The sequence below is a fragment of the Suncus etruscus genome, chromosome 11, assembly GCF_024139225.1.
Source record: "Suncus etruscus isolate mSunEtr1 chromosome 11, mSunEtr1.pri.cur, whole genome shotgun sequence".
Lineage (NCBI taxonomy): Eukaryota > Metazoa > Chordata > Mammalia > Eulipotyphla > Soricidae > Suncus > Suncus etruscus.
In genome coordinates this window covers 79,853,178-79,924,291 of record NC_064858.1, presented here as the reverse complement: position 1 = coordinate 79,924,291, position 71,114 = coordinate 79,853,178, and the positions used below count along the sequence as shown (strand labels likewise).

Below are 71,114 nucleotides of genomic sequence, written 5' to 3'. Positions count from 1 at the left end.
TTCCCTTGGTTTCCTACTCCCAACACACTCACCATCCTGCCAGCGCTCCTCATGGAGAAATGCAAGGCCCTGTGCCAAGGACAGTGCCATCTGGAGGGATCCTCCCCAGTCACTGGTGTGCTGGGACAAGTAGTGGCACAGGGAGCCCTGGTAAAAAGCAGAAGAGAGAGTGGGAATACAGAACTGCAAGTATTGGTCCTTACATAGCACAGTGTAGACATCAATTGGCAGACTTTCCCCTATATCTCCCAGTAAACTGAAACAATCCATATCCAGGCCAAGCCAGGCTGCAAGAGGAGACTGAAAATATGTATCACCCAAACTAATAAGAGTAACTTGCATTCAAGTGTCTCATGTATAGGCCAGAGAGATAGCATAGCAGGTATGGTGTTTGCCTTGTACTTGGCTGACCTGCATTCAATCCTTTGCATCCCTTGAGCACTGCTAGGAGTGATTCCTGAGTGCAGAGCCAGAAATAACTCATGGGCATCACCAGATGTGGACCAAAAACTTAAAAAAAAATGTCCAATTATGATTGTGTACTTGGTCTTTTGGATCTTCACAACTACCCCAAGAGGTCGATATTTCTACCACTTTAATTTTTACAGATGTGATGCTTGAAAGAGGGCCAAATAAACATGTAGAAAGTGATTAATCCCTAGCAATCTAGAACCAGTGTCTTTCACTCTGAACTATCTTTTATTTGTTTGTTTGTTTATTTATTTATTTATTTAGTGGTTTTTGGGTCACACCCAGCAGTGCTCAGGGGTTACTCCTGGCTTCGTGCTCAGAAATTGCCCCATTCTCAACTATCTTATACTGCCTTAGTGTATTGGGAATGAAGACAAAAACAGATGAGATAGGATCGGGCTGGAGCATTAGCATTAGGGCTCTCAATTTGCAGACTCCCAGACTGGGTTGGATCTCCAACACACCCTTATGGCCTGCTAAGCCCACCAGAGCCAGGAGTAAGCCCTGAGCACTACCGGGTGTGGCCCAAAAACTAAAAAAAGAGACAGGTCGGGGCCGGAGAGATAGCATGGAGGTAAGGCATTTGCCTTTCATGCAGAAGGTCATCAGTTCGAATCTGGCTTCCCATATGGTCCCCCGTGCCTGCCAGGAGCAATTTCTGAGCATGGAGCCAGGAGTTTCCCTGAGCACTGCCGGGTGTGACCAAAAACTACACACACACACACACACACACACACACAAAAAGCAAAACAAAAAAGAGACAGGTCAAGGTAGGCAGGGAGCCCCCTCAGAAGCCACTTGGCTGGGGCTGGAGAGATAGCATGGAGGTAAAGGATTTGCCTTGCATGCAAAAGGACAGTGGTTCGAATCCTGGCATCCCATATGGTCCCCCGTGCCTGCCAGGGGCGATTTCTGAGCACAGAGCCAGGAGTAACCCCTGAGCGCTGCCGGATGTGACTCAAAAAAAAAAAAAAAAAAAAAGAAAAAAGCCACTTGGCTTGAAATATCAGGGCCATATGGTAGAGTCATTGAACTAGAAAGCAAGTGCTTAGGAAGCAAGTGGAAACTGGTGGGAAAGAAACAATAGAGTCCTTCTTTGATCAACATTATCATTGTCATTATATTGTAGGTATGTCAGGAAAGCTAAACAAACCAGGGGAAAAAAAAACAAACAAAAACTGGTTTTTGGGGCCCAGAGAGATAGCACAGTGGCGTTTGCCTTGCAAGCAGCCAATCCAGGACCAAAGGTGGTTGGTTCGAATCCCGGTGTCCCATATGGTCCCCCGTGCCTGCAAGGAGCTATTTCTGAGTAGACAGCCAGGAGTAACCCCTGAGCATCGCCGGGTGTGACCCAAAAAAAAAAAAAAAAAAAAAAAACTGGTTTTTGAGCAGGACAGTGAGGCACATGGTTAAAGAAGGAACTTTCTAGAATTGAGTAAGATTTTATTTTTAGTGTGTGTGTGTGTGTGTGTGTGTCTGTCTGTGTGTGTGTTTTGGGCCACACTTGGAGGTGTTCAGGGATTACTCCTGGCTCTGTACTTAGGAATCACTCTTAGCAATGAATAGGGGACCAACCATCTGAGATGCCAGGGAGTGAACCCTGGTTGGCTGCATGGCTGCATGCAAGGGGTTACTCCTGGCTGTCTGCTCAGAAATAGCTCCTGGCAGGCACGGGGGACCATATGGGACACTGGGATTCGAACCAACCACCTTTGGTCCTGGATCGGCTGCTTGCAAGGCAAATGCCGCTGTGCTATCTCTCTGGGCCCCAAACCTAAGATTTTTAGAATGAGGAACTATAGGTACTAATAAATAGTCTCCAGGCCACAAGGTCTGGTGTGGTCTGGAACTCTTCCTCTTCATTTTATATATGTGTGTGTGTGTGTGTGTATACATATGTATATACATATATGTATATATAAATTACATATATATGTATACATATATTGTTTTTGGAAGTACTAGCAATATATATGTATATATTTTTACATATATATATATATATATAAGCTTTTTTTTTTTTTTTTTTTTTTTTTGGTTTTTGGGTCACACCCGGCAGCGCTCAGAGGTTACTCCTGGCTCTATGCTCAGAAATCACTCCTGGCAGGCTCAGGGGACCATATGGGATGCCGAGATTCAAACCACCGACCTTCTGCATGAAAGGCAAATGCCTTACCTCCATGCTATCTCTCCGGCCCCAATATAAAGCTATTTTTTGGCAGTACTAGAGATCAAGTACCCAGTCTCATGTGCAAGACATGTGATTTTTTTTGGGGGGGTCACACCCGGTGGTGCTCAGGAGTTTTACTCCTAGCTCTATACTCAGAAGTCACTCCTGGGGCCCGGAGAGATAGCACAGCGGGGCGTTTGCCTTGCAAGCAGCCGATCCCGGACCAAAGGTGGTTGGTTCGAATCCCGGTGTCCCATATGGTCCCCCCTGCCTGCCAGGAGCTATTTCTGAGCAGACAGCCAGGAGTAACCCCTGAGCACCTCCGGGTGTACCCAAAAACAAAACAAAAAACAAAACAAAAAAATACAAAAAAAAAAAAAAAAAAGAAGTCACTCCTGGCAGGCTTGGGGGACCATATGGGATGCTGGGATTTGAACCGGGGGTCTGTCCTGTGTTGGCCTGCATGAAAGACAAACACCTTACCCCTGTGCTATCACTCCAGCCCCAAGACATGTGATTTATTATTGAACCATATCTCTGGCCTTATATATATTTGTTGAATAAATATGAATATTTTGGGGGACCAGAGAGATAGTACTGTGGATATGGCACTTGCCTTGCACACACACAGCTGACTCAGGTTCTAATCTGGTACCACATGATACCCAAACACCTCCAGAAGTGATCCCTGAGCAAAATAAACAAAACAAAACAATAAAACAAAATTTTTTTTAGTTTTGAGGACACATCAGGGATGCTCAGGGATTACAGTAATTTACTCTTAGTGGTGCTCAGAAGACTTATGGGATGCTAGATTTCCAACCCAGGTTGGCCACGTGTAAGACAAGTATCCTATCTGCTTTACTATGATCCAAACAAAAATTACTTGTGTCAAGGGGGGATAACAAATAGCAGAGCTGCCAGTATTATGCCCAATGCATGTGAGACACTGGGGATTTGAATTCCTGAGCAAGGTAGATACTCTAAGTCAGGACTTCTTTGTTTTTTTTTCCATTCATGACCCCATTCTACTCAAACATGTTTACGTGGGGGGGGGGGGCAGAGTAATAGCACAGAAGGTAGGATATTTGCTTTGCATGCAATGACTTTGTTTCTTTTTTTGGAGGGGCCATACTCGGTGGTGCTCTGGGGTTATTCCTGGCTTTGCACTCAGAAATCACTCCTAGCAGGCTCGGGAATCATATAGGATGCCAGGGATCCAAACCCAGGTCATCCACGTGCAAGGCAAATGCCCTACTGCTATCACTCCGGCCCCAGGAGTTATTTCTGAGCACAGAGCCAGGAGTAACCTCTGAGTGCCACCAGGTATGGACAACAAAACAAAACAAACACAAAAATAAATGATCAGAAACAGGACATGGCCATTAGTACAATAGTGTGTAGAGCACTTGCTTTGCATATGGCCAACCCTGGCTTGGTCCTCGACATCCCATATGACTGTTGAGGCATCCTTGAACCTAGCATTCCTGGGCCCTTGAGTGTTTAATATATATATATTTATATGTATGTATATATATATATATATAAAGTGACCCTTGAGTGTTTAATATATATGTATATATACACACATGTGTGTATATATGTATGTGTACATATACATGCATATATAAATTATGGAACAAAAGGGAGGAAAACAATAATTTTTTTGTTTTGGTTTTTGTTTGTGTTTTTGGTTTCTGGGTCACACCCGGCAGCGCTCAGGGATTACTCCTGGGTCTGGCTCTATGCTCAGAAATTGCTCCTCCAGGCCGGAGAGATAGCATGGAGGTAAGACTAAAGCGTTTGCCTTGCGTGCAGAAGGACTGTGGTTCGAATCCCGACATCCCATATGGTTCCCCGAGCCTGCTGGGGGCGATATCTGAGTGTAGAGCCAGGAGTGGCCCCCTGAGCGCTCCCGGGTGTGACCCAAAAACAAAAAACAAAACAAACAAAAAAAGAAATTGCTCCTGGAGGCTTGGGGGACTATATGGGATGCTGGAATTCAAAGCACTGTCCTTCTGCATGATAGGGAAATGCCTTACATCCATGCTATCTTGTTATTGTTTTAGAGCCTTCCCAGTAGTGTGGGTTGTACCTGGTGGTGCGTGGGAAGCCATATGTTTCTGGGTTGAATCTGGGGTGCTACACATGCCAAATATATTCTCCAGCCATTTTCTCAGCTATTATCCCAGCCCCTAACATAGCCTTTAATCTATGAAAAAAAGAAGAAACGAAGGCAGAAGAATAACTGAAGCCAGATCCCACCATTACCCTGCCCCCAAAACAAACATTTTTGGGTCAGTCCTCACCTTGGGGTGCAGTTCCAGTATAAGCAGGGGCCCACAAGGCAGGGGTCCCGGGTCGCCCCTGCTGGCAGTGATAAAGCGGACAATGTGGTCATGTTGCAGGCCTGGAAGCTCGTACAAAGCTTTCTCTGCTCGGAACTGGGCTATGGCTCTCAGGGGAAAGGCCTTGATGGCTACCAGCTCGCCTTGGAGCTGCCCAGCCCACACCTCTGCGTGACCTCCTTCCCGAATTACCTGGTGGAGGGGACAGGAAAGGAGCGTGGGACTCAGCAGGGCCCAAGGCTAGGCTTTCTCTTCAACATCACCTAGGGATCCCCTAAAAGGGCCCTTCCCTCCCAGCCTGTGCACCTGGGAAAAGCAGAGATCAGGCAGCACAGGAAGCTCAGCACTCCAGTTCCACTCAGACTCTGTCTCAGTCTCGGGTTCTGGCACCTCCAGATCTCCTTGCACTCTGCAGAACTTTCGCTGTAGCAAAGCTAAGGGGGAAATAGTGTTAGGGTGGCATTCCCAGGCATGAACACGGCCGGGAATGAGACATTTTTGAGATTCAGTCTATTGAGATCTTGGAAGTACAGGATCAGGAGAGAGGGAGAGGAGCCAGAACTTTGGGACGCTGTATTGGGTCATGAAAGAGGGAAGGGGCAAGTGAATACCTAGTATGATGCTGACTGCCAGCAGCAGCAGTAGGAGGAACAATCCCAGAAGCATCAGTGCTGTCCAGATGGGCTCTCCTGGACGTGAGGCAAGAATGCAGGCGAAGGAGACCTGCTCCAAAACACTGTCTGCCCTCTCTCCCTCCTCAGAGAATTCGCTTCTCAACCCATCCTCACTCTGGTCACAAACCTCCTTATCTCTCGGTCACCAGGGCAACCAATCTCTCAAGGCCAGGAGGAGGGAATCTTGTTTGGGACAAGGTAGGGTAAGAGCCGGCCCTGTTTTTGCCTCTTCTCCTAACCTGCGCCCCCCAGCCACCCCATGGGCTCCAGCCCTGCAAGATAGCTACCTGGGGCAGTCTGGAGGCCATGGGAGCTGGCAGTGCCCAGACCCCCAGGTGTAGGCAGCTGGGTATAGTTGGCGTTGCAGAGGTCAGTGCCACAGGAGCAGGTAAAGAGGGTGGAGCTGGGGCTGGACTGGGCTCTGGGGCTCAGCTCACAGTGGGGAGACTCACAGTCTGGCTCATCACTATCTCGGCATCCTGAGCAGGGGTCATGGGGGAAAAGAGGAAATAGAATAAGAAAGAGGTAGAGAGAGAGAGTGAGAGAGGGGTATAATCCGGCAAGGCCAAAGAGGAGAAATAATTCCCTTCTCCGGTAGACACGTGCTCTCTGCATCTCATGTAAGCTTTCTTTCCCTTCTGCACATCCTACTTCCCCTCCCTACCCCTTTTCCCTCTGATCCTCACCCTAGGTTTCTCTATCGACATCCTATCACCAGTCATAATATACTTTACCATTCACCTTGCATCTCCACCTGTGTCTGGTCTTGGGTCAGGTTCCAGATTCCAAAGCAGCAATGGCTGTAGAGGCAGCGGATGATCCTGGGGAATTCTGTTCTGGCATCTAGCAGCTTCCCCAGTGTCTTTGTACTTCCCCGAACTCCAGGGGCCTCAAAGAACACACAGGTCCGCCTGCTTGAGGGTGCTACAGCCCAGGATTGGGAGAGGAGGGGTTTGAAATGGGAGTAAATGCAGGGGTCAAAACAGTAGCCAAAAGGAAAGACAAATCGTTTCTATACATCATGGTAAAGCGACAGGAGGAAATGGGGTTTGCAGAGGCCTGGAATCATGGGACACAGGATTTTGCCCCTATCCACCCACCCACTTACCACTCTCTTGAGGCAGTGATTTCTGGTTCAGGTGCCCAGTTTTCTCAGAGAGTATAGGACAGACCCTGCCCCTTCCTGTCGACACTTACCTGTAGGCACAATGGTGGGCAGCAGGGCCCAAAGCCCCTGAGTCCCCAGCATTAGGCTAAAGGAGGCAACAGCGGTGGCAGAGAGCAGGAGCTGGTCAGCAGGGCCAGAGCTTCCTTCAGATACAGGGCACTTGGGGCTTCTGATCCAAGTCCCCACCTCCACCCTCCTCCCTCTAATCCCAGGCTCTGTGGGGGAGATGCCGCTGTGGGGGAGAGAATGGATATGGGCAAAAGCAAGGAGAAAGAGGGAGGAGCAGAGACCCAATCTCATATCCTCCTTTTTTCTATGCAAAGCAGGAGGGGTCCTTGGGGGCACCACTGAGAATCCACTAATGCTGAAATTCTAATGTCTACCCTTGGCTGACCCTGGAAAGGGTGCTGAACTCTTTACCTGAAGAACAAGGTCAAGTGCTATGAGCCATTCAGAAGTGTCCATCCCAGACCCATTCTTTCTGTGCTTGCATTTTTTATTTGGGGCCACACCTAGCAGTTGTTATTTCGTTTTGTGTTTTGGGGTCACACCTGGCAGTGCTTAGGGGTTAGTCCTGGCTCTGTACTCAGAAATCACTCCTGGGGCTGTAAAATCATGCTCAAAGGATATATGGGATGCCAGTGTTCAACTCCAGGTTGGCCAAGTGCAAGGCAAATGATCTACCCACTGTGCTATCTGTCCGATCCAAAAGTCAAAAGTCAATTCTTTTTTTCTTTTTCTTTTTTTTTTTGAACCACAGTTGGTGGTGCTCAAGGTTTACTCCTGGCTCTGGACTCAGTAATTAATTCTGTTAGGTTCTGTGGACTGGATGCTGGGGATCAAACCTGGGTTGGCAGCAAGCAAGGCAAATGCTTTACCTCTTGTAATAGTCCTCTGAACCCCCTGCTATTATTATTATTATCAATAATAATAATTATAATATGTATAATATATAATAATATATAATAAAAATAATAGTAATGGGGGGCCGGAGAGATAGCATGGAGGTAAGGCATTTGCCTTTCATGCAGGAGGTCATCGGTTTGAATCCGGCACCCCATATGGTCCCCCATGCCTGCCAGGAGCAATTTCTGAGCCTGGAGCCAGGAATAACCCCTGAGCACTGCCGGGTGTGACCCAAAAACCACACACACACACAAAAAATAATAGTAATGGAACTGTGCTACCACTCTGATCCCAGGATCTTGAAGCACTCCACCACAATTTGACTCCAGTACCAAATGGCCTTCTGAAAGTCTTTGAGTTTGGTCTTGAAGATACCCAAGCACCAAGTAAACTCCAGCACTGCAAAGTCCAAGCCCCACTCTATATTTGGGTTTAGCACTGAACCACCAGACTGGCTGGCCAAATATCACTTGGAATGGCTCCTGGGTTCTCTGGGTGCCACTTGAGAGCCCCTTCCACACAATTTTTCATTTGACACAATGCTTGAATATTTTAATTTAACTTAATTAATTGGGGGCCATACTCAGTGATGCTCATGGGTTATTGCTGGCTCTGCACATGGAAATTACTCCTGGTGGGCTTGGAAGACTATATGGGATGATTGAACCAGGGTCATCCATGTGCAAGGTAAGCACCATATCCACTGTACTATTGCCCTGGCCCCTAATTTTATTTTTTAGGAAACCAGGGAACCAGGTAGGGTTGAAAAGCAAACCTGGGATCGGAGAGATAGCATGGAGGTAAGGCATTTGCCTTTCATGCAGAAGGTCGTTGGTTTGAATCCCGGCATCCCATATGGTCCCCTGTGCCTGCCGGGGGTGATTTCTGAGCAAAGAGCCGGAGTAACCCCTGAACACTGCCGGGTGTGACCCAAAAACCAAAAACCAAAAAAAAAAAAAAGAAAAGAAAAGAAAACCTAAGTTTTCTTTATTTTTTGCTTTTGCTCTTTGAGCCACACCTGGTGATTCTCAGGGGTTACTCCTGCTATGCGCTCAGAAATTGGTCCTGGTTTGGGGACCATATGAGACGCTGGGGGATTAACCATGATCCATCCTAGGTCAGCTGCATGCAAGGCAGTTGCCCTACCACTGCACCACTACTCTGGCCCCAAACCCAAGTTGTTTGTGTTTTTGGTTTTTGGGTCACACCTGATGGTGCTCAGGGGTTATTTCTGGTTCTGTGCTCAGAAATCGCTCTTGGCAGGCACAGGGGTTCATATGGGATGCTGGGGTTCAAACCACCGTTGGTCCTGTTTCAGCTGCGTGCAAGGCAAATGCCCTACCGCTATGCCATCTTTCGGGGCCACAAGTTTCATTCAAAGTGTATGCTTCCTTCCTTCCTTTCTCCTTCCTTCCTTCCTTCTTTCCTTCCTTCTTTCTTCTTTCTTTCTCCTTCCTTCCTTCCTTCCTTCCTTCCTTCCTTCCTTCCTTCCTTCCTTCCTTCCTTCCTTCCTTCCTTCTCTCTCTCTCTCTCTCTCTCTTTCTTTCTTTCTTTCTTTCTTTTCTTCTTCTTCTTCTTCTTCTTCTTCTTTTTTTTTGGGGGGGGTCACACCCGGCTGCGTTCAAGAATAGCTCCTGGCAGGTTCAGGGAACCATATGGGATGCAGGGATTCGAACCACCATCCTCCTGCGTCTAAGGCAAACGCCTTATCGCCTTATCGCTGTCTTATCTCTCCAGCCCCATGTATGCTTTCTTTTTTTTTTTTTTTTTTTTTTTTGTGGTTTTTGGGTCACACCCGGCAGTGCTCAGGGGTTATTCCTGGCTCCAGGCTCAGAAATTGCTCCTGGCAGGCACGGGAGGACCATATATGGGACGCCGGGATTCGAACCGATGACCTCCTGCATGAGAGGCAAACGCCTTACCTCCATGCTATCTCTCCGGCCCCCCATGTATGCTTTCTTAATTTGAATTAAGAAAACATGCACAACAGACACTGAGGAGATGGTTTAAAGTGCTGGATCACATGATTTGCATGTGAAAACTCAGGGTTTAGTTCCTGACATTTTTTGATCCCTAGAGCACTGCACCTAGGAATGGCCTCCAGCACTTCTGGTGTGGCCCAAACAATAGGTAACCATTATCTGCTATCAGATCATTAACTAGAAAAGAGGTTACAGTTCAAACTATTACCACCAGAGGTCAGCAGACATAGGGAGAAACTTTGTAAGGCAGAAAGGAACTCTTCTGATCAATACTCATAGAACACCTCTAACTATGGAGCAGGAGCGGTAGCGCAGTGGAGAGGGGATTTGCCTCGCAAGACCTAGGTTCAATCCCCAGCAGACCATATTGTCCATCAAGTCTTCCAGGAGTAGTTTCTGACTCAGAGCCATGAGTAACCCCTGAGTGCTACCATGGAATGATAGTTTTATATCTTGTGCTGCAATAGAGAAAGGAATTCAATACTGTCATATTCCCAGAATAAGAAACAATAATACCAAAGGAAAAATTCAATGGACTAAGAACATGTTTTGCATGCAGGAGGCCTGATTTGATCTAGCATTGTCTGCTGTACAATGCTATGAATGATTCATGAACCCCAATCACAGAGCAGGAATATGGTCTAGGTGTGGCCAGCAAATAAATTTTAATGAGTTTTTGGTTTTTGGTTTTGGGGCACACCTAGTGGCACAGAGACTATGCACTCAAAAATCGCTCCTGGGGGCCGGGCGGTGGCACTAGAGGTAAGGTGTCTGCCTTGCCTGCGCTAGCCTAGGACAGACCCAGGTTCAAACCCCTGGCGTCCCATATGGTCCCCCAAGCCTGGAGCAACTTCTGAGCGCATAGCCAGGAGTAACTCCTGAGCGTCACCGGGTGTGGCCCAAAAAAAAAAAAAATCGCTCCTGGCTTGGGGGATTATATGGGACGCTGGGGGATCAAACCACGGTCTGTCCTAGGTCAGCTGCATGCAAGGCAAATGCCCTACTGCTACGCCATCGCTCCGGCCCCACTTTCTTTTTTTATTCTTTTATAAAGTCAACATTACTCTGTATTTTTACTCAGGTGCAGCAAAATTTCAGCACTTTTTGAGTCAGTGGCCCTGTGTCTAGCCCCACTATTAGGCCTGGGTGCATCTACCAATGCCACCATTGTAACAATGGAAAGGCACACATTTCTTCTGCAGTGTAGCTTTTCAGATATGCCCTTGATGGCCTGAGCTGTTTCCCGAATATTCTTGAAAGGAACACCAAGTTTCAAGTCTCTGGACTTGCATGATTTTGTCAGGGTCTAGTAAATAGCGCTCCATTTTGGGACCACCTCCAAGGGAGTCACAGTACATCAGTGGTCCAAATGGCCCAGAAAAACATGGGATTTCTCTGTAACCTGATTCGAACCACCATCCTGGTTGAATTTCTCTGTAACCTGAGCTGCTCAGCACAGAGTTGTTTCATTGAGTAGTAGCTTTTTTCTGTGGGTGCCCACACTCAGCAGTGATTAGGAGTTACTCCTGGCTCTGTGCTCAGGGGTTATTTCTGGAGATGCTCAGGGTACCATATAGAATGCCAGGGATTGAACCCTACTGTGGGGCCTATTGCTCTGGCCCCACGAGTAGTAACTCTTGACTTTGAATCCTTTCTTCTATAGACTGTAGGAAAGGAAAGACTCTCCAGTAGCTATGAAGAGCAGTTGTAGGAATGACCAGAGCTAGAGGCAGATGGATGACTGCCCATTCTTCCTCCTCCTACCCCAGCAGGCATCTGCAGGACCTGCAAGGGAAATGGAATGTTGTTTTCAGTTATAGCTATCTTCCTTTCTCAACTCCTGGATCAGATAAGGAGAGGGGTGAAGGTCAAATAGCTTCTAGTGTCTGGAGTGTCTCAGGAGATTGTCTGCTCCAAAAAGTAGCAAAGTAAGGATCAGGAAAGAAGACAGAGCTCCTTTACCCAGAGCCTTCAATAACTATTCCTCTCAGAGTGAAGCATTCCAGTTCTGGGAATGAAGCCTCTAGCATTTCCCTTGCATGTGTGAAACTCCGGGTTCCATCCCCAGGACTCCAAACATGAGAGAGAGGGATAGAGATAGAGATAGAGACATATATAAAGAGAGGGGAGAGAGAAGAGGGGAAGAGAGGAGAGAGAAGAGGAGGAGGGGGAGAGAGAAAAAGAGGAGAGAGGAGGAGAGAGTTGTTAGGTTTTATGAGAACTATGCCTTCTCTTGGGAGTCAGAAATGGGGACAGAAGGATGAAGATTCTGAGTTGAGGGGTTATAAAGGTCTTTTATTATTTTGGTTTGGTGGTGCCTGGGGCTTACCCCTGGCTCTTTGCTCAGGGATCACTCCTGGTGGGGCTCAGATCATATATGGTGCCAAGGATCAAACCCAGATCAGGCACATTATAAAGGCAAGTGCCCTACCCACTCTACTATGTTTCCCACCCAGGAATTAGGAAGGTCTTGCGCAGGGGGATCTCAGCACAGCTTCCTAGCTCCACATGCAAAAAAATCATTATGATTTCTTGGGGTCTACAGTGGTCTGATAATTTACTTTTGATATCAACAACCACCTAAAGTGATCTGTTTTTTGGCTGGAGAGATAGTACAGCAGGTAAGGTGCTTGCCTTGCATTCGGCCAATCTGGTTCCATCATTCGCATCCCATATGTCCTCTGATCACTCCTAGGAGGATTCCTGAGTGCAGAGCCAGGAGTAACCAGTGTAGCCCCAAAACAAAACTCATAAACCATTGAATAGGCCTGTCTGTTTTTTTGTTTTTGTTTTGTCTTTGTCAGGTATTACCAAAACCACATTCCAAACTCCCAAATAGTTTCTTTTTTTTTTTTTTTCCTTTTTGGTTTTTCGGGCCACACCCGTTTGATGCTCAGGGGTTACTCCTGGCTAAGTGCTCAGAAATTGCCCCTGGTGGGCCTGGAGAGATAGCACAGCGTTTGCCTTGCAGAGCCAGGAATAACCACCCCCACCCCAAGCACCACTGGGTGTGGCCCCTCCCCTCAAAGCCCCCCAAAATTAAAAAAAAAAAAGCTAACTCTGTTTAGGGCACAGAAAACAAGGAAAGTTACCCAGAGAATCTGGAAGATTAGTTCAAATGGTAGGAGGCCTGAGTTTGATCCCTAGCATCATATGCATGGGACATACACCTCCAGCAGGCTCCAAAATGTGACACTAATAAAACTGTTTGAATGATCTCAAACTGGTAGGCTGGAGCATTGCTAAGGCAGGTAGAATGCTTGCTTTGCAGAGAGACAACCGAGATTCAATCACCAGAAGGAAAAAAAAGTAAACCCACTAATAACAAGTCAAAGGAGGATGATTAATTCAGGGCAAATTGAATAAGGACAAAGGAACAGAGAGAGTGTACTAGGAGAATAGGAGAGAGGGGTAAAAGATATAAAGCTAAGGGGCTGGAGAGATAGCATGGAGGTAGGGCGTTTGCTTTGCATGCAGAAGGACAGCGGTTCGAATTCCGGCATCCCATATAGTCCCCAGAGCCTGCCAGGAGCGATTTCTGAGCATAGAGCCAGGAGGAACCCCTGAGCGCTGCTGGGTGAGACCAAAAAAAAAAAAAAAAAAAAAAGGATATAAAGCTGAAAAGCTGGAAAAGATCTTAGAGCTCTATCAAGACCTGATTGAAAGGTTGTTTGTTTTCTTAGTGTCGAACCTAGTGCTTAGCTCCTATGCCTGTCTCTGTGCTAAGGGCTCACTCCTGGCACAGCTCAGGGATTCAAAATGGGATGCCACAGATCAAACTCAGGTCAGCCATGTGGTACAGTACTCACCTTGTATAAGGCCCTCAGTTCACTGCTGACCTGTTATACTATCTCCAGCCAAGTTTCCTAACAATTTTAGTTTGGGGGCAATATGTAAGATGGATGACTAGAGTGCAGTCAGAGAAGCAGCAGGAAGTTAACTTTTAGGACATATAGCAGTGATCGGCAACCTGTGGCTCTTTACACTTTTAATTTGGCTCTTCTGTGTGCCAGGTTGCCACTTCAGGAGTCAGGACTCTGCTTCTAGCCTCTGTTAGTGCGCGCCCTGTGTGGCTCTCAAAATAAATTTCAGTCGTGGTTTTGGCGAGATTTGGCGCAGTTGAAAAAAAAGGTTGCCGACCACTGACCTATAGGGACAGAGAATTTAGTTTGAGTGCATACTTTGCATGTGAGGCATGAGATCAATTCTTGCTTTCCTGCACCACATACACCCTGATTACAACCAGGAGTGACTTTTAATTTTTATATTTTTTGGTCACACTGGGTCTTACCTCCATATTATCTCTCCGGCCGGCCCCAGGAGTGACTTCTTTTTTTTTTTTTTTTTTTTTTTTTTTTTTTTTTTTTTTTGGTTTTTGGGCCACACCCGGTGACGCTCAGGGGTTACTCCTGGCTATGCGCTCAGAAGTCGCTCCTGGCTTGGGGGACCATATGGGACGCCGGGGGATCGAACCGCGGTCCGTCTCCTAGGCTAGCGCAGGTAAGGCAGGCACCTTACCTCGAGCGCCACCGCCCGGCCCCCCAGGAGTGACTTCTAAGTGGAGTGGTAATAGTCCCCTAAACACCTCACGATGAGAGGCCAAGCTCCACACGAGCCCCCTCCCCCAAGAAACAAAGAAGCTAAACAAGTAACACTACTAGTAGCCAAGGTGCTAGGGCAACAGAAATAAAAATTTTGGTTTGGGGACACATCTGGTATTCAGGGTTTACTTCTAGTTCTGTGCTCTGGAATTACTACATGTGCTGAAGGGTCAGAGATTAAACCAGGGTTGGCTGCATGCAAACCAATAACCTAATCTGCTGTACTCTAGCCCAGAAATAAAAATGTTAAAAGTGGGGCACCCGGAGAGATAGCACAGCGGTGTTTGCCTTGCAAGCAGCCGATCCAGGACCAAAGATGGTTGGTTTGAATCCCGGTGTCCCATATGATCCCCCGTGCCTGCCAGGAGCTATTTCTGAGCAGACAGCCAGGAGTAACCCCTGAGCACCGCCGGGTGTGACCCAAAAAAAAGTGGGCCTCAGGGTAGTAGAGGATGGGGCACTTGCCTTGCACATGACTGGCCCGGGTTTGATTCCTGGTATCCCATAGATATATATATATATAGATATATGGGATACATATCCCATATGGTCCTGAGTATAGTAGGAGTAATTCTTTTTTGGGGGTAGTGAGTTGGGTCACATCCGGTGGCGTTCAAGGGTTACTCCTGGTTCTGCGCTCAGAATTTGGTCCTGGCAGGCTTTGGGGACCATATGGGATGCTGGAAATCAAACCGTTGTCTGTCCTGTGTTGGCCACATGCCTTGCTGCTGTGCTATCACTCCAGCCAGGAGTAATTCTTTTTTTTTTTTCTTTTTGGTTTTTGGGCCACACCCGGCGGTGCTCAGGGGCTACTCCTGGCTGTCTGCTCAGAAATAGCTCCTAGCAGGCACGGGGGACCATATGGGACACCGGGATTCGAACCAACCACCTTTGGTCCTGGATCGGCTGCTTGCAAGGCAAACACCACTGTGCTATCTCTCTGGACCCAGGAGTAATTCTTGAATGCAAAGCCAAGAGTAACCTTTGAGCGTCACCATGGCCCCAAACAAACAAACAAAAAACACCCAAAGAGGGGATTGGTTGGCTGTGGATATAGCTCAGTAATATGGCACTTGCATTGTATAAGTGTCTCAATGAAAAAATAAAAAATAAAAAGGAGGGAGGGGAAAGGGAATAGAAATGTCATATTAATAAGATTGTCAAGTGCTTATGAAAGGGAGAGAAAAAAGTAATTCTGAGGTTTAAAGTATCAACTGTAATCCACAATAAATACTGTTAAGTGAGATGAGTAAAAAGTATTTTTCTCTTTTTACATATTATCTATGGGACATCCAGATGAAAATGCCTAGCAAGCAGATTGCCAAAGAAAAGTTAGAGGGCTGGAGAGAGAGCATGAGGCAGGGCATTTGCCCTGCATGCAGAAGGTCGATAGATAGAATCCCCGGCATCCTATATGGTCCCCCGAGCCTGCCAGGAGCGATTTCTGAACATAGAGCCAGGAGTAACCCCTGAGGGCAGCCGGGTGTGAGCCAAAAACAAACAAAAAAACAAAAAACAAACAAAAAAAACAACCAAAAAAAAAAAAAAGGCAGTACTAAGGGGTTATTCCTGACTGAGCTCAGAAATTACTCCTGGCAGACTTGAGATGTGGGGGATTGAAGCTGGGTCGGTAGTGTACTGTGTTATCACTCAGGTACCAGAAAAAGTGTGTATTGAAATAGATAAATATGGGGCTGGGAAGGTGGCGCTAGAGGTAAGGTGTCTGCCTTGCAAGCGCTAGCGTAGGACAGACCACGGTTTGATCCCCCGGCGTCCCATATGGTCCCCCCAAGCCAGGGGCGATTTCTGAGCGCATAGCCAGGAGTAACCCCTGAGCGTTGCTTTTTGGGTGTGGCCCAAAAACCAAAAACCAAAAAAAAAAAAAAATGAAAGAAAGAAATAGATAAATATGCTACGTAGTTATTTCCAACTTGGGAGGAGTTTGGATCATACCCCATAGTGCACAGGACACCATGAAGTGCCAAGGACCCAACAGACCAGATGCATGCAATCCAAGTGCCTGTACTCCAGTACTAGCTTTCTGGCCGTTTTTTGCTTAGGGGCCACACCCAGCAGTGCTTAGGGTTTACTCCTGGCTCTGCATTCAGGTAATGTTCCTGGCAGGGCTCAGTGGAATATATGTGGTACCAGAGATCAAACATCAAATACACGGGCTGGCTGTGTGTAAGGCAGGAGTCCAATTTGCTGTACCATTCAGATTTTATATTTTTTATTATATATTTGTTTCTGTTTTCTTTTTTTGCGGCGGGGGGGGGGGGGATCACACCCGGCAGCGCTCAGGGGTTCCTCCTGGCTCTACGCTCAGAAATCGCTCCTGGCAGGCTCGGGGGACCAAAATGGATGCCGGGATTCGAACCAATGACCTTCTGCATGAAAGACCAACTCCTTACCTCCATGCTATCTCTCCGGCCCCCAGATTTTATATTTTATCATTTATTTTGCCAAATAGTGGGGTGCAACATATTAAATTATCTTTTTAGTCTTTTTTTTTTTTACTTTTTGGGCCATACCCGGTGACGCTCAGGGGTTACTACTGGCTATGTGCTCAGAAATTGCTCCTGGCTTGGGGGATCATATGGGGACGCTGGAGGATTGAACCGTGGTCTGTCCTAGGTTAATGTGTACAAGGCAAACGCCCTACTGCTTGCACCGGTCCGGACCCTCTCTTTTCAGTTTTTTTTTTTTTGTTTTGTTTTGTTTTTGAGGGGATCACACCCGGCGACACTCAGGGGTTACTCCTGGCTCTGCGCTCAGATATGGCTCCTGGCAGGCTTGGGAGACCATATGGGATGCCGGGATTTGAACCACCACCCGGGATCGGCTGCTTACAAGGCAAACGCCTTACCGCTGTGCTCTCTCCCCGGTCCCTCTTTTCAATCTTATTGTGTGTGAAACTTGATCACACACAAGAAGGTCTCCTGTATACCTTCTATATACTGCTGTGGTCTTGATATGAAAGCTTAAGAAACTTCATTCTGGGCCCGGAGAGATAGCACAGCGGTGTTTGCCTTGCAAGCAGCCGATCCAGGACCAAAGGTGGTTGGTTCGAATCCCGGTGTCCCATATGGTCCCCCGTGCCTGCCAGGAGCTATTTCTGAGCAGACAGCCAGGAGTAATCCCTGAGCACTGCCGGGTGTGACCCAAAAACCAAAAAAAAAAAAAAAAAAAAGAAACTTCATTCTCCTATTTTCTCCATGATATAGATCATTTGGTGAGAAATGGATTAAGGATTAACTTTCCCTTACTGGTTGTATCTCACGTGTCAGCAGACTACAATGTACTTTATAGCTGAGCCTTATTTTTATTTTCAACAGTGTAGTACTTACAACATAGTAAAGACTCTATAAATAACAACTATTTCGTAGTTCTGGGGATCTAATAGGACCTAACACCTGAAGGGTCCTAGGTGTGGGTCTACCATTGGGGTCAGTCTTCAAATGTTATTTTTTTTTGGGGGGGAGCACATACAGCGGTGTCAGGGGTTACTCCTGACTGCGCCAGAAATCACTCCTTGGCAGGCTTGGGGAACCATATGGGATCTTGGGGATCGAACCCGGGTTGGTCATGTACAAGGCAAATGCCCTCCCTACCTGCTGTTCTATCACTCCAGCCCCTAAATATTTTTTTGTGCGGTGAGGGTCTATTTTACACATAATGGTGCTGGAGGGGGTGGTGTCTATTCCTTAATAGGAATAGCTCAGTGCTTGAGGGTTGCTCCTGGAGCTTAGAGAACCAAGCATTGCTGTGAGCTCAAACTTGGGGTTAGGCAAAGTATGCACTCCAACTTTTTGACCTATGATCTATTTCTTTCAAAGTTCACAAACTCATTCTAATAATTAGAAAAGTCAAAGTCAATTTGGAAGGTATTCTACAGCAGTAGAACCACTGGTGCTCATGCTGGTTCAAGCATAAGCACAAAAAGGTTGAAAATTGGAGCTGGAGATTGTAGTGCGAGCAAGGTGCTTACTTTGCATGCAGCCAACCCGATATCTCATAATCCCCCAAGAACCACTAGGAGTGATTCCTAAGTACAGAGCCAGAAGTAAACCTAAATTGAAAATAACTGTTTTGGGGCCACAGTGACAGTACAGTGGCTAGGGCATTTGTTTCACATATGGCTGACCTGACTTTGATCTTGAGCACCACATGATCCCTTGAGCCCACCAAGAGTAAGTATGATTATAGCCAGTGTGGTTCCAAATCGAAACAGCAGAAAATCATTCTTCAGGGCCAGAGAGGAAATTCAATGGCTGAGTGCATGCTTTGTATAAAGGCCCCTTTGTTTTGGGGCCAGACCTGGTAATGCTCAGAGCTTACTCACAGGCTCAGGGGACCATAAGGGGTGCTAGGGATCAAACGTGGAACAGCTGTGTGGAAGGCAAACAATGTATCTTTTCTATGCATCACTCCTACCCCAAGAGGCCTAGGGCACTGCATGGTCCCCCAGTACCACCCGGATTGAGCATCACTTTTAAGCACATAGCTAAAAGTAGATCTCTGAGCATCTCCAGGTGTGGGCCCTCAAACCCCTACATATACAAAAAGAAAACCAGTGTTCTACTTTAGAACACCTAGCTAATACCATTAAGATCATGAAAAATAAGGAAAGACTAATAAACTTTCAGATGAAAGAATGATGATATATCAACTAAAATTAATGTATTTTAAAACGGATCCTAAAAGAGAAATAACACATCAATGGGAAGACTCATTAGATTCATAAGTGTAGGGCTTAGCTAATGTAACCTAACACTGATAGTTTCTGAGTTTTGACAATAAATCATGTTAACAATGGAGAAAATTAGGCTAGGAGAATATGGGTGCCTTCACAATTTAAAATTTGAAAATACTCCTAAATAAAAAGACCTGTTTTTTTAAAAAAATTCTATGTAGTTGTGGCACACTGAGACATAAAACTATGTATCTGTGGGGCCGGGCAGTGGCGCTAAAGGTAAGGTGCCTGCCTTGCCTGCGCTAGCCTTGGACAGACAGCGGTTCGATCCCCCGTGTCCCATATGGTCCCCCAAGCCAGGAGCAACTTCTGAGCACATAGCCAGGAGTAACCCCTGAGCGTTACCGGGTGTGGCCCAAAAACCAAAAAAACAAAACAAAACAAAACAACAACAACAAAAAAACTATGTATCTGTGAGTGAAGTATAAGGCAATTGAACAGTTTAACATGGGAGTCCTACATAGTGAGCAAGAAAATCACTGCTGTGTTCAGATGAAGTTGTAACCATAACCTCCCATTCCCAACCCTCTCAACAAACCAGACATGGATTTTTATTTAAAAAAAAAAACTTTTTAATTGGTTTACAAAGGAGCTACAAGCTATTGAAACTAATCTTTGTACAAAAAAGCAAAAAAGGAAAAAAAAGGAAAAGAAAAAAAAAAGAAACACAACCCAAAACACCAGAGACAAAAGGTAGCCACAGTGACAAGAAAGGAAGATACAAAAGATCAGGAGGAAATCAAAGGACAAGAGATTAGCGCCATAACATACACAAGATCAAGGAGGAAAAAAAAGTAAGATGAGTGCATTTAAAAGCATTTCCCCAAATAGCCCTGGTGATAATTGGACCGGAATCAACAACACAGTATGAGACTTGAGATTTTAAAAGGCAACAGTGGTTAAGGAGACTGGTTGTCACCAGTGTTAGGAGAAATCAACTTGCTTTAGGCAACAGACTGGAACCCCCCCCCAATCCCAGCCCCCCAAAAGATGACAGCTTGATAAGTCCTGGGAAAGCTGCCATGGGTGTGCATAAAAGGGGTCGGGTCTCCTCTGATCAGTCTTGGCATATTTTTCCCATCTTTCTCCAAAGTCTTCTACCCTAGTCTCAGGTGCAGGCCATGGGGAGCCATTGAGAGAAAAGGGGTGTTCAGAAATATGAAGATCTTCCCTGTCCACTGTGTTCAAGAGCAGTGACTGGGAAAGTAGAGCTGGGTCAATAAAGTCCATTCCATGTGAAGGCACAGTGTAATTCCTGAAAGTGAAAGATAAACCCCCACCCCAATCTCCCTGCCTGATATCATTAACACCTCACCTGCAGCCTCAGCTAATAATACCCATTTAGTAAGCTTTTTTTTTTTTTTATCTGTTCTGGCTTAGCAGAGGCAAGGCAAGCTGATGTTGTCTGGTAAGAAACGAGAAAAGAGGACAAAATACTAATTTTTTTCATATGAACATGAGAGGAAATATTTTTTTGGTTTAGGGAAGTCAGATCAGAGTATAACCAGAGGAATGATGAAGATAGATACTCCCCTTTCTTCAATCTAAAGGCAAGTGATTCAAATCTGGAAGAGAATAGAAATTTAAGCTTAAGGCTGCTTAATGTCCTCCTGGGGTGGTGTTTAAGGAAAGGCAAAAGAAAACAGGTCAACCTCAAAGCTGGTCTGCTCATCCTCCTATAAGAGGTCTGTACCCCAGGAGTAGAGCCAAGAGAGGCACCAGAGAAAGAACAGGCTCCCAAACAAAAAGTAATAACCTGCCCATATTTTATCAGCAGTTTTCAAAAGCAATGTTTTCCGGGGTTGGAGAAATGCCATATCCTCCTCCCTTTCCCCAAGGCTACTGCTGCCACCTTTTATCATTGCATATTAGTTCTGACTCTCTTCTCAGTGAGATGAGACTGAGATATCACATCTCTCCTCCCAACCCAAGAGGCTACCCAACTTTGAACAGGGGGGAGACTTATGCAAAGGGCTTTACAAGAGGCAGCAAGCCTATCCTCATTTCCTTGATAGTTAGCTCTCCAAAACCCATCAAATCTGATAACAAGATCTAAAAGGCATCAGGGTACTTAGAATGGAATACAAACCTTTAGGCAAGTAGCACCAGGGCTCCCCCAAAGCATAAAGGGGCCTGATTCATACCCCCAGAAGAACCCCTCAAAGTCTATAAATTTATTGCGTCCTAGTAAAGATCTGCAGCTTCCAGTATTCACACAATGTGAAGATATTAACAATACAAAATATATTCTGAAAGTCAAACATCTGCAGTTCATAGTGCTTTCTCAAATTTGTTAAAAAAATACAATGCTTAGTTTCCTATATAGGATATATAAAAGCAAAAAATATATATATGTATATAGTAGAAATAAATCAATCAGCCATAGTAATTTACAGCTTTTGTCTCTAACCCTCCCTCAACCATAATCTTTACCCCACACTTGTCTATACTTTCTGGGATCAATGGTTCTATTTATTTGGAACAAGGATGAGAAATAGCTACTAAATTGAATTCTGCATGGCACCCACCCACAAATGTGGTGCCAACTGGAAGGTCCCTGAAGGAAGATGGTGTGAGTTTGTTACTGCTCTGGGTAAAAAGTGAGACAGTTAAATGATAAGCAGATGAACATGAATAGGCAACCTGAAAGGACAAGGGAAATGAGTGTTTTACTATTATCACTCTTCTGGGCATCCCCTGCCTCTTACAAGGTTTGGTCACTACAAATTATGTTAAAAAGCAACTCATAAAAAAAAAAAAAAGGTGGAAATCAAGACTCCTGTCAGTTGCATTAATTTCTGCTGGCCAAAGTTCAGGGAGAGGGATTTTCAGCAATAAGCTCCTGACTCAAGGAATGTGAGGCTCCTATCTTCCTGTGAGAAAAACTAAGTGACTAACTGTTGTTAGGGAACAAAGCAGAAGCTGCTTCAGTTTAGGGTCAAATAAGATACTTTATCTGGAACTTCTTTGGTGAAAAGGAAATTAGGGAATTGAAAAGAACTGGATATAAATTTACTTGTAGCAATTATTAATGAGTTCAAGATAAACCAGCACTCCATCCCAGAGAAAAACATCAAATAACCTTCTAAACATTTGTAGTCATCAGCATCATTAAGCTATTTTACATCTAATTAGTTCATACTGAAGAAGATTCCTTTACCTGAAACGTTCTAGCAAAATACTGCACACTTTTGAGTTATTCTACAATTTCCTCCAAAAGATGCCTATGTACATGATTATAGATTTCTAACAGATAATGAGTCCCTGCCTTTCGATAGGTCTAGAGTGTGTTATGTGGCTGTGCATGGACAAATTTTACTTCAGCAATAATAAATTTGATTTGGGAAAAGTTCCTTGTAGTTCCTGAGTATTAAAAACATATTAAGTCTGCATAGAAAGGACTGAGTGAACATATTGAGAATATAAGCAATTATTGTATCTCAGGTTAAACATCAAACTTATCTAACCCCTAATTTGGACAGATTTTATATAAAATATGCAGAATCATAGCATTATCCATTTTCAGTTAAAAAGCCTTATGAAAAGTACTAGAATGGCTATAGATCTGGGTGTTGGTTTCACTTTCAAACAAAAATAGTTTCTTCTTTTAAAAGTGCAGTAGAATATATCCCCCATTCATAATTGTAACAAATTTAGAATTCAGTAAAGAAATGACCTCAGGAACATACCCAAGTTTTTAAGGTAGATTTCTAGGTTATGGCCTAAAAGGCATTTTGATCTGAATTTATTTTATAACAATTTCAAATATACTTTTCTCAACTGTGTGTAGATATTTACAGGCACAAACACACAGTCAGATACAGTCATACACAAACACTTCACTTTCTATCAGATTAGGGTTAATTTTTTATTTTTATTATTGCAGGTCTCTTTTAGTATTGGCTAACAGAAAACCTATCCCCAACCTAACAGATTACACACATTCACACAGTCATTTCCACACTTTCTCACAGTGAAAATCTCTCTTACAAGATACCAGAAGGTTAAGAGAGAGACAATGTTTTTAATGGCTGGGTCTTGAGGACAACTCTGGTTACATTTAAATCTTAGTGCCAAGTGCACTAAGAATTCCCTGCCGCTGTAATTTTTGGATCAGTCTCATTAGAACTCGGGCCATGGAGAAAGTATAGTTTCTACTGATCTCTCCTCTAAACCACAGTGGTTAAGACAAGACTCCTTTTTGTTCTGGGCTATCTAATTCCCACGATCATGTGCTTCCTTTTCCCTTCTGAACTATCTAAATAAGGTTAAGGGAAAGTTCAAAGAATCATGCCTTGCCACTGGTATATGCTCTGGAGTTCTGAAGAATGAAAACTGGCTGATCCTCCTTAATAACAAAGTGGAAAAGAAACTATTAGTGATGTTCAAGAGAGGGTATCTATTTCCTTTCAGAACGTGAACTCAAAAGCCGAAATATCAAAGCTTAGAGCTACTCTTGGAAGACAGCTGTACAAGGCCAAAATTTCACAAACTCCAGACAACTATGAGTCACTTCCCCTTCTGAGCACATCTTTTTCTTACTGAAATCCCCTACCTATGATCTGACCACCTTACAACGGTTTGTACAAACTGACCCCAGATTATAACTTCAAAGTGTCTCATATAATTTCATACAAAGACTAAGATTCTTAAATGCTTAGAGCAGTTAATGAAGAGTGGTGCCTTTGATTCTCCAGCACCAGAAGGGTGCCTGCGTCAGTAGTATTTTGAAGATTATCTATTTGTAGCTACCTCAAGCATCACCCTGGGTTTCAAAGATTCTCCATTCTGCTACTAAGACTATGAATTTTAGGACTGACATAAATCCCTCATCCAGGATCACTACCAAAAACAAAACATGAAGTGATCAGGTGAGAGGTGGGGGGAGACAGAATAGGTTGAGTCAGGAAAGGAGTGCAAGAAGCTGATCCCAAATAAAAAGACAAATTAAGAAAGGAAAAACATTATGTATGTATATATAAACTAAAAGCAGAGCAATATGAATGCTTAATCTGGTGGGAAGCCAAGATAACATCTACAGAAAAGCCTGATGTGTCACAAGGCTCAGCCATAAGAGAAATAAGGCAATATAAAATAATGACCAAGGTATTTTGGTCACAGAATGGTCTCTTTTCTCCTCCCAGCCAACCCCTGCAAATGCATCTCTATATATCTTTTATATATATATTTGTATATATATATATAATATAGAATCTGTTTCTTGTTAAAAAGTATTTCAATGATCATATATATTTATCAAGGCATGATGGCTTTAGGAAGGGAGGGTCCATGATGGGGAAGCTGAGAAGACAAATGCAGGAAGGGGATGCTGGGGTAAGAAGAAACTATTTGGGGTCAAACAAATGCTCAAAGGGTGGCACCAACGAATTTTGACTAATATTTCTCACTTCAAGGAGGTACTGATGATAGGTGGGTGCCAGGACCCCATATCTTCTTTTGTATCCATTCCCCATTCTTCCCACCACCATGCATTTTAATGCCTCATGGCTCTTTCCCACATGTCTCTTGGACCCATGCTACTTTGCATCCCAGGGTTGATGGGTATGGCCCATGTGTCTCTGGCCCTGGGAGACTGATCTCAGAAGCCATTGCCACTGATATTAATTGACTGCAGATCCGCAACCTGCATGACGTTGATGCCACTGTTGGCGAGACGGGCAATACCCTCTGGACAGATGGCCTCCATGGCTACCATATTGGTGGTAATAAGGGCAGAAGGAGTGGCAGAGGCGCTGCCTTCTGAACCTGCCCCACTGTCCAGGGGCAAAGTGCCCACACTCAGAGCTACACCAGGGCCTCCCTTCTTATTCTGGTGGGTCTTGATATGCTTCGACAGGTGGTCACTCCTCATGAAACGCTTGGGACATTCAGGGCAGGCAAATTTCTTCTCACCTAAGTAAAGAATGAGAAACGTTATTTCAGAAAGTAGGGTAATCTTGTCTAATGCAACATTTTCAAACTATTTGGCCAGTTTTAAGTGATAAGAACAAAAATCTGTTAGAATGGGGTCAAACCTTTCAAAATCCCACTCAAAAATCTACCTTTTTTCTCATCTTTTTGGCAGGTTTGGGGCAGAGTTGGATCTGCACACAGGGTCTCATACATATAAAGCTCTTTTCCCTCTTAGTTTTCCAGTAACTCCAGTCCATTTTATGATCCATACATAAAATTTCAAATGTAAGCTGCTGCTCAGAAATACTTTCATTTTAATACACTCTATTTTGTTTTGACATTGTTATTACTAATTATTACTATTCCTTTTTATATACAGGTTTTTGCTCACCTGTGTGAGTACGTTTGTGCCTCTGTAGCTCATCCGAACGTGTGAAGCGTTTCCCACAGTATGACCAGGTACACATGAATGGCCTCTCGCCTGTGTGCCAACGCAAATGTGCCCGTAGGTGTGAGGTCTTGCCATATACTTTGCCACATCCCTGCATGTGGCAAATGTGCTGTTTCTTTTTACCAGGATCCCCAGAACCCCTGAAAATGAAAAGATGGCAGCAACTCATCATTAATTCTTTTCTTTTCTTTTTTTTTCTTTGGGCCACACCCATTAGATGCTCAGGGGTTACTCCTGGCTAAGCGCTCAGAAATTGCCCCGGGGCCATAAGGGACGCCAAGGAATCAAACCTTGGTCCTTCCTTGGCTAGCGCTTGCAAGGCAGACACCTTACCTCTAGCGCCACCTCGCCGGCCAACTCATCATTAATTCTTTTATTTTTTTTTAGTTTTTGGGTCACACCCGGTGGTGCTCAGGGGTTACTCCTGGCTGTCTGCTCAGAAATAGCTCCTGGCAGGCACCGAGGACCATATGGGACACCGGGATTCGAACCAACCACCTTTGGTCCTGGATTGGCTGCTTGCAAGGCAAACGCTGCTGTGCTATCTCTCCAGGCCCTCATCATTAATTCTAAAGACATATATTAAAGATCAAATGTCAACAGTTATCTGACCCATTCAAATTTTAGTTTTTTGGGGCCGGAGAGATAGCATGGAGGTAAGGCGTTTGCCTCTCATGCAGGAGGTCATCGGTTCGAATCCCGGCGTCCCATATATGGTCCTCCCGTGCCTGCCAGGAGCAATTTCTGAGCCTGGAGCCAGGAATAACCCCTGAGCACTGCCGGGTGTGACCCAAAAACCACAAAAAAAAAAAAAAAAAAAAAAAAAAAAATTTTAGTTTTTAATGGGGGGATGAGGCATGGAAAGACAGTACAGCAGATAAGGCACTTTCCCTACACATGGCTGCCCTGGATTTGGTTGCAAAAACCTGTAAATTTCCCCAAGCCTGCCAGGAGTGATCCCCGACCATAGAGCCAGGGTTTAGTTCTGGGCACAGTAAAGTGTCACCCAGAAACAAACAAAGGGGTAAGGGATTCCTGACTGTGCTTGGGGACAATGTGGTGCTGCAGATTGAAGAGTGTACCTAACACCTACCTGAATACACAGTGCTCTATCATTTGAGTCACATCCCAGGACTTTCCCCTCTATTTATTTATTTTTTGGGTTTTGGGTCACACCTGGCAGTACTCAGGGGTCACACCTGGCTCCAGTCTCAGAAATTGTTCCTGGCAGGCTCAGGGGACCACATGGAATGCCGGGATTTGAAACACCAATCTGCACGCAAGGAAACGCCTTACCTCCATGCTATCTCTCCAGACCCTCCCCTCACTTTAATTTTTATTGTTTTGTAGTCTCACAGATTGATTTTGGGACCTTTGTTAGTGGTGCTCAGAGGTTATTCCAGCTTTGTGCTTGGAAAAGGGGTCATTCCAATAATACTTAGGGACTATATAGTACCCAAACCTTGACCTCCCGCATGCAAAACATAAGTTCAGCTTTTTGTGGTATCTCTTTGATCCTAGGGCTAGCACTCCCAGTTGAAGTACACAAGATATGGTTGTACTGCTCACTGGGAGAAGGGTTTGAATGGTGAGGATACTGCAGTGCCAATACACATGCTTACCAAAGGCTGCACTTTCTGGCTCATAGATTTTTTTTCTTTTTTTTTTTTTTTTGGTTTTTGGGCCACACCCGGTGACGCTCAGGGGTTACTCCTGACTATGTGCTCAGAAGTTGCTCCTGGCTTGGGGGACCATATGGGACACCGGGGGATCGAACCTCGGTCCGTCCAAGGCTAGCACAGGCAAGGCAGGCACCTTACCTTTAGCGCCACCGCCCGGCCCCAATTTTTTTTCTTTTTGAGCCACACTTAGAGGTACTCAGGATCAACTCATGGCTCTGCAAGACAAGCACCCTACCTGTTGTATTATTGCTCTGTTCCCCTCATAGTTCTTTGTAATTGCTGTAATTCCAATGATAGCACTCCTTTTTGCAGTACTTACACACATCTATAGTATGGTAGGAAATAGCTTGTTGTTCTAGGGATTGCAGATTAATTCATAACCATATATGCTTGCAAAGTCACTGCACTAATGATACAGGACCATAATTTTTTGTTTGTTTGTTTGTTTTTTGGTCACACCCGGCAGTGCTCAGGGGTCACTCCTGGCTCCACGCTCAGAAATCGCCCCCAGCAGGCTCGGGGGACCATATGGGATGTTGGGATTCGAACCAATGACCTTCTGCATGAAAGGCAAACGCCTTATCTCCATGCTATCTCTCCAGCCCCCATAATTTTTTATTTTGAGGAGGGGTTTGGGGTACTACCCAGCAGCTTCCCAAAGTTGGGGACCATGCAGTAACAGGAATAGAAACTGGGGCCTCAGGGCTGGAGATATAACATAGATACAACAAGGGTGTTTGCCTTGCACACAGCTGATCCAGGATAGAAGGTAGTTCGAATCCCGGCATCCCATATAGTCCCCTGTGCCTGCCAGAAGTGATTTTTTTTTTTTCAGTTTGTTCACCTGGATGATGTTCAGGGTTTACTCCTGGCTATGCACTCAGAAATTGGTCCTGGCTTAGGGAACTATATCGGATGCCGGGGATCAAACCCAGATCCGTCCTGGGTCAGCTGCAAATGCCCTACTGCTATGCTATTGCTCCAGTCCAGGAACGATTTCTGAGTGCAGAGCCAGGAGTAACCCCTGAATGCTGCTGAATGTAACCCAAAAACAAGCAAACAAAAAAAGAAATGGGGCTTATATATCATGCCAGGCTTGTACTCCAGCCTTTTAAGCTAAATTTCTGGTTCTAGATCTTTTTCTTTTTGAAACATGCAAATGATTCTGGATCTTAATACCTAAAATTAAAACGAAAGGCTTCCTTTATAAAGGTTGCTTTTTTCCTACTTCCTGTTACTGAAAATTTTTTCATGTTGGATATTTGAAAAGATGATAACCCTTTGTGGGGTATTTTTGGTAGGGGCATGGTCATACTTGGCAATGCTTAGAGCTTATTCCTGGCTCTATGATCAATGATCACTCCTGATGGGCTTGGAGGACATGTGGGGTGTTGGAAATTAAACCTGGGTCAGCTGCATGCAAAGATATCATCTACCCATAATTTTTTTGTTTGTTTTTTTTTTTGTTTTTGTTTTTTGGGTCACACCCAGCAATGCTCAGGGATTACTCCTGGCTCTATGCTCAGAAATTGCTCCTGAAAAAAAAAAAAAGAAGAAGAAAAAAAAGAAATTGCTCCTGGCAGGCTTGGGGGGCCATATGGGATGCCAGAATTTAAACCACTGTCCTACTGTATTCAAGGCAAAACGCCCTACCTCCATGCTATCTCTCAGGCCCCACCTACCCATAATTCTATCACTCTGACTCTGATAATCACTCTAATAGCATGATTTCTGCAGTCTGTGAGATATCATCTTGTATTTTTCACGAATTTTACATCTCAATACATTCATTATCCATGAGAATTACTATGAACACGGTATGAACCTAACAAGAGGTTATTATCTCCACTGAAACACTTGGAAAAGAACTATATAGAAAGTACAATGCTAACTGGAGCGGTATTATAGAAGTTAAGTCACTTGCCTTACATGCAATCCAGTTCATGCCCTGCACCTCATATGGTCACCGTAACAATGCCAGGAGTGACCCTTGAGCACAGAGCCTGAATAAGACCTGAGCACTGCTGTGTGGCCCAAAAACAAAAAATCTGGGGGCATAAGAGAAAGTATAGGGGTTAAGGTGCATACATTATATACAGTCAACCTTGGTTCAATCTCCAACACCATTTATGGCCTCCTGAATACTCCCTAAGCAGTCAGAGGAATTTCTATCTGAGCTAAATGTTGTCTCCCATATACAAAAACACACTGAGCTCTCCTTCAGCCTAAACTATATTATTTATAATCTTTTTTTTTGTTTTGTTTTTGGGTCACGAGGTGAAGCTCAGAGGTTATTCCTGGCTGTGCGCTCAGAAATCGCCCCATGGCAGCGTGCCAAAGCAAACAACGCCTACTTCGGTACTATCTCTCTGGCCCCTATTTTCTTTATAATCTTAAAAGACACACTGAAACAAAGTATGTGCAATTCCTTGAAACAAAAAGAAAGGGAAGATGGAACAATAATATAAAACTTTAAAGGGCAGGGCCAGAGAAATAGCATGGAGGTAGGGCATTTGCCTTGCATGCAGAAAGACAGTGGTTCGCACCCCAGCATCCCAGCCTGCCAGGAGTGATTTCTGAGCTTAGAGCCAGGAGTAACCCCTGAGCGCTGCTGGGTAAGGACCCCCCCCCCCAATTTTTTTTCCAAAAAAAAAAAAAAATTTAAAGAGGCTAAGGAGAATGCTCAAAGGACTAAGAACATGCTTTGTATTCAGAGACTCTAATTTGATGCCTAATACTGTATGGTCCTCCCAGCAGCATTGGGTATGCTCAAAAAATAGAGAGAGGAGAGAAAGGAGAGAAAAGAGAAAAAAAGGATAGAGAGAGAAGAGAGGAGAAAGAGAGACAAGAATGACAGTACAACAGGTAAAGCATTTGCATACATGTAGCAGATCTGGGTTCTATCCCTAGTACCATATATAATTTTCTGAGGCCTGCCAGGCATGATCTCTGAACACAGACCAAAGAGTAAGGCCTGAACATTGCTGGGTATTGTACAAAAGCTAAAAAAAAAGAAGAGGGGGACACCAACTAAGACAACTCACCTTCCTTCACTGTCTTTACAGTAGGGGCAGGTACATGCTTCTCGTCGGGTCCTGCGACCAGCTTGGGGCTGGGGATCAGGGCTATTCTCTCCTTCCTCTCCACCTGCTGCGTCATCATGTATTCCATCACCACCAGCCCCATGGAGGCCAAGCTGAGCTGCATGATCACCTAAAATTGATAGTAAAAAGTCAAGATAAGAAGAGGATATTCTCACAGTTGCAGGCATCTCAGTAAAACAATAGTTACAAGTACCATTTCTTCAAAGTTCAGAAGTCAAATTAACTGATAACATCTTTAAAATATCAAGTACCATCACTAAAAATAGAGACAAAAATATGGAAAATAAGGACCAGGAGATGATGATACAGTTAGGGCTCAGGCCTAATCCAAATGTAAAGGCAAGCCGGTGAAAAAGCATGGAGGTAAGGTAAGGTGTTTGCCTTCCATGCAGAAGGACGGTGGTTCAAATCCCGGCATCCCATATGGTCCCCCATATGCCTGCCAGGGACAATTTCTGAGTGTAGAGCCAGGAGGAACCCCTGCGCGCTGCCGGGTGGTGACCAAAAAAAAAAAAAAAAAAAAAAACCACACCAAAAAAAACAAATGTAAAGGCAAGATGATTTCAGAGCGCATAGCCAGGAGCCCTGAGCGTCACTGGGTGTGGCCAAAAAAACCAAAACAAAACAAAAAAAAGAATAGCTCCTAAGCACCACTCGGCGTGCTCAACCCCCAATCTTTTTTTTTTTTTTTTTTTTTTTGGTTTTTGGGCCACACCCGGCGGTGCTCAGGGGTTACTCCTGGCTGTCTGCTCAGAACCAACCACCTTTGGTCCTGGATCGGCTGCTTGCAAGGCAAACGCCGCTGTGCTATCTCTCCGGGCCCTCAACCCCCAATCTTTCCCACAAAAAGTGTTTTGTAGGGGCCAGAGTTTTAGCACAGCAGTAGGGTGTTTGCCTTTCATGTGGCTGACCTGGAATGAACCCGGGTTTGATTCTCAGCAGCCATATGGTCCCTAGAGTCTGCCAGGAGTGATTTCTAAGGACAAAGCCAGGAGTAAACCCGCGCACACATGCACGCACACGCACACACACACACACCCAAAAAACCCGGGTGTGACCCAAAAAACAACCAACCAACCAACCAACCACACACACACACACACACACACACACCCCACACGTTTTTTGTATTTAGGAGTTGTATTTAGGAGTTTTTTCCCTGGTGATACCACCAGTAGTGATCCTACCAGATATCATCCTAAAAACAAGCGAACAGGCTAATCCAGCCAAATTTTAAGTTTTTTTTTTATTTCGGTCACACCCAGCAGCGCTCAGGGGTTACTCCTGGCTCTACACTCATAACTTGTTCCTGGCATGCTCAGGGGACCATATGGGATACCGGGATCCGTTGTCCTTTTGTCCACCGTCCTTGTGCATGCAAAAGAATAGCTCCTAAGCACACCGAGTGGTGCTTAGGAGCTATTCTTTTTTTTGTTTTGTTTTGTTTTGTTTTTGGCTACACCCAGTGACGCTCAGGGTTGCTCCTGGCACAATGCCCTACCTCCATGCTATCTCTCTGGCCCCAAATTTTAAGATTTTTATTTAAAAAAGGTATATGCTGGTCTTCCTTGTACTTATCAATTTTATAAAGAAAACTAAGTAAATGGGGATTGGTGAGCTATGTCATCTAGAAACATTGCAATAATGCTGGCAATTTTTCCCTGTTTTTGTTTTTAAGCCATACCACTGTGCTCAGGGTACTCTTAGCTCTGTTCTCAGGAATCATTCCTGGTGGCTTAGGGGATCATAATTGATACAGGAGATTGAACCCAGTTCAGTTACGTGCAAGGCAAGCATCCTACCCACTATACTATTACTCTAGTCCTATAATGATGAAAAGAAAGTTGCACTAGGGGCCAGCGTGGTGGTGCTAGAGGGAAGGTGCCTGCCTTGCCTGCGCTAGCCTAGGATGGACCGCAGTTCGATCCCCCGGTGTCCCATATGGTCCCCAAGCCAGGAGCGACTTCTGAGCGCATAGCCAGGAGTAACCCCTGAGCGTCACCGGGTGTGGCCCAAAAAACAAAAAAAAAAAAAAAAAAAAAAAAAGAAAGTTGCACTCCTATCTTCCTTGCATTACTATTCACAATAGCCAGAATCTGGAAACAATCCAAATGTCTAAGAACAAATGAGTGGATAAAAGAATTATGGTGTTGGGGCCAGAGAGATAGCACAGCGGTAAGGCATTTGCCTTAGATGCAGAAGAACAGTGATTCAAATCCCGGCATCCCATATGGTCCCCAGAGCCTACCAGGAGCGATTTCTGAGCAAGAAGCCAGGAGTAACCCCTGAGCGCTACCGGGTGTGACCCCCCCAAAAAATTATGGTGCATCTATGCAATGGTATACTATGCACCCATAAGGAAAAATAAAATTTGCTTATACATGAGTAGACATGAAGACTACCATACTAAGTGAAATGAGTCAGAGGATGATGGACAGACACAGAATCATGGCATTCTATGGCATTTGTGGGATATTAAAAATAAAGAAATGAGACCCGAGAGATAGCATGGAGGTAAGGTGTTTGCCTTTCATGCAGAAGTTCATTGGTTGGAATCCCGGCATCCTATATGGTCCCCTGAGCCTGCCAGGAGCGATTTCTGAGCATGGAGCCAGGTATGACCCAAAAACCAAAAAAAAAAAGAAAAAAAGAAAAAATTTAGAATGGAGGGAACAGCACAGAGGTTAAGGGCATTTCAGCTCAATCCCTAGCATGGAACAGCCCCCTGAGAGTATCTGGGAATTGCCCTATACTGCCCTTAAAACATCATAGAGTGGCACCGGTGATCTCCAGGCCTCCTGAGCCTGAGCACTGTTTGGTAGACTCTCTCCAAATCTTTTTTTAGATCAGACTCAGTGGTAAACCCGTTTGATCCTGGTACCTTATGTAGTTTCCCAAGCCCCACAAGGAGCGATCCCTGAGTACCACCAGTACAGTGCAGTCAGCAATGACTACAAAGTCTCTGGCCACTAGGTGTCACCGTAACGAAATGATAGATGGGTGTTTTTGTTTTGTTTTGTTTTTTTGGGTCACACCCAGTGGACCTCAGGGGTTACTCCTGACTCTAGTCAGAAATCGATCCTAGCAGGCTGGGGGGGGGGGGGGGAGAACCATATGGGGTACCGGGATTCCAACGACTGTCCTGCATATAAGGTAAAGGCTTTACCTCCATGCTATCTCTCGAGCCCAGATGGGTGGCTTTTAAAGTCTTCTAGGACAAGGTTTAAAAAAAACAAGGTGGAAAATAAAAAAAACAGGGCCCGGAGAGATAGCACAGCGGTGTTTGCCTTACAAGCAGCCGATCCAGGACCAAAGGTGGTTGGTTCGAATCCTGGTGTCCCATATGGTCCCCTGTGCCTGCCAGGAGCTATTTCTGAGCAGACAGCCAGGAGTAACCCCTGAGCACTGCCGGGTGTGGCCCAAAAACCAAAAATAAATAAATAAATAAATAAAATAAAATAAATAAAAAATAAAATATAGGGGCCGGGAAGGTGGCGCTAGAGGTAAGGTGTCTGCCTTGCAAGCGCTAGCATAGGACGGACCACGGTTCGATCCCCCGGCGTCCCATATGGTCCCCCCAAGCCAGGGGCGATTTCTGAGCACATAGCCAGGAGTAACCCCTGAGCATCAAACGGGTGTGACCCAAAAACCAAAATAAATAAATAAATAAATAAATAAATAAATAAATAAATAAAACAAGGTAGGGTAAAGTATAACTTTTTTTTTTTGGTTTTTGGGCCACACCCGTTTGACGCTCAGGGGTTACTCCTGGCTATGTGCTCAGAAATCGCCCCTGGCTTGGGGGGACCATATGGGACGCCGGGGGATCGAACCGTGGTCCTTCCTTGGCTAGCGCTTGCAAGGCAGACACCTTACCTCCAGCGCCACCTACCCGGCCCAAGTATAACTTTTTTGTTGTTGTTTTTTGGGTTACACCCAGCAGCACTCAGAAGTTACTTCTCGCTCTATGCTCAGAAATCACTCCTGGCAGGCTCCGGGGACCATATGGGATGCCAGGATTCTAACCACCGTCCTTCTGCGTGCAAGTCAAATGCCATACATCTATGCTATCTCCCCGGCTCCCCAGTATAGAATTTTTTTTTTTTGGTGACCAAAGTGCATTACAAATCTTTTTTTTTTTTTCCGGGCCACACCTGTTTGCTCAGTGGTTACTCCTGGCTAAGCACTCAGAAATTGCCCCTGGCTTGGGGGCACCATATGGGACGCTGGGATCGAACCTCGGTCCTTCCTTGGCTAGCGCTTGCAAGGCAGACACCTTGCCTCTAGCGCCACCTCGCCGGCCCCATCATTACAAATCTTTCACTGCATTTTTTTTTCCTGAGTATAAAATTTTTAAATAGAAACATTTGATGAAATACTATTGTATCTTAAACTATCTAGTTGTAAAACTAGACTTTTTTTTCCTGGTTTTGGAGCCACACCTGGTGGTGCTCAGGGGTTACTTAGCTCTGCGCTCAGGAATTACTCCTAGTAAGTCTAGGAGAACAGTATAGAACAGGGGTGGCGAACAAGTTCCACACAAAGAGCCAAAAATTTAAACTGTGGGAGTCAGAGAGCATCACCAGGCAGTGACCTGCCAAAACAGACAAACACTCACACAAAAGCATATAATTTTAACAATAACATATTAAACACATATTGCATTTTGCCATTTTGAGTGAGGGTAAAAATCCTGCAGTGATGGTGAGGGTGTGCTGCGTCCTCCACACTAAGAACTAACGGCAAGATGTGACACAACATGTGACACACGGTCGTTCCATGTCCCCCCCCCTCGCTGCCCCGTGCAGTTGTTTCCGAGAGATGGGAGACGGGATGATGCAGCCTGGGGGCGGGACGACATGCTCGGAGATCTCTCCGTAGAAGCAACAGAACAAAATCCAAACTTGGCAAAAAGCCACAGTATACAAAATAAGAGGCAAAGAGCCACATTCATTTTGGCCGGGAGCTGCGTGTTTGACACCCCTGGTATAGAATCTTGAGGAACGAACCCAGGTTGGCCACATGAAAGGCAAATGCCCCTACTCACTGTACCATCACTCCAACCCTAAAGCTAGAATTATTTTTTTTGTTTGGTATACTTTCCTTACTAAACACTCTAATTTGGAATCGGAGGAATAGCAGAGTGGTAAGGAGTAACCCTTGAGTACCACTAAGTGTGGCCAAAAATGAAAAAAAAAATTTACACATTGTGGGGCCGGAAAGATAGCATGCAGGTAGGACATTTGCCTTGCATGCAGATAAATGGTGGTTCAAATCCAAGCATCCCATATGGTCCTCTGAGCCTGCAAGGAGCAATTTCTGAGTGCTGCCAAGTGTGACCCAAAACCAAAAACCAAAAAAAATAAAAAATAAAAAATAAAAAATAAAAAATAAAAAAAATATATATATATAAAAGATAATATTGAATTAATCTCTTTAGAAATTTAAGTTTAGGGGGCTGGAGTGATAGCACAGAGTGTAGGGCGTTTGCCTTGCATACAGTTGAACTGGGTTCCCATATGGTTCCCCCCAAGCACAGCCAGAAGTGATTTCTGAGTACAAAGCCAAGAGTAACCCCTGAGCACCATAGGGTGTGACACCAAAAACAAAAAGAAAGAAATTCAAGTTCAGAGGCCTGAAAGAGTACAGTAGGTAAACCATTTCTCAACAACCCCATATGGTTCCGAGCCCTGCCAAAAAAAAAAAAAAAGTGCCCCCCCCAAAAAATAAGTTGCTGGATAAACATGCCACTTGTGCAGGCAAAGCACAGTGGAGTGTAGGATGCTTGCCTTGCACAGAACCAGACTAGGTTCAATCAGTCTCCAGCACGGTCCCTGAGCCTGCTAAGAGTGATCCCTGAATGTAGAGCCAGGAGTAAGCCCTAAGTACACCATCAAGTATGTACCCCAATCCCCCCCCAAAAAAAGGCCATTGCTTCTGTTTTTCTATTATGACTTAAGCTACAGAACCAAGGTAAACCAGGTGAATTCAGTTTCTGTTTCATTTCTCTGTCTCTCAACCCTTTCTCTCTTCCTTCAGCCTTTCATGTAGCAATGAAGGCAGCAGAAGCCCCTCCTGGGTAAATCTACTCACACCACGTTATAACCATCAGTTCTCTACTCTTAAACACTTGTTCATCCAGCACTGGCTATAAAGGAGGGATAGGGTAATTGATGATCTTGCCTAAGGCTACTTCTTGGAAGATCAGAAGCTCCCTCTCCCTAAATCCTGTTTGCAGTGCCTAGTCACTGGTATAAAGGTCATTTTTACCTACCTCACTCAGAGAATATCTTCTCCTATATTTTTTTTTGGAGGTGGGGACGTCTGGCAGTACTCAGGGCTTACTTGTAGCTTTGTGCTCAGGAGACCAAATGGGGTGCTAAGGACTGAACCTGGGTCAGCTGTGTGCAAGGTAAATTCCTTCCTACTGTACTATCACTCTAGCCCAAGAATGTTTTCTCTGCAAAGTCCTTTCAGAGACTCTATTACTGAATTCAGGAGATGGGGAGATGAATGTTCTCTAGAGATAAAGGAGGAAAAGTACGCAAGGATGACTCCATGGGAAGACAAAACAGTACCACAAGGGGTCACTCTTGAGTAAAGTCAGGAATAGCCCAAGAGAGCATTGCTGGGTGTGTATTTGGGGGGGGGGGCGGGGGGGGGGGTTGGGCCATACCCAGTGGTGCTCAGGGGTCACTCCTGGCTGTCTGCTCAGAAATAGCTCCTGGCAGGCACGGGGGACCATATGAGACACCGGGATTCGAACCACCTTAGGTCCTGGATTGGCTGCTTGCAAGGAAAACACGGCTGTGCTATCTCCGGGCCCTGCTGGATGTATTCTTAAAAACAATCTATTAGGGGCCAGAGAGATAGCATAGAGGTAATGCATTTGCCTTTCATGCAGAAGGTCATCGGTTCGAATCCCAGTGTCCCATATGGTCCCCTGTACCTGCCAGGAGCAATTTCTGAGCATGGAGCCAGGAGTAACCCGAGCACTGCTGAGTGTGACCCAAAAAAACCACTCCCCCCCCCCAAAAAAAAAAAACTATTAGCGTCCCCCCACCCCACCTCGTAAAAGCAAACTTAAGAGTCAGACACAGTGCCCGGAGAGATAGCACAGCGGCATTTGCCTTACAAGCAGCTGATCCAGGACCAAAGGTGGTTGGTTTGAATCCCGGTGTCCCATATGGTCCCCTGTGCCTGCCAGGAGCTATTTCTGAGCAGACAGCCAGGAGTAACCCCTGAGCACTGCCGGGTGTGGCCCAATAACCAAAAACTCAAAAAAAAAAAAAAAAAAAAGTCAGACACAATTTTTTTGCTTGGGGCCAATCATGATTTGATGCCTTGCACTCTATATGGTTCCTCTGCACCCCAGATGCATGGGCATAAGTCCAGAGAACCACTGGGTATGCCCCAAAACAAAACATTTTCAGGGAGCAAAGACACAAAGTACAGTGGATGAGGCTCTTCTCCTGCACAAAGCTTATCCAACTTTGATAAAGCCATTTGCTGGGGTACTCCGAGCCCCACCAGGGGTCACCCCTAAGCACAGAACCAGGAGTAACTCTGAACACTGCCAGGTATGGTGTTAACTAAAATAAAATGCTTTGGCAGAGCAGTCTCTGCAATAATGCAACCTGAGAGCAGTTTTTTGCCAAGTGGATAGTACTGTCCTGGGGTGGAGGATGGCCTCAAAATAAAAACACCTAAAACAAAACCTAGATCCTTCAATTGATTTGAAAGATTGAGCAGACAGGCCTTTTCATTTGCTCATGTATTCATTTGTGGCTTTCTGTAAATATCATTGTTAAATCACATTACACTGTGCAGCATAGCCTAAAAAAGAAGTGGTATCTCCCATTCTCTTATCACTTTTAATTGTATTCCTTTGTAAAAAGTAACATATAAATGTTGGGGGTGGGGAGAAAAATGTTACCCCACTAATAATTTAGTCTGCCCATTTCTTCTAATTGCTTTGTTTGTCTTCCTTAAAAATCTGTAGAAAGGGGGGCTGGAGAGATAGCATGTAGGTAAGGCATTTTCCTTTCATGCAGAAGGTCATCGGTTCAAATCCCAGCATCCCATATGGTCCCCCGAGCCTGCCAGGAGTGATTTCTGAGCATAGAGCCACGAGTAACCCCTGAGCACTGCTGGGTGTGACCCAAAAACCAAAAAAAAAAAAAAAGAAATAATACTGCTTTAATTTTTTTTTTTACTGTGACTACAGCCCAAATACTAAATGTTTTGTTTGTTTTGATCAAACCCGGCAGCGCTCATCACTCAGGGGTTACTTCTGGCTCTACACTCAGAAATCACTCCCAGGAGCCCGGAGAGATAGCACAGCGGCGTTTGCCTTGCAAGCAGCTGATCCAGGACCAAAGGTGGTTGGTTCGAATCCCGGTGTCCCATATGGTCCCCCGTGCCTGCCAGGAGCTATTTCTGAGCAGCCAGGAGTAACCCCTGAGCACCGCCGGATGTGGCCCAAAAACCGAAAAAAAAAAAAAAAAAAAAAAGAAATCACTCCCAGCAGGCTCAGGAGACCATATGGGATGCTGGGATTCAAACCACCATCCTTCTGCATACAAGGCAAATGCCTTACCTCCATGCTACTTCTCCGGCCCCCCAAAACACTAAGTTTTAAAGGAACCCTATAATACTTAAACTAAAATCAAAAAAATTTTTTTAGTTTTTGGTCACACCCCACAGCATTCAGCTCTGCACTCAAAGATCGTTCCTGGCAGGCTCAGGGGACCATATGGGATGCCAGGAATAGAACCCAGGTCTGTCCTGGGTCAGCCGCGTGCAAGGCACACACCCTATTGCTATGTTATATCTCTCTGGTTCTAAATAAATTTTAAAGGACTAATATCACACTAAGAAGTATATTAAAGAGGAGCCGGAGAGATAGTGTGGAGGTAAAGCGTTTGCCTTGCATGCAGAAGGACGGTGGTTTGAATCCCGGCATCCCATATCTCATATCCCCGAGCCTGCCAGGAGCGACTTCTGAGCATAGAGCCAGGAGGAACCCCTGAGCTCTTCAACAACAACCAAACAAAAAATAAAATTAATGCAAATATTGGACATACTAGATTACCTTATAGAAAATTTTTCTTGTAGGGGCCCGGAGAGATAGCACAGTGGCGTTTGCCTTGCAAGCAGCCAATCCAGGACCAAAGGTGGTTGGTTCAAATCCCGGTGTCCCATATGGTCCCCAGTGTCTGCCAGGAGCTATTTCTGAGCAGACAGCCAGGAATAACCCCTGAGCACCGCCGGGTGTGACCCAAAAAAAAAAAAAAGAAAAAGAAAATTTCTCTTGCATGACCTTTTGGTATAGAATGAGAATTTTAAACACATTTAGATAATCTAAAATTACTTAACATTGGGTTGGAGAGACAATAAGCACACTTGCTTTGCAGGCAGCCAACCCAAGTAGGATCCCCAGCATTCCATATGGTTCCCAAGTCTCACTAGGAATAATTCCTAAAAGCAGAATAAGGACTGAGCATATAGCCATGTGGGACTCCCCAAAAATAAAAACATTACTTAATATTAATGTTCAAAAAAGCACTCGTCTAAAATACAACTATTTTTTTGTTTTGTTTTGGTTTTTGGGCCACACCTGGTGGTGCTTAGGGCTTACTCCTGGCTGTCTGCTCAGAAATAGATCCTGGCAGGCACAGGGGACCATATGGGACACCGGGATTCGAACCAACTACGTTTGGTAATGGATCGGCTGCTTGCAAGGCAAACGCCGCTGTGCTATCTCTCCAGGCCCTAAAATACAACTATTTAACAAATTAGGCCTCAGCAATCTGAACCCAAGTATAGCAACACTTGGCAAAGCAACTCCGGTATCACATTCAACTTCACTTCGAAGAGAAGACATTTTCCTGACCCTGATAAAACTGAGCAGATGTTTAATTTTTATTTTTAGGGCCTGAAATTTGTTTCTTGAGTGAATTATAGCCACCAAGGAAATATGTTCTATTCTCCAGCCAAAACCCAGCACCACACTCTTTATTAGCAGAACTCCCACAAAGTCATCTAAATTACTCAATTCTTTCAAAGGTCGCCCCCATCAGGACTGAGCAGTGGTTAAGGAAGTTTTTTAAAAACTGAAGATTTTACAGGGCAATGGGAGGGCAGGACAAGACCTGAGATTATAACTACAAAATGAGAAAAAAAAAAGGTACAAACACAAAAGGAGGGTGTTCTTTAAAAAAATGGTTATACTGATAAATAACTGGGGCTGAAGACATAATACAGGAAGTACGGCGCCTGCCTTGCAAGTTCAAAACCAGTACCACATATGGTAGCGCAGGCCCCATCAGGAGTATCACCCTGAGCACAGACCCCAGAGTAAGGCACGGGCACAATTGGGTATAGCCCCAAGCAAACAAACAAAAATACAGAGCCCACATAACATTTTATTCTGAAAATTCTGAAAAGGAAGCCCAGTCTACTGGGTGGTCCTTCCACTACCACCACCAGAGGCAAAGCCATAAAAAATACAGGCATACACTATTGGTTGTTTTATTTTGGCTCTAAGTTTGTGCCTTTGCGTGTATATTTAGCTAATAAAAGTAAACAGTCAAAGTTAGTAAGACTACTTCAGAAATTTTGTCTTATTTTGCTTTTGTGCCACTTAAAATTTTTTTCCCTTATTTTTGGAGGGGGAGGGAGGTTTGTAGACCACAACAAGTAGTGCTGGAGACTTCAGGTTTGGTAATTGGGATATCATATGAAGCTGGATCCAACTGGAACTTTTGCACAAAGCATGTGCTCCAGCCATTTGAGCCATTTCCCTATTTTATTTATTTTATTTTATTTTTTTTTGGTTTTGGGGTCACACCTGGCGGTGCTCAGGGGTTACTCCTGGCTGTCTGCTCAGAAATAGCTCCTGGCAGGCATGGGGGACCATATGGGACACCAGGATTTGAACCAACCACCTTTGATCCTGGATCAGCTGCTTGCAAGGCAAACACCGCTGTGCTATCTTTCCGGGCCCCCCCCATTTTATTTTTTAATCATATTTTGTGATAGGTATGGTCCCAAACAAAAAATAAGAGTAACGTAATAGATTGGAAGTGAATCTTCTAAAACTATATAACTACTACTTCACTTTATAAAAATGTTCTATTTCTAGTCTCATCTATAGGATTTAAGAAAAATAAAAGACATTATTGTAATAATACCCAGAAACAATAGAGATGAAGGGTCTAAGGACTGGCCCATCATTTGAAGCTCACTACAAAAAGTGGTGAGTGCATTTAGTGCACACAGACAACTATCATGACAATGGTAATGACTGAGAGAAGTAAAATGCCTGTCTCGAATATAGGCAGTGTTTGCAGAGGAGTGAGATGGGGGCATTGATCTTGGGAATGTTGCATTGGTGAAAGGAGTTGTTCTTTTTTTTTTTTTTTTTTTTGGTAGTGCTCAGGGGTTACTCCTGGCTCTATGCTCAGAAATTGCTCCTGGCAGGCTTGGGGGACTATATGAGATACCCGGATTCAAACCACCGACCTTCTGCATGCAAGGCAAACGCCTTACCTCTATGCTATCTCTCCGGCCCCAGGGGGGCGTTGTTCTTAAGACTGAAACCCAACTACAAACATATTTGAAATCATGGTGCTTAAATAAAGATATTAAAAAATAGGGCCATGGGGCCGGAGAGATAGCACTGCGGTGTTTGCCTTGCAAGCAGCCGACTCAGGACCTAAGGTGCTTGGTTCGAATCCCGGAGTCCCATATGGTCCCCTGTGCCTACCAGGACCTATTTCTGAGCAGATAGCCAGGAGTAACCCCTGAGCACCGCTGGGTGTAGCCCAAACACCCCCCCCCAAAATAGGGCCACTCTCTTCCTTTCTTCTCTCTCCCTTTCTCTCTCTCCCTCCCTTAAAGGGTCCAAACAAAAAATAATAATAATAATAATAAATAAATAAAAAATAGGGCCAGAGATAGCACAGTGGTAGGGCATTTACCTTGCAAGCAGCCAACCCAGGACCAAAGGTGGCTCGAATTCCAGCATCCCATAAGGTCCCCCGTGCTTATCAGGAGCAATTTCTGAGCAGATAACGAGAGTAACCCCTGAGTGCTGCCAAGTGTGGCCCAAAAACCAAAAAATAAACAAACAAAAAATGTTCTGTTCCTTTTTTTTTTTTTGGGGGGGGGGGGCTTTGTGCTACAAACAGAAGTGCTAAGGGGTCACTCCTGAAAAAAAAAAAAAAAAAGGAAGAGGACCGGAGCAGTGAAGCAAGCTGTAGAGGGTGTTTTACCCTGCACAGCTAACCTAGGATGAACCATGGTTTGATCCCGATGTCCCATATGGTCCCCCAAGCCAGGAGAGATTTCTGAGCGCATAGCCAGCAGTAACCCCTAAGCGTCACTGGGTGGGCCCAAAACAAAAATAAAAAAATTAAAAAAAGAAAGGAAGGGGCTGGAGAGATAGCACAGCGGTGGGGCGTTTGCCTTGCACACAGCTGATTTGAACAGTGGTGGTTTGAATCCCAGCATCCCATATGGTCCCCCCATGCCTGCCAGGAGTGACTTCTAAGCGCAGAACCAGGAGTAACTACTGAGTGTTGCTGGGTATAACCCAAAAACCAAAAACCAAAAAAAAAAAAAGATAGGAAAATATCAACTAACTTGTACAAGTGTTCCACAATTTAAAAATGAAACTTCTGGGGGCCGGGCGGTGGCGCTAAAGGTAAGGTGCCTGCCTTGCCTGCGCTAGCCTTGGACGGACCGCAGTTCGATCCCCTGGTGTCCCATATGGTCCCCCAAGCCAGGAGCAACTTCTGAGCACATAGCCAGGAGTAACCCCTGAGCGTTACTGGGTGTGGCCCAAAAACCAAAAAAAAAAAAAAAAAAAAAAAAAAAAGAATAAAAATGAAACTTCTACCTTTAAAAAAAACACTATTAATGAAGTATAGTCTTAGATCTTCTCAAAATGGCCTTTCAGTATGGCATTCTCCATTAGTGAATGGCAAGCTGTTGCTATCATACAGTAAGGCATGCATTTTCTTGAGCTCACAGATCAACAATAACAACTAGGTAGCCCTATCTTATGACATTAAATGGCAGACTTCCCCAGAGCATGATTTAGCAATGAGAGCACCTCATAACTATTCTCTAGAACCTAAATTATAAACCTTTTAGAAACTACAAGGATTGTTGTTGTTACTATTAACTGGAAAAATTCCACAACTCTGCTTTCCCTAGGAAAAGAGGCAAAACCACTGGATACGACAAACTAAAAGCAAAGAGAAAATAAACATGCTCATGTAGATTTCCCAAAGTGCCTCATTTTCCAGGCTGTAAGGGAGCTCAGTTTTTATTAAACTTTTTCCATTCTTAATCCTTTAATTTTAGCACAGAAAACTTCCAGCTCTAAAGTATTACATTTCAAGAAGACTTGAACATGTAATAGATATATTTTCTAAGACATTTTAAACAATCTCAAAAATTTCTATGATATTCCAGTTTCAACTAAAAGGTAATGTACCAGCAGCCAGATTTTAGAAAAGTTAGAGCTATGGGGACACAAGTGATAATACAGAAAACAAGGCATTTGCCTTGCACTCAGCTGACCCAGGTTCAATACTGGGCAACCCATATGGTGAGATGTTAGAGCTCTGGAGTAGTCTTGTCACTCAAGTGCTTCTCAGTATTATCACAACGTCCTCATCTAGAAAATATGACAGCTGTACTAGATTGAAACCCTGTTCAATTATCAGTTTCTATTCCTAGAGATCCAGTCACTAAGAAAATTACTGTCTTGGTACCAGAGAGATAGCTCAATCAGCTGAATGCATTTTTTGCACGTAGAAGACCAGGGTTTGATCCATGGTCTGAGCGCCACGAGTAACCTCGAAGCAAAATCAGAAGCAGCTTGAGAGCAAACAGGCGTGGCCCAAAAATAGGAGAAAAATAAAATTGCTGTCTTGTTAAAGTTCAAAATGTAGTGTATTTTTTCTGAGGGTACGGGGGAGTGGGGGTCAGATCCAATGTCGCTCAGGGTTTACTCCTGGTTCTTGCTCAAGGATCACCATGGTTGGCCTACCAGCAAATGCCTACCAGCTGTAATATTGCTCTGGTCCTATTTCATTTTTTTACTCTAATGTAAAGAATTGAACTCAAAGCCTCAAACATGCAAAGCACGTGTCCTACCAATAAGCAAGAAAAGCAAATAGTATTAGCCCCAAAATGTAGTCTTTTTTTTTTAAGGGAGAGAGTGGATTTTGAACCAATCACTCCAGTTGTGCTCAGGTTTCACTCCTAGTAGTACTCATGGGACGATATGCAGTATCGGGATCAAACCAGGATCAACCACATGTAAGGCAATCACCCTACCTATTGTACTCTAGACCCCAAAATTATTTATTGTTTTGTTTTGTTTTTTTTTTTTTTTTGGTTTTTGGGCCACACCCGGTGACGCTCAGGGGTTACTCCTGGCTATGCGCTCAGAAGTCGCTCCTGGCTTGGGGGACCATATGGGACGCCGGGGGATCGAACCGCGGTCTGTCTCCTAGGCTAGCGCAGATAAGGCAGGCACCTTACCTCGAGCGCCACCGCCCGGCCCCTTATTTATTGTTTTTTTGGGGTCACACTCGGTGGCACTCAGGGGCTACTCCTGGCTCTGCATTCAGAAATAGCGCCTGGCAAGTTCGGGGGACCATATGGGATGCCGGGGATCTGTGCCAGGTCATCTGCATGCAAGGCAAATGTTCTACTGCTGTGCTATCACTCCAGCCCTATAATGGGCCGTTCTCTTAAGGTCAGAGAAATAATCCAGTAGATAGGGCATGTGGCTGATCCGGGTTCAATCCCCAGCATTACATAATGGCTCTCCTAAACACGGCCAGGAATAAGCCATGAGCATTGCTGGGTGTGACCCTAAAACTTATATAGATTTTTCTGCTTTCGTTTTCAGGCAGAGTATAAAGCATAGTTGACTACATATAAGGCAAAAACCCTACCTGCTATACTATCTCTCCAGCCCTAAACACTTTTTTGGTTTTTGCCACACCCAGCAGTGCTCACGGGTTATTCCTGGAACTGCACTCAGAAATGGCTCCTGGGAGGGTTGGAGGACCATATGGGATGCTGGGATTGAATCGGGGTCAGCCTGGTCCAATAGGTCCAGTAGGCTGTGTACAAGGCAAACACCCTACCGTTATATCACTCCAGCCCCAGAAACACTTTATTAAATGGTTGCTTTACTTTACCACTATTACACAATAGTAAAAATAAATAGTAAAAATAGGGGCCGGGTGGTGGCGCTGGAGGTAAGGTACCTGCCTTGCCTGCGCTAGCCTAGGACAGACCGCGGTTCGATCCCCCGGCGTCCCATATGGTCCCCCAAGAAGCCAGGAGCAACTTCTGAGCGCATAGCCAGGAATAACCCCTGAGCGTCACAGGGTGTGGCCCAAAAAAACAAACAAACAAACAAAAATAAAAATAAAATGTCAACTGATTTCACATATAATTTTCAACATATTCCTCTTCCCTAATGACTTTTCTTTCTTTCTTTCTTTTTTTTTTTTTTTGTTTTTGGGCCACACCCGGCGGTACTCAGGGGTTACTCCTGGCTGTCTGCTCAGAAATAGCTCCTGGCAGGCACGGGGGACCATATGGGACACTGGGATTTGAACCAACCACCTCTGGTCCTGGATCAGCTGCTTGCAAGGCAAAACGCCACTGTGCTATCTCTCTGGGTCTGACTTTTCCTTTTAATGCTTTCCTTCTAGTTCATTTCAATTCCACCTACCCACTCCTATCCCAGGTTCAATCTAACCTTTCTCCCTACTCAGAACAAAAATTAAACCTCAAACTTTAATAAACCAGTTTGCTCCAAATGAGGTGTTCTGGTTAACTAAATATTATCCAAAGGTAGTATTTCACTTTCCTTCTTCATTCCTGTCCTTCCAGACTATTTTCAAAGCAATCTACAAAGTAGTTCTCTTATCTAGGAAATTAGAATCAACAATAAGGGCCAAGGCAACAGCACAGTGGGTGAGGTACTTGCCTTGCATGCAGCCAACCTTGGTTCAATCCCCAACACCTCAAATGGTTCCCTGAGCAATGCCAGGAATGATCCTTGAGTTCCAGAAATAAGCAATAAACCTTAAAGCACAACCAGGTGTAGCACAAACAATAAAATAGAATCACCTGGGGCTGGAGAGATAGCATGGAGGTAAGGCATTTGCCTTTCATGCAGAAGAAAGGTGGTTCGAATTCCCGGCATCCCATAAGGTCCTCGGTGCCTGCCAGGGGCGATTTCTGAACATAGAGCCAGGAGTAACCCCTGAGCGCTGCTGGGTGTGACCCAAAAAAAAAAAAAAAAAAATCACCTAATAAGCTTATTAAAAGTATATGTTGGGAGGATGGAGGGATGATAGTACAGTGGTTCGGGTACATGTCAGGCACTTACCTTACATGAAGCTGACCTGAGTTTAAATCTGAACACCCAATCCATCACGAAGCTGACTTGAGTTTAATTCCAAACACCCCATATATATGATCCCCATCAAGAGTGATCCCTTTGTGTGGCACTTAGCTGCCTTGTATGCAGCTGATCTCCATGTTCAATCCCCAGTACCACATACAGTTCCTCGAGCAACTCCTCAGAGTAACCCCTGAGCACTGACAGGTGTGGCCCAAATGAGAGCAAGGGAGTGAAAGGTGGGGGAGAAATAGGGGTCAGGTCCAGATAATGGCCAAGGCATTTGCTTTGCACTAGGGTGACCTAGGTTCAATCCACAGCACCCCATATGGTCCTACAAGTACTAAGCATAGACCCTGGAGGTATCTCAGCATTACTGAGTATAGTCCCTCAAAAAATAATTTGTTTGGAAGCCACATACCCAGCAGTGCTGACACTCCTTGCTCTGTGCTCAGGGATCACTCCTGGAAGATTAAGGGGACCATATGGGGTGCCAGGAATTGAACCTGGGTTGGCTGTGTAAAGGCAAACACCACGCTCGTTTGTACTATTACTCCAGCTCCCCAAAATAAAGAGAACAAAAATTAAACCTTAAACTTTAATAAAACGGGGCCAGAGAGATAGCACAGTGCCATTTGCCTTGCAAGCAGCTGACCCAGGACCTAAGGTGGTTGGTTCGAATTCCCGAGTCCCATATGGTCCCCCGTGCCTGCCAGGAGCTATTTCTGAGCAGATAGCCAGGAGTAACCCCTGAGTGCCGCCGAGCGTGGCCCAAAAACCAAAAAAAGACCTTCAATAAACCAACTTGCTCCAAGTGAGGTGTCCAGATTAACTAAATGTTATCCAAAGAACTTAATTTGAGGCTGAAGAAATAGTACATTGGGGTAGCACGTCCCTTGCATGAAGCCAACCTGGGTTAGATCCCTGGCACCCTATAAGCACCCCCAAACTCTGACAGGAGTGATTCCTGAGAATCAGAAATGCAGAAAATAACCCCTGAGCACCCAGTGTGTCCCCCTCAAAAAAATCAAAGAAATTATTTCGTTTAAAATCTAACTAGGGGGCCGGAGAGATAGCATGGAGGTAAGGCCTTTGCCTTTCATGCAGGAGGTCATCGGTTCAAATCCCGGAGTCCCATATGGTCCCCGTGCCTGACAGGAGCAATTTCTGAGCCTGGAGCCAGAAATAACCCCTGAGCACTGCCGGGTGTGACCCAAAAACCACCAAAAAAATAAAATAAAATAAAATCTAACTAGGGCCCAGAGAGATAGCACAGCGTTGTTTGCCTTGCAAGCAGCCGATCCAGGACCTAAGGTGGTTGATTCGAATCCTGTGTTCCATATGGTCCCCTGTGCCCACCAGGAGCTATTTCTGAGCAGACAGACAGGAGTAACCCCTGAACACCGCTGGGTGTGGCCCAAAAAACAAACAAAAAAAAAATCTACCTAGAGGGGCCGGAGCGGTGGCACAAGCGGTATCTGCCTTGCCCACACTAGCCTAGGACGGACCAAGGTTCAATCCCCAGAGTTCCATATAGTCACCCAAACCAGGAGTGATTTCTGAAGCGCATAGCCAGAGTAACCACTGAGTGTCACCGGGTGTGGCCCAAAAACAAAAACAAACAAACAAACAAACAAACAAAAAACCCCAACTACCTAGAATTATATCACTTTTTCCTTGCGAAAAAGTTACAGTTTATAAGTATTTGATGATATGGGGCCTGAGAGATATAACATGGAGGCAGGGCATGTGCCTTGTATACAGAAGGATGGTGGTTCGAATTCCGGCCTCCCATATGGTTCCCCGAGCCTAACCGGAATGATTTCTGAGCATAGAGCCAGGAGTAACTCCTGAGCCCTGGGGGGTGTGACCCAAAACCAAAAAACAAAAAGTATCTGATGACATAATTAATGTCCTAAAAATAGGTCACTTTTTTTTTGTTTGTTTTTTGGGCCACACCTGTTTGATGCTCAGGGGTTACTCCTGGCTAAGAACTCAGAAATCGCCCCTGGCTTGGGGGGAACATATGGGATGCCGGGGGATCTAACAGAGGTCCTTCCTTGGCTAGCACTTGCAAGGCAGACACCCTACCTCTAGCGCCACCTCTCCGGCCCCCAAAATAGGCCACTTTATATATATATATAAAAAAAAAAAACTTATCCTACAAAGGGGACCCCCACGGTCAATTAAGGACCTAATGCTAAGAACAAATTTACACTTCATTCTGTTTTAGTTTGAGGGTCAACTCCAAGTGGTATTGGAAGGGACAGGCCAGGTTCTGTGCTCAGAATTCACTCCATACAGTACTAGGCATGAAGTGGTTATTGAACCAGATCTCCCATATGCAAAGCATGAAAGACATATGGTCAGCCCACGGAGTCACCTGTCTGACCTGGTTTCACTTTTTCAAAGACTGTAAAAAGAAAAAAATATATAACCAATGGGGCCAGCGAGGTGGCGCTAGAGGTAAGGTATCTGCCTTGCAAGTGCTAGCCAAGGATCAGGACCTCGGTTCGATCCCCGGGCATCCCATATGGTCCCCCAAAGCCAGGAGCAATTTCTGAGTGCTTAGCCAGGAGTAACCCCTGAGCATTAAATGGGTATGGCAGAAAAAAAAAAAAAGTAACCAAGACCATAAATGATACAGAAGTCCTAAAATATTTACTATCCATTCCTTTACAGAATAAATTTGATGATACTTGTTCTACACTGAGACACTGAAGTATAAAGATATCAAAAACACTAACCAGAAGACTCCTTTCAGGAGCTAGAGATAGGACAGAAGGTAAGGAAGTCACTTTGCCTTGCATGCAACCATCCTGGGCTTGATCTCCAGCATCCTATATGGTTACCCAACCACAGCCAAAAGAGATTCCTGAATGTAGAGCAGGAATAACCCCTGAATATCAATTAGTGTGACCCCACACAAACACACAAAAAAAAACAAAACTCCCATGGAGCCAGAGCAATAGCACATCGGGAAGGGCATTTGCCTTGCACATGGCTGACTCAGGTTTGATCCCTGACATCCTATATGCCCCCAAGCTTGCCAAGAGTAATTTCTGAGGAATCTCTTAGTGCCCGAAAGGCACGACCAAAACAAAACCCAAAAATAAACGAACAAAAAAATAAATGACTCCTTTCTCAGCTTAACTGAAAAAAGTTTCTATTAAGTTTGTTCCAAATAGGGCCGGAGAGATAGCACAGCAGTAGGGTGTTTGACCCAGGGCCAACATTGGTTCGAATCCCAGTATCCCATACTGTCCCTGTGCTTGCCAGGAGTAACCCGAGTGCCGCTGGGTGTACCCCCCCCCCAAAAAAAATTGTTCCCAATGACTTAAATAGAATTGCTGCTGTTTCTCTATTTTGGCCAAAAGATTCACCCAAGAGCCCTTAAGATAGTGCTATTCACACCATCTCCCCTAGGCCCCCCACCCCCCCCCCACACACACACAAAGGTGTCTTCAAAACAGCTGCAGTTGAAAATGCTAGTTAGTTTTGAAAACAAATACAAAAAACTGGAAGCCTTACCTGGAGCATTAGCTATAGTCAATGGCAGGCTTGGAAGCTGGTGTACCTGGATCCCTGAAGCACCCAAAGCGCTGAGGTTAATGGTCTGGAGGCCAGGCATGGAGGAGAGTTGAGCAGCATTCACAGTGACTGTGCCAGCAGGGATGGATGCAGCTGAGGCAATGGGTGTGAGGGTGGTATTGCTGCTACTGGTCTGTCCCAAGGAAACACCCTGCATGGGAGCCAAGGTGATTGTCTGGGCCTGTGGGTTCTGAACTTGGAGATTCTGCAACTGAAGAGTCTGCCAACTGACCTGTCCATTAGGCCCCACGGTTGGTGTCCGAATGATTATGGGGCCAGAGTTTGGAACAGCCTGAAGCTGGAGATTCTGGAGGGTTTCCTGGGAGATAGCTTGAGTTGTAAAGGTCTGCCCTGACAATGGTGCAGCCTGGAGAGCCTGAAGGGTTTGTCCCCCTTGAACTAGCTGAGGCTGAATAAGAATTTGTTGTTGTTGTTGCTGCTGCGGCTGCTGGTTCTGCTCTCCCTCTTTTTGTTGAGTTGTCTGCAGTGAACCTCCAGATGTCTGATTCTGCTGGATGTTCAGAGCATCAGATCCCTGTAGACCACTGACCCTCTGGGGTGTCTGACCTTGAGAGTTGGTCCCTGCTGATCCGCTGGTGGTAAAGTTCATGATTCCCATGTTGCTGGTGGTAGTCGTTGTTGAGTAGCTATTGGCATTGGTGAAGAAGGAGCTGGAACTGGTTTGTGAGGATACCAAACTGGTGGAACTGATGGAAGTCCCTGAAGTGACTGGCTGTGAACCACTCTCCTGGGACCCAGAGCTGCTGATTGTGACTGCCTGAGAGCTAGGAGTCAAGGTAGCTGCAGAAACGCTGTTGACGGGTAGCAAAGTGATATTCCCATTCAGGGCCACTGGTACGTTGGTCACGTACTGAGTCTGTCCTGAGAGCACATTGTTAGCCAGGCCTTGAAGGGGGACAGCCTGCTGAAGTAAGTTTGGCATAGCAGCAATGATGTTGCCTCCACTTCCTCGGTTTGTGATGATCTGTTGATTTGCACCAGGTATAATCTGTATTTGACCAGAACCATCCTGCTGGACTTGGGCCCCCGTGGCAGCAAATTGCAGCTGCTGCCCATCAACGGTCTGAAACTGAGGAATTACTTGATATTGGATATTAGGCATCACTCCAGGTAGTCCTGTCAGGACTTGCTGGTTCTGTAAGTTGGAGGTGGCAGCCACAACATACTGCCCACCGGAGACGGTGCGGTTCTTGGAAGAATCACTGCCATTGCTGCCATTGGTACTGTTGCCACTCTGTTCCTTTGAGGTAGGGGTAGCCCCAGAGGAGGAAGAGATGATCTGCCAGCCATTGGCACCCTGTGAGAGTTGTGTGGATGTGAGGTCAAGCTCACCTGTACCCCCTGACTGGCTTGGGCCCTGGGAGTTGTTGCTGTTTTCATTGGGTGACTCAATTCTGCTGCAAGTTGCTGCCAGCAGAGCCAAAGGGGATGGCTGGGATTCCTGGCCAGAAAATAAGGGCGAGGAAGAGAGTTAGTGACACCCAGCAGCCAGCCCAGGGGGCAGTATATAACAAACAGCAAAACAGTGCTAAGAGCAAAAACAAACCAACAAAAGCTAACCTATTTTGCTGAAATGCTCATCTTTGGGGGGCTCCAAGTCACCTGACTATCTTTACTTCCCTAACCAGAAAATGGTTAGTCTAAAATGGTTGAGCTCCTTTCTCATTTCTATTTGTGTGGAAAGGTTAATTACCTAAGAATATGTACAACCTCTCAACATCTTTCCCACTCTATCCTGAGCAACTTACCTGTCCTCCTCCTCCTCCTCCTCCTCCTCCTCCACCGCTGCTGCTGCTGCTGCCAGTGCTGTTGCTCCGAGCCTGAGAAAAGGCACCACTGCCATTCCCATTGCCCCCATTATTGCCACCGACGCCTTTTTCGATCTTCACGACAGCTGCCATGTCGTCCAAGGAGTGATCTTGGTCTATAAACGATGAAAAGATAGACGACTTAAAGTCAGGACAAGAAAAAAAAAAAAAGGTAAAGTGGAAGCTATGATGAAATAAGTGACGAACAAAAGATGAAAGATGGGCCGGGAGAGATAGCACAGTGGCGTTTGCTTTGCAAGCAGTCGATCCAGGACCAAAGGTAGTTGGTTCGAATCCCGGTGTCCCATATGGTCCCCCGTGCCTGCCAGGAGCTATTTCTGAGCAGACAGCAGGAGTAACCCCTGAGCACCGCCGGGTGTGGCCCCCCCCCCCAAAAAAAAAAAAGATGAAAGATTGCCCGAGAGTTAAGAAAACAAGACTTGGGGGAATGTATAAACTGAAGGATGTATAGAGCCTCAAATCAGGTTCTGAGATGGTGCTAAATAAAACTGGGCCTCAATCCTCCTTGATGTGAAGTGAGAACTTGGACAGCAATCAAAAAGTGCATTTTTTTGGGCCCGGAGAGATAGCACAGCGGTGTTTGCCTTGCAAGCAGCCAATCCAGGACCTAAGGTGGTTGGTTCGAATCCCGGTGTCCCATATGGTCCTCCGTGCCTGCCAGGAGCTATTTCTGAGCAGACAGCCAGGAGTAACCCCTGAGCACTGCCAGGTGTGGCCCAAAAAGAAAAAAAAAAAAGTGCATTTTTGTACAGAAAACATGGGAGAGGAAGCAGCGGGCATTCCTGAAACAACTTCCAAATAAGAAAAAGAAATCCTGGAGGGGAGCTGGGGTTAGTAAAATATCTAAGACATATATATATATATGTACATATATATAATGTTTAAGACCAAAAAACGTGGGTGGATGGAAAAGTTGCTCAATTTAGGACACCAAAAAAAAAAAAAACCAGACAAGAGAAAGCCTCAAGTGTATATCAAAAACATCCATAAGGGAGGATCAGGAGGAGGAAATATATATATATGTATGTGTATATGTGTGTGTGTGTGTGTGTGTGTGTGTGTGTGTGTGTGTATACTTAAGACCAAGAAAAGTAGGTGGATGGAAAACTTGCTCGATTGGGCACACACACACAAAAAAAAAAGGCAAGGGAAAGAAAGTCTCAAGTGTATATCAAAAGCATCCATAATAAGGGAGGACTAGGAGGAAGGAAGGGATGCTGTGAAGGGGGGGGGGGGCAAGAGAGAGCCTCAAGTGCATCCTAAGCATCCATCATAAGGGAGAACCAGGAGGAATGAAGGAAAAGAAGAAATGAAATGTCTGAGTGGGGAAACATTTTGGGATACTGCAAGGGGGGAGGGGGCAAGAGAAAGCCTCAAGTGCATCCAAAAACATCCATCAGAGAGGACCAGGAGGAAGAAAGGAGAAATGAATATGTCTGAGTTGGGAAACATTTTGGGATGCTGCGGGGGGGGGGGGCAAGAGAAAGCTTCAAGTGCATCCAAAGCATCCAGGAAGGACCAGGAGGAATGAAGGGAAGAAGAAATGAAATGTCTGGAGTGGGGGAAACATTTTGGGATGCTGCAAAGAGGGGGGGAGAGGCCAAGAGAAAGCCTCTCAAGTGTATCCAAAGCATCCATCATCAGAGAGGACCAGTAAGGAGGAAAGAACCCATGTTGGGATGCTGCAAAGAGGGGTTCCAAGAGACAGCCTCAAGTGCATCCAAAGCATCATTGAGGGAGGATCAGGAGGGATGATGGAAAAGAAGAAGTGAAATGTCTGGGGTGGGGGAACCATGTTGGGATGCTGCAAAGAGAGAGAGAAAGCCTCAAGTGCAGCCAAAGCACCCATCATCAGAGAGGACCAGGAAGAAAGGCGAAAGGAAACGTCTGGAGCGGCCGCGCAAGGAGGGGGGTCGGGTCGAGGGGCCGAGTCCGGAGTGAGCCAGGAGGTAGGTAGGTGGCTACCGGCCGCCCGGGCGGGGCCGAGGCGGAAAGGGCGGCGCCGGGGGCGTGGCCAGGGCGGGGAGGGGGAGGGGAGCGGCAGGGAGGGGAGGGGGAGGGGAGGGCCCTGGGGGCAGGCGCGGCGCCGTCCACCGCCGCCGCCGCCGCCGGCGAGAGAGAGAGAGGGCGGGCGGGCGGTTGGCCCGGGCGGGGCCTGCGCGTCCTCAGGGCCGCCCCCGCGGCTGCAGCCCCCCCCCCCCCCGCGCGGGAGTCGTGCGCGCGCACGCGCTCTCGCTCCCTCCCCGCGTCCCTCGGGCGGGCGGTCGCGAGGGGAGGGGAGGGGAGGGGAGGAGAGGGGGTGCCGGGGCGGGCGCGGGGCGGGCGAGGCCACGCTGCCCCCTCCCCCGGGGCGGGCGGCCCATCCCCCTCCCCACGGAGGCCCCGCCACGGCCCCACCGCCCTCCGCCCGCCCTCCCTCCCTCCGCCCCGGGCGGGACCAGGGCGGCCGCAGCCGCCTCCAGCCCGCCCGCCCGCCCGCTCCCCCTCACGGCGGGGCCCGCCCGGCCCGGTCCCCGCGCCGCGCGCGCCCCTCACTTCCCTCCCTTCCTTCTCCTCCCGGCACCCCTCGGCTCGCGGCCGACTCCCCCCGACTTACCGCTCATGGTGGAGGCCGGCTGCGGGGGGACGAGCTCAAGGGGTCCGGCCCGGGGGGGTCGGGGGGGGCCCGGGCAAAAACGCGGACGCTGACGAGGCAAAGCGAAGCCGGACCGGACAGGGAGGGGGGGGTGAGGAGGAGGTGGGAGGGAGGGAGCCGCGCGCGCCACCAGCCCTCCGCCTCGGCTCCGCCCCCCTCGCCGCTGCCCCGCCCAATGAGGGAGGGCGGAAGGCGGGACTTGCGGCGGAAAGGCGGGCGAGTGAGCCAGTCGCGAGGCGCGCTGCCCTTCTCTCTGCTCGGGGGCGTGGCCACCCCGAGTTGCGTCCCCCTCCAGGCGGCGGCCCCTCCCTCGCTTTTTTTTTCAAACGCCAATGGGAGAGGCAGGAAGTGAGGAGTGGGCGGAAGATGGAGGTGATCGGCTGCCGAAGCAGCCAATGAACGCGCAGGCGGGCTCCCACGGAAGTCGGGATAGGAGGATATTCGGGAGAAGTGACAGCGCGTTGGCCAATCAGGATCCGAGATGGGTCTCGGGCTAAGTTTTTTCCCTCCTCCCCGTGGGCGGAGACCGGAATGGATTCGGTCTAGACCAATCAGAAATCAGGCGGGCCGTCGAGAAAGTTCTGATTGGATCAAAGCTGAAAAGAGACAACATGGGATCCAGATTGACGCGGACGGAGAGCCAATGAAACGCCGAATGAACTCCAGAGGGCGGGACCTTAGAGCAGGCACCGCCTCCGGCTCGGCCAATGGGCGTGACCAGAGGAGCTGGTCACGGGGAGGGAACAGGGCTGTGCCAAGAGGATTCCGTCGCCATATTGGCCCTCCTCAGGGGACGTCTTTACAGCTCTTAAGTGGGACGCTTAGGCGGAGCCTTGCACTTCCACGAGTGTCAGGGCTCAGACACTGAGCGCCCCGTTCCCTTCCCGCCACTCTGGGCTCGTTTCGCTCTCCATTGAAACTGCTTTTAAAAGGGTTGTTTTTTTAAAAGGCTCAACCCTCCTCAGGGCGGCCGACATGCTGGCAGATGCCTTTGGATGTGGGTGGAAAGCCTGGGGGGGAGGCAGGCGCGCCAAGATCTGCCAACAGTCAGTTCAAACTTCAGCTGACCAGTTTGTAGGATCTTTGTGAAACTCTAGTAGAAAGCCATCTCATGCAATTGTGCCCCACAGAGGTCAGCATTACTTTTCTCTTAAAAAGTTTGTCCTTGAGACTCAAGTGCGTTGGAGAAAAACCTTCAATCAAGGTCATGGCTCTTTTCAGTCATTTCCTTCCCACCCACACTCCTAACCTTACTTGGCACTACTCTGAAAGCATGAAATAAGATAGAGTGCTACAAAGATCAAGTTTTCCTGAGGCACCTTACTTTGTTTTTTGGGGTGGTGGAGAGTATTTTTGGGGACATTTACTGGTTTTACTCAGGGGCCACTTTTTTGGTTTTTTTGCATCATAATTGACTATAAATATTTGATTGGGTTCATGCTACAGTTTTTCATCATATCCTCCACCTGTACCATTCCCATCCCTTATCCCCACCTTGATAAATTCTACAGTAGACAAGTTTTCAGGTTCTCTTGCCTTTGGCCACTTTTTATTCCTTTACTATGTATCTTTATATTCCCACCGATGGAAGAGTCATTTCTTCCCTGTCCTCCTACTTCTGACTTACTTTACTTCAGCACTATACTCTAGATCTAGTAGCAAATGACATTAATTCATCTGTTCTTACAGCCAAGTATTGTGTATGTAGACTACAGTTTCTTTATCCAGGCAACTGTTCTTGGACACGTAGTGTGTTTCTAAATTTTGGCTATTGTGAATAGTGTTGCAATACATATTGAAGCGCAGATGTCTTCTAAATAGTTTTGATGTACATGACAAGCAGTGGAACTGCTGTCATATGTAAGCATAATTCTTACATGAGAAGTAGCCATACTGTTTTCCAAAAATGTTTGAATCAATTGACTATGAACAGTGAATAAGGTTCCCTTTTACCCCACATTCACATCGACATTGGTTTTTTGTTATTTTTTGATGTGTGCCAGTCTCGTTGATATGAGGTACTATTTCATTGTTGTTTTGATTTTCATTTCTTGGGTCACTCTTGATAAGGTTTGGAGAAGTTGGTGTATCGAGGATTCAGGTCATTACTGCCACGTGTAAGACAAACTCTTTACTCTTTTTTTTTTTTTTTCCTTTTTTGTTTTTGGGTCATACCCGGCAGCTCTCAAGTTACTCCTGGCTCTATGCTCAGAAATCGCTCCTGACAGACTCGGGGGACCATATGGGATGCCAGGATTTGAACCATCGTCCTTCTGTAAGCAAGGCAAAAAGCCCTACATACTGTGCTGTCGCTCTAGCCCCAATGCTTTGGCTCCCCAGGAGTGATTTCTGAATGCGGCTGACAGTGGCTCCCCAAATAAAAACTAAAAAAATAAAATAGATTAGTCCCTAAACTATTTAAAAAAAAAACAACAACAACATTAAGAGGGGACAGAGTCCGGAGAGATAGCATGGAGGTAAGGCGTTTGCCTTTCATGCAGAAGGACGGTGGTTCAAATCCCGGCATCCCATGTGGTCCCCTGTTCCTGCCAGGGGCGATTTCTGAGCATAGAGCCAGGAGTAACCCTTGAGCACTGCCAGTTGTGATCCAAAAACCAAAAAAAAAAGAGGGGACAGATGATAGCACAGCAGGTAGGATGTTTGCCTTGTATGAGTTGACCCAGTTAGATCCCCAATATCCCATATAGTCCCCTGCGTCTACCAGGAGTAATTTCTGAGTACAGCCAGGAGTGACCACTGAGCACTGCCAAGTGTAGCCCAAGAAACTAAAAAAATAAGTAAATAAATAAAAAAACATTAAAGGAAGAAACTAGATGGAAGAAACTTCTAGAAGACAAGAAACTTCCTGGAGTGAAGAAACTGCATTACTCATCTCTGTAACTAAGCTCTAGAGATTCTAACAGCTGTTTAGTTTACTCAGCAAAAGGCCACACCTAAACTGGCTGCGAGGAGTCATGAGGGAGGAGCTAACACTGTGGCTCTGTCTTCTGAATTTTATAGGATTATATTCTAACTTAATCCCTTCAACAAATTTGAGAAATTATTGAACACTTTCACGGACTCAAAAACTTCCTGATTTTAGTTTCCCCTCATGGTCTTCTATGGAAACCAGGGTTTAAATTTACCCTAGATACTGAGAGAACATTTAAGTGTTGATTCAGAAATTCAAGACCCGGGGAGGAGGGGAAAAAAAAAGAAAAAAGAAATTCAAGACCCTGGGCTGGAGAGATAGCACAGCAGTAGGGCTTTTGCTTTGCAAGCGGATCCAGGATGGACGGTGGTTCAAATCCCTGCATCCCATATGGTCTCCCATGCCTGCCAGGAGCGATTTCTGAGTACAGAGCCAGGAGAAACCCTGAGCCGCTGGGTGTGACCCATAAAGAAAAAGAAATTCAAGTCCCAGTGCCATAGCGAAGAGGATAGGGCATTTGCCTTGCATGTTGCCAAACTAGGTTAGAGCCACAAAATCCCTTATGGTGTAGAGTACAGAGCCTAGAATTATCCTCTGTGCACAGCTGAATGTGGTCGAAAAACTATTAAAGAAAAAAAAAAAAGGAAAATAAATTCAAGACCCTAGACCAGAGCCATAGCACAGCGGTAGGGCATTTGCCTTGCACATGGCCAACCTGGGATGGACCCGAGTTTGATTCCCTGCATCCCATGTGGTTCTCTGATCCTGTCAGAAGTGATTTCTGAGTGCAGAGCCAGGAGTAGCCCCTGAGAACCACCATGTGTGGCCCAAAAACCACAAAAAAGAAAAGGAAGGAAGGAAGGAAGGAAGGAAGGAAGGAAGGAAGGAAGGAAGGAAGGAAGGAAGGAAGGAAGGAAGGGGAGGAGGGAGGGGTAGGGAGGAAAGGAGGAATGGGGGAGGGGAGGAAGGGAGGGAGGAAGAAAGAAAAGAAAGAGAGAGAGAGAGAGAGAGAAAGAGAGAGGGAGGGAGGGAGGGGCCGGAGAGATAGCACAGCGGCGTTTGCCTTGCAAGCAGCCGATCCAGGACCAAAGGTGGTTGGTTCGCATCCCCGTGTCCCATATGGTCCCCTGTGTCTGCCAGGAGCTATTTCTGAGCAGGCAGCCAGGAGTAACCCTTGAGCACCGCCGGGTGTGGCCCAAAAACCAAAAGACCCTGAGGGTCCAGAAATATGGTACAGTAGGTAAGGCACTTCCTTGGACTTTGCCAAATAAGGTTCAACCCTGGTATCCAATATGGTCCCCTGAATACTACCAGGAATCCCATGAATGATTCTTTTGTTTGTTTATTTGTCTTGGGGTCACACCTGGGCGGTGCTCAGGGGTTCCTCCTGAGCTCTCCGCTCAGAAATCGCTCCTGGCAGGCTTGCGGGAAGGAGGGGAGACCATATGGGATGCTGGGATTCAAACTACCATCCTTCTTCATGCAAGGCAAATGACCTACCCTCCATGCTATCTCTCCGCCACCCCCCCCCCCCACGAAAGATTCTTGAGTGCAGAGTCAGGAATAAGCCCTGAGCACTGCTGGTGTGGCAATAAATAAATAAGTAAATAAATAAATAAAGAGTAATAGAAGAAGAAATCTAAGATCCATAATATTTTTCTCAATTCCTTGCTTCCTTTGTTCCTCCAGATACTGTGGAATTTATCATGTACCAACAAGGGATTCCCTTAGCTTGCTTATTGATAGTCATATTATCCAATTTATCTGTTAAATACATTTTCTATAGACTAAACAATAAAAATATAAAAGAATAAATTTACTTTAAAACTGGGCCAGAGGGGCTGGAGCAACAGTATAGCGGTAAAGCATTTGCCTTGCATGCAGCCAACCCTGGACGGACGGTGGTTCAAATCCCGGCATCCCATATGGTCCCCCAAGCCTGCCAGGAGCGATTTCTGAGCACAGAGCCAGGATTTACCCCTGAGTGCTGCCAGGTGTGGCCCAAAACAAACAAACAAAAAGAATAAGTCTTTTTTTTTTTTTTTTTTTTTTTGGTTTTCGGGCCACACCCGGCGATGCTCAGGGGTTACTCCTGGCTGTCTGCTCAGAAATAGCTCCTGGCAGGCACGGGGGACCATATGGGACACCGGGATTCGAACCAACCACCTTTGGTCCTGGATCGGCTGCTTGCAAGGCAAACGCCGCTGTGCTATCTCTCCGGGCCCAAAATAATAAGTCTTGAGTACCAATATCACCACGTATAACCACAAAACTAAACTAAACTGGGCCGGAGCCATGGCATAGTGGTAGAGCATTTGCTTTGCACGCAGCCAACCTGGAACAAACCCGGATTCAATTCCTGTCATAAGGTCCCTCGAGTCTGCCAGGAGCGATTTCTGAGCGCAGAGCCAGGAGTAACCAGAAGCAGCTTTTTCTCTTTCTGAACTACTTTTCCTCTTTATTATTATATTATTATTATTATTGTTGTTGTTATTGTTGTTATTATTTTAAGCCTTGGGTACCAGCATCACCAAATATGGCCACAAAACTAAACTAAACTAAAAAAAAAAAAAAATGGCCAGAAGTAGCTTTTCCTCTTTCTGAACTACTTTCCCTCTTTTTTTTGTTTTGATTTGTTTTGTTTTGTTTTTGTTTTGTTTTGGGGTCACACCCGGAAGCGCTCAGGGGTTAATCCTGGCTCTATGCTCAGAAATGGTTCTTGGCTCAGAAATGGCTCTTGGCACAGGGACAGAGAGATAGCATGGAGGTAAGGCATTTGCCTTTCATGCAGAAGGACGGTGATTCGAATCCTGGCATCCCATAGGGTCCCCCGTGCCTGCCAGGGGTGATTTTCTGAGCATGGAGCCAGGAGTAACCCCTGAGCGCTGCTGGGTGTGACCCAAAAAAACAAAAACAAAAAAACACTAACAAAATGAAAAGAAATGGCTCCTGGCAGGCACAGGGGACCCTATGGGATGCTGGGATCCGAACCACAGTCCTGCAAGCAAGGCAAACACCCTACATCCATGCTATCTCTCCGACCCCTACTTTCCCTCTTAATTATTGGTATTATTGTTGTTGAGGCCACACCTGGTGGTGGTGCTCAGGAGGCCACCAAAAACTTAAACCCTGTGCTCTCTCTCCAGGCCTAAGAACTAGTGATTTCTTAGTCTTTTGGTTTTGTTTCTTTTTATATTTTGTTTTGACCCACACCCAGCTGTGCTTAGAACTCACTTTTTTTTTTTTTTTTTTTTAGAACTCACTCTTGGCTTGGTTTTGCCCTCAGGTATATCACTCCTACCAGACTCTGGCCATATGTGGTAGTGTGTATCGAACTCTGGTTAGCCACTGAATAAGGCCTTATTAAGTGTACTCTCTCTGAACCAGTTTTTGTTTCTGAGTTCTTTTTCTTTGTCTTTTTTAAAATATTTTTTGGGGGCTTGGGTTATGCCCAGCAATGCTCAGGGGTTACTCCTGGCTCTGCAATTAGAAATTGCTCCTAGAGGCTGGAGCGGGAGCGGTGGCACAAGCAGTAGGCCATTTGCCTTACAAGCGCTAACCTAGGATGGACCATGTGCTTCAATATGGTCTCCCAAGCCAGGAGCAATTTCTGAGTGCATAGCCAGGAGTAACCCGAGTGTCATTGGGTGTGGTCCAAAAACCGAAAAAAAAAAAAAAAATGAAATTGCTCCTGGCAGGCTTGAGGGACCATATGAGATGCCGGGGATTGAACATGAGCAAGGCAAATGCCCTATGCTGTGCTATGCTCTTGCCTCTTGTTTGTCTTTTTTGCAATGCCAAGAAACGACTGATCAAATCCAGGCCTGCTTAATATTGTTACAATGATTAGGAAATCTCACTCGTTTTGGTCGTAGTGCGCACATGTATGGTCGTAGTGCGCACATGTATGCTCGGCAGTGTTGCACTCCTGGCCACAGTATTCTATAGAAGGGTTATACACATCTGATTATTATGTACCCGGTTGTGCCTGGCATTTTAGGCAAATGGGATGCATGGGTTGCACTGAGATCAAATTCATGCCTTGTGCTTATAAAGCATGTGCTTTTTTTTTTTTTTTTTCTTTTTTGGGTTTTGAGCCATACCTGGCAGTGTTCACGCATTACTCCTGGCCCTGTACTCAGAAATCATTACTCCTGGCAGGCTCCGGGGACTGTATGAAATACCGAAGATTAAACCTAGGTCAGCCACATGCAAGCTAAACCTTGTGTTATCTCTCAGGCCTCCAGCATGTACTTATTTTATTTTTTTTATATTTTTAATTTTTTGGTTTTTTGGGTCACACCCAGCAACACTCAGGGTTTATTCCTGACTATGCTCAGAAATCACTCCTGGGTTGGGTCCTGAGAGATAGCATGGAGGTTGGGTGTTTGCTTTGCATGCAGAAGGATGGTGGTTCAAATCCCGGCATCCCATTTGGTCCCCCGAGCCTGCCACGAACGATTTCTGAGCATAGAGAAGTAAACCCTGAACACTGCTGGGTGTGACCCCCCTCAAAAAAAAATGAAAAGGAAGGAAGGAAGGAAGGAAGGGAAAGGGAAAGGGAAAGGGAAAGGGAAAGGGAAGGGAAGGGAAGGGAAGGGAAGGGAAGGGAAGGGAAGGGAAGGAAAGGAAGGGAGAAGGGAAGGGAAGGGAAAGGGAAGGGAAAGTGGAAGGGGAAAAGGGAAGGGGAAGTGGAAGGGGAAAGGGGAAGGGAAGGGAAGGGGAAAGGGAAAGAGGAAGGGGAAGGGGAAAGGGGATGGGAAGGGAAGGGAAGGGAAGGGAAGGGAAGGGAAGGAAAAGCAAGGGAAGGGAAAGGGAAGGGAAGGAAAAGCAAGGGAAGGGAAAGGGAAGGAAAAGGAAAGGAAAAGAAAAGAAAAGAAAAGAAAAGAAAAGAAAAGAAAAGAAAAGAAAAGAAAAGAAAAAAGAAATCACTCCTGGCAGGCACAGGGTACCATATGGGATGCCAGGATTCAACCCATCATACATTCTCAATCAGCTGCATGCAAGGCAAATGCCCTACTGCTGTTCTATATTTCCAGCCCTGTACTTTTTTTTTTTTTTTTTTTTTTGGGTCATACCCGGCGGTGCTCAGGGGTTACTCCTGGCTGTCTGCTCAGAAATAGCTCCTGGCAGGCACGGGGGACCATATGGGACACCGGGATTCGAACCAACCACCTTAGGTCCTGGATCGGCTGCTTGCAAGGCAAATGCCGCTGTGCTAGCTCTCCAGGCCCACTTATTTTATTTTTATTTAAAAATTTTTGGTTTGTGTTTTTGGGCCACTCCTGGAAGTGCACTGGGGTTGCTCCTGGATCTGTACTCAGAAATCATTCCTGGCTTGGGGACCATATGGGACGCCAGGGATCCAACGGAGGTCTGTCCTGGGTCAGCTGCATGCAAGGCAAATGCCCTACCGGCTGTGCTATCTCTCTGGCCCCCCATGATAATTATTTGTTTGTTTGTTTTTGGGTCACATCCAGGCAGCAGTGCTCAGGAGTTACTCCTGGCTCTGTGCTCAGAAGTTGCTCCTGACGGGCTCAAGGGACCATATGGGATGTCAGGATTCAAACCAGGATTTGTCATGTGTTGGCCGCGTGCAAGGCAAACACCTTACCGCTGTGCTATTGTTCTAGCCTTATAACAGCTTAAATAATTCTTCTGATTTGGGCAAGGGAGTTCAAAAACAATGCTCAGGAAGCCAAGGGCCTTTTCTGGTGATTCTTTTTCTGGATAGTAGACACCCAGTGGTGCTCGGGTTTTACTACTGGCTTTGTGCTCAGGGATCACTTTTGGCAGTGCTAGAGGAAACATATGCAGTCTGGGGATCAAACCTGCATCAGCCATCCATATGTAGAACAAGTTACCTATCTGCTATACTATTGCTCTAGCACTCTTGGTGATTTTTGACCAACTAGGTTTGCAGTTCAATGAGAGGGTCAAAATATGCATACTACGTAGGTCCTATGGAGCCAGAACTATACCCAGTGGTATCTGGTGAGGATTTTTGTGTGTGTGTGTGTGGTTTTTGGGTCTCACCCAGCAGTGCTCAGGGGTTACTCCTGGCTCCATGCTCAGAAATTGCTCCTGGCAAGCACAGGGGACCATATGGGATGCCAGGATTCGAACCAATAACCTTCTGCATGAAAGGCAAATGCCTTACCTCCATGCTATCTCTCTGGCCCCTGTTTCTTTTTGGGTAACACCCAACTGTGCTCAGGGCTTACTCTCTGGCTGTGCTTAAGTATCACTCCTGATGATGAAAAACCATATGTAGTGCAGGAGATCAAATCTGGATTGGTCCTGTGTAAGGCAAAATCACCCTACTTGTACAATTGCTCTGGCCTTTCTTCTTGACTTGATTTTTTTTTTTTTTTTTTTTTTTTTTTTGGTTTTTGGGTCACACCTGGCAGTGCTCAGGGGTTATTCCTGGCTCCAGGCTCAGAAATTGCTCCTGGCAGGCACAGGGGACCATATGGGGCGCCGGGATTCGAACCGATGACCTCCTGCATGAAAGGCAAACGCCTTACCTCCATGCTATCTCTCCGGCCCCTTGACTTGATTTTTTTTTTTTTTTTTTTGGTTTTTGGGCCACACCCAGTGACGCTCAGGGGTTACTCCTGGCTATGCGCTCAGAAGTCGCTCCTGGCTTGGGGGACCATATGGGATGCCGGGGGATCGAACCGCGGTCCGTCCTAGGCTAGCGCAGGTAAGGCAGGCACCTTACCTTTAGCGCCACCGCCCGGCCCCTTGACTTGATTTTTATTTATTTACTTATTTTTGGTTTTTGGGCCACACTGATGATGCTCAGGGATTACTCCTGGCTATGCGCTTAGAAATTGCTCCCAGCTTGGTAGACTATATGGGACACTGGGGAGTCGAACTACGGTCGGTCCTAGGTCAGCTGCGTGCAAGGCAAATGCCCTACCACTTCGTCACTGCTCTGGCCCCTTTTTCTGACTTTAAAGTCATGGACTTGCTTTCTGCAGTGTAGGTTCTCGTAACTTAGATATAAATATACTTTACCTCTACACCACAGAAGAATCCAATGTCCCTGCCACTTACCCCTATGTCACTTCCAGACCTCCTCTTGCCTCCCTCCTACCTCTTCATGGCTCTCTTCCTTTGGGATGTTTGTTCTGTAGTATAGATTTAATATTTTCCCTACCACTGATACCTTCCTTTCCCTCATTCTGTTATTCTATATACCACATACTAGTGAGAAATTTACTATTATTCTTGTCCTTCTGACTTACTTAGGTTAACATGATATCCTCAAGTTTCAAAATGAGAGCATCAAACAATGAAGTTGTCCAGGAATTTAAAGAAGCATTACTGATGCTTTTGTGGGGCATATTGTATGCAGTGAATTTCATGATTTCCTCATTCCTCATGGCTGCATGATTCCACTATAATATATATATGGTACTGATATGAACATAAGTGTGATATTATTATTATTATTTTTTTTTTTTTTTGGTTTTTGGGTCATACCCGTCGGTGCTCAGGGATTACTTCTGGCTGTCTGCTCAGAAATAGCTCCTGGCAGGCACGGGGGACCATATGGGACACCGGGATTCGAACCAACCACCTTTGGTCCTGGATCGGCTGCTTGCAAGGCAAACGCCACTGTGCTATCTCTTCGGGCCCGTGATATTATATTTTTGATGAATAAAAAAAAAGTCATGGACTAACTTTTTTTTGTTTTTGTTTTTGGTCAACCCCCAGCAGCGCTCAGGGGTTACTCCTGGTGGCTCTGCGCTCAGAAATCGCTCCTGGCAGGCTCGGGGGACCTTATGGGATGCTGGGATTCGAACCACCATCCTTCTGCATGCAAAGCAAACGCCTTACCTCCATGCTATCTCTCCGTCATGGACTAGCATCAATTTTCCACCTAGCAATCTAGTATATGAAAACAATTTACAAAAAAAATATATATGAAGGTTGGAGAGATAGCTAGCTCAAAGGGCTAGCACATGGTTTGTGTACAAGAGACCCAGGCTTGATTTCCAGCTCAGCATAGCTCTCTGAATACCATCAGCATCAAATACCTTCCTAAGTTCAGAGCTAGAGTAGCACCAAGTATCGCCAGATATGAATCAAACTTCCCCCTCCTAACCAAAGAAAAGGCAAATATGGGGCCGGAGAGATAGCACAGCGGTAGGGCATTTGCCTTGCATGCAGACAGACAGTGGTTCAAATCCTAGCATCCCATATGGTCCCCTGAGCCTGCCAGGGGCGATTTCTGAGTGCAGAGTCAGGAGTAAACCCTGAGCGCTGCCGGGTGTAATCCAAAAAACAAAAACAAAAGCAAGACAAATATATATGTATATTTACACCTTTAGGGCACATCTCAGTAAGCTTTCAACTATGAGCAGCCAGGACTAGAGATCTTGCCTTATATGGTGTGAAAACTTGGGGTTTATAGTCTGACTGAGATGACTTTTCTCTGTCCTGTCTACTAAGATAACACAGTAAAGTATAGTAAAGTGAAGTGAAGGAACAAAGAGATAGAGATAGTACAGAGGACAAGGCACCTGTCTTGCAAACAACTGACCCTGGTTCTTTTTTTTTTTTTTTTTTTTTTGGTTATTCGGGCCACACCCATTTGATGCTCAGGGGTTACTCCTGGCTAAGCACTCAGAAATCGCCCCCGGCTTGGGGGGACCATATGGGACGCTGGGGGATAGAACCGAGGTCCTTCCTTGGCTAGCGCTTGCAAGGCAGACACCTTACCTCTAGCGCCACCTCACCGGCCCCATGACCCTGGTTCTATCCCCAATACTGCATAGTGTCCTGAGCACTGCCAAGAGTAAACCCTGAGCATCACCAGGTTAGCTCCCCACTCCAAGAAAAAAAGAAAAATGATGGAGACTGGAGTGAGAGTCAGCCATAGATCAGAGGCTTCACATGCATGAGGCCCTGGTTAAATTCTTGGCATGTGCTCACATACACAAAACCTATGGTAAAATAAAATCTCAAGTCTTCTAAACCTTTTCATTGTAGATCTCTAAAACAAAAATCTAAGTTTTTCACATCATGATCTCAAGTCATTGTGGTAGTGTTGAACGCGGTGGTAGGGCGGAGAGATAGCACAGCAATAGGGCATTTGCCTTCCACACAGCCAATCCAGGACGGATGGTGGTTCAAATCCTGGTATCCCAAATGGTCCCACGTGCCTGCCAGGAGCAATTTCTGAGTGTAGAGCCAGGAGTAACCCCTGAGTACCGCCAGTGTGACCACCAGCCCTCCCAATGTGTGTGTGGCAATTAAAAAAAAAAAACCTCTTATAGAAGGGCCTTAGTGATAGTACAGAAGAGAGGGTATTTCCTTTGCACTCAGCCAACACAGGTTTGATCCCCTGTATCCCATATGGTCTCCTGAGCCTGCTAGGCGAAATTTCTGAGCACAGAGCCAGGAGTAACCCCAAGTGCTGCTGGATGTAGCCCCTCCCCCCAAAATAAACCAAAACCCAAAACCTAAACCAAAAAACAAAAACAAATCAACCTCAGAGTCCAGGAAGATGCTTCAAAGAGATAACCCAAAAGGCTGTTGTGCATGCAGGATTCTCAAGTTTGTTCCCTTGTATTATGTACATGTTCCTTGAAGCCAAAGAGAGTAGAGCTGGGGCCCGGAGAGATAGCACAGTGGTGTTTGCCTTGCAAGCAGCCGATCCAGGACCTAAGGTGGTTGGTTCGAATCCCGGTGTCCCATATGGTCCCCCGTGCCTGCCAGGAGCTATTTCTGAGCAGACAGCCAGGAGTAACCCCTGAGCACCGCCGGGTGTGGACCAAAAACCAAAAAAAAAAAAAAAAAAAAAAAAAAAGAGTAGACCTGAGCACTACTGAATGTGGCAAAGAACAAAAACAAGAAACCTGTACCAAGTGGGACTTCTTCCAGAACCTGCTGAGAAATCTCAGACTGGCTTTAGATATTTATTTAAAAGGACTCATTCTGTACCTTTGATGTGTGCTTTGTTTTGTTTTCCTTTAGCATTGTGGCTCATCTCTACCTAGACTGCCTTTTCTTCAATCAGACAATGCGTTGATGCCTCTGGTGGTCTTGAAGGCCTTGGAGAAGAAAGAAAGCCTTAGGAAGAAAATGAGTTTTTGTCTATGAGTTGGAAAACACAGTCAACACAATTTGGTTATTGTTAGAGCTGAACTCTGGCCTAACCTCAGATGTTCTCTTTTCTGAGGAGGGTTGCAAGACAGCCCTGATTGTAGATCTGGGAATTCGAAGACAAAATGAAAGCAAAGGTGGCTTGAGACACGTGGAGAAGAGAAATTGCTGAGATTTTAAACGCCACAATCTATCTGCTAGCTGAAAAGCTAGAGAAGGCAAGAAGAACCCTGGAGGCTCAAAGGAAAGCCTAAACCCCACACTGAGAAATGAGAACTCCACAGAACAATTTTATCTGGCCTCTAAGGCTCAGGCTTTGAAAGATAAACATTTCTCACCCCTCAGTCACCCCCTTAGGCTCCTCAGGTATCCTAAATCCCCAGTTGCTTCAAGCCAATGGACCACCCCCAGCCAGTTCCTCCTCCACCCCTGCCCAGGCCTCTGCACTCTGGGGTGACAGGCGTCCTACTTGGCAAAGTCAGCATTTAAAAAAAAGAAAAGTTCCTCTTTTAACAAACGGAACCGAGTCCCTTTCTCTGTCCTGTCTCGGCTCAAGCAGCCTCTACTGAGCGTCCCACCAGGCCCAGTCTTCCATTCCCAGCAAAGGGGAGAGATTCCCCAGGGGATCAAAGGACCTGGGGGAACGAGCCGCCCTCCCAGGGAGTTCTTCCTTAGCGCAGCAGGAAGAAGGAAGGGGAGGGATGTGAGGGAGGCGGCTAGGGGCTGGCCCTGGTCCCCCCTTTCCCAGGGAGCAGCCACCGGGGCCACCCTGGAGGCGGGTTGAGGGCCGGGCTGGGGGTGGAGGAGGGAGCGGATTCATAAACAAACCCGCCTGGGCCACGAGGTGCCTAGAGGAATGGGGTGGGGTTTGCAGGCCTTGGTGCACGTCTGCAGCTGGTGACTGTGGGCTGGGCCCGGCCTCTCCACCCCCGGCTTCCGGAGGGGCCCGGCCTGCTGCTCCACACCGCAAACGCCTCCTTCCTCCTCTGCACTGACTGCCACGGTGGCCCGAGCAGTCCAGACGTGTGCTGGCTTCGCCCAGGCCTTCCACCTGGCCCTGTTTCCCCGTGGAGGCCGGTGGGTGACCGGACAGGAGGAAAGGTCACATTCAGTGGAGGGAGTCAAGATTAAAGAGGCTAGAGTTGCAGATGCACAGGGCTTTGTGTGTGTGTTGTGTTTGTTGTTGTTTTCATGTTTGTTTCCTTGCCTCCCGAAGGGATTTTTCTCAATGCTGTGGCTGTGCAGAGGAAGGCTAGTTGCTCCTTTTCTCACCGCCTCTTTGCACCCTGATCTCCCTCACCCAAGGCCACAGATGACAGGAGGTGGCTGGACAAAGTCCTCTGGCAAGCCTCCAGGAAGAGTGGACATTTGTCTCTACCAGAACTAGTGATTAACACTCGTAGGTTTTGTCGTGTTTACAGTAATACAGATCAGGAAATAAATTCCATATTTGAGAAGGGCGCTTCGCTCAAGGCAGTGAGGTGGAGCTCCAAAGGATTGTGGTAAAATGTGAACATTTCTGTGTATTCTCCTTTTTTCTTTTTAATTTTTTTGTGTGTATTCTTTTCATTAAGTCCTTTGTGGAGGGTCACACCCTGAGGCACTCAGGAGTTACTCCTGGCTCTGCGCTCAGCTCAGAAATCTCTTGGCAAGGGGCTGGAGAGATAGCATAGAGGTAAGGCAGTTTCCTTGCATGCAGAAGAATGGTGGTTCGAATCCCTGCATCCCATATAGTCCCCCGGGGCCTGCCAGGAGCGATTTCTGAGCGTAGAGCCAGGAGTAACCCCTGAGCTCTGCCGTGTGTGACCCAAAAACAAACAAAAAAAGAAATCCCTTGTCAAGCTCGGGGGACCATATGGGATTGGCTGTGTGCAAGACAAATGCCCTACCGCTGTGCTATCACTCTGGCACTCTCTTAGTTATAGATATATTTCAAAGATGAATTGTTCAAGAAAAAGGGGGCCGGAGCAATAAGGCTGGTAGGCACACAGCCCATTTGGGTTTAATTCCCATTTGGTCTCCCAGACCAGCCAGGGAGTCCCAGAACTCAGGAGTAAGGCCTGAGAACCCCTGGGTGTGACCCTCAAACAAAAATAAATAGGAAAAAATCGGGCTTGCCCTCCCAAGTCCCAGTCTTGAACAATTATTTCCTCTATTCTTCTCATATCTTTTTTTTTTTTTTTTGAAGCACCAGAAGAAAGTTTAGTTATCTCTTCTTTTTTTCTTTTATTCTTGAGGGGTTTTATTTGGGTGGTGGTGGTGGTGTCTATAACTGGTGATGCTCAGGGCTTACTCCTAACATTGTGTTAGGGGTCCAACCCAGGTCTGCTCGTGCAAGGTAAGTCCCTGAGCTGGAGAGATAGTACTAAGGAATTTGCCTTAGAGAAGAAGCTGACCAGGGTTCAATTCCCCTCCCCTTATCAGCCCCATGTGGTCCCCTGAGGCCACCAGGAGTGATTCCTGAATGCTGAGCAGGGTGTAACCCCCGGAGCACTATAATAAAAAACAAATTCCCAACCTACATTATCACTCTTCCCCCATCTTTCTTTCTTCCTTTCTTTCTTCCCTCCTTCCTACCTTCCTTCCTTCCTTCCTTCCTTCCTTCCTTCCTTCCTTCCTTCCTTCCTTCCTTCCTTCCTCCCTCCCTCCCTCCCTCCCTCCCTCCCTCCCTTTCTCTCTCTCTCTCTTTCTCTCTTCCTTTCTTTTCTTTTCTTTCGTTTTTGGGTCACACCCAGGCATTACTCCTGGCTCTGCACTCAGAAATCACTCCTGGGGGCCGGGCGGTGGCGCTGGAGGTAAGGTGCCTGCCTTGCCTGCGCTAGCCTAGGACGGACCGCGGTTCGATCCCCCGGCGTCCCATATGGTCCCCCAAGCCAGGAGTGACCTCTGAGCGCATAGCCAGGAGTAACCCCTGAGCATCACCGGGTGTGGCCCAAAAACCAAAAAAAAAAAAAAAAAAAAAAAAAAATCACTCCTGACAGGCTTGAGGAATCATATGGAAAGTCTAGGATCAAACCCTGGTCATCAGGAAGCAAGACAAATGCTCTACCCACTGTGCTATCCCTCTGATCCACCCATCTTTCTAAGTAAATTTTTTTTTTTTTTTGTGGTTTTTGGGTCACACCCGGCAGTGCTCAGGGGTTATTCCTGGCTCCAGGCTCAGAAATTGCTCCTGGCAGGCACGGGGGACCATATGGGACGCCGGGATTCGAACCGATGACCTCCTGCATGAAAGGCAAACGCCTTACCTCCATGCTATCTCTCCGGCCCCCTTTTTTCTTTTCTAAGTAAATTTTGTTCAATAAAAATTATCTTGC

At 46.1% G+C, this 71,114-nt stretch overlaps 2 protein-coding genes across 2 annotated transcripts in view; both read right to left on the bottom strand.

Moving 5' to 3' along the window:
- Positions 1-6,912, bottom strand: part of AMHR2 (anti-Mullerian hormone receptor type 2) — a 7,728-nt gene extending 816 nt beyond the window's left edge. The window contains exons 1-7 of the mRNA XM_049783495.1: positions 6,861-6,912; positions 6,405-6,587; positions 5,951-6,142; positions 5,601-5,678; positions 5,296-5,423; positions 4,951-5,181; positions 33-147 (exon numbers count right to left, since the gene is read on the bottom strand). Coding sequence (XP_049639452.1) covers positions 33-147; positions 4,951-5,181; positions 5,296-5,423; positions 5,601-5,678; positions 5,951-6,142; positions 6,405-6,587; positions 6,861-6,912 — 979 coding nt within the window. The remainder of the gene's footprint in view (positions 1-32; positions 148-4,950; positions 5,182-5,295; positions 5,424-5,600; positions 5,679-5,950; positions 6,143-6,404; positions 6,588-6,860) is intronic.
- Positions 6,913-22,927: 16,015 nt separating this feature from the next.
- SP1 (Sp1 transcription factor) lies at positions 22,928-54,714 on the bottom strand. The gene is made up of 6 exons (XM_049782975.1): positions 54,708-54,714; positions 52,031-52,308; positions 50,202-51,714; positions 30,164-30,332; positions 25,378-25,577; positions 22,928-24,986 (listed from the first exon to the last, which is right to left on the bottom strand). Exons 1-6 carry the CDS (start codon positions 54,712-54,714, stop codon positions 24,673-24,675), a joined length of 2,481 nt encoding a protein of 826 aa, XP_049638932.1. The 3' UTR covers positions 22,928-24,672.
- Between the last annotated feature and the right edge of the window lie 16,400 nt (positions 54,715-71,114).

Excerpts from the sequence above, each read along its gene's own strand:
- SP1 (XM_049782975.1), bottom strand. Across the intron at positions 51,715-52,030 it reads GAGGAGGAGGAGGAGGACAG|CCATCCCCTTTGGCTCTGCT; the intron begins GTAAGTTGCTCA and ends CAGGAATCCCAG. Across the intron at positions 30,333-50,201 it reads GACTATAGCTAATGCTCCAG|GTGATCATGCAGCTCAGCTT; the intron begins GTAAGGCTTCCA and ends TATCAATTTTAG.